At 50.3% G+C, this 57,669-nt stretch overlaps 4 protein-coding genes across 7 annotated transcripts; 2 read left to right on the forward strand and 2 right to left on the reverse strand.

Annotated features, from left to right (window-relative positions):
* The first annotated feature begins 6,133 nt into the window (after window positions 1-6,133).
* On the forward strand, window positions 6,134-12,427 carry SERPINE1 (serpin family E member 1). The gene is made up of 9 exons (XM_004386746.1): window positions 6,134-6,191; window positions 7,208-7,473; window positions 8,122-8,355; window positions 9,070-9,264; window positions 9,855-10,053; window positions 11,162-11,262; window positions 11,374-11,460; window positions 11,873-11,956; window positions 12,272-12,427. Exons 2-9 carry the CDS (start codon window positions 7,209-7,211, stop codon window positions 12,307-12,309), a joined length of 1,203 nt encoding a protein of 400 aa, XP_004386803.1. The 5' UTR covers window positions 6,134-6,191; window position 7,208; the 3' UTR covers window positions 12,310-12,427.
* An 11,919-nt stretch (window positions 12,428-24,346) lies between these two features.
* On the forward strand, window positions 24,347-30,418 carry AP1S1 (adaptor related protein complex 1 subunit sigma 1). Of its 4 annotated transcripts, none has more exons than XM_004386748.2 (5): window positions 24,347-24,416; window positions 26,494-26,672; window positions 27,256-27,364; window positions 28,303-28,440; window positions 29,730-30,418. In XM_004386748.2, the coding sequence occupies exons 1-5, from the start codon at window positions 24,414-24,416 to the stop codon at window positions 29,775-29,777; spliced, it is 477 nt and encodes a 158-aa protein (XP_004386805.1). In that variant the 5' UTR covers window positions 24,347-24,413; the 3' UTR covers window positions 29,778-30,418. The 4 variants fall into 4 exon arrangements, with proteins under 4 accessions (XP_004386805.1, XP_023596864.1, XP_023596863.1 ...); XM_023741096.1 differs by lacking the exon at window positions 24,347-24,416 and adding an exon at window positions 25,321-25,368; XM_023741095.1 differs by lacking the exon at window positions 24,347-24,416 and adding an exon at window positions 25,391-26,407.
* Window positions 30,419-31,436: 1,018 nt separating this feature from the next.
* On the reverse strand, window positions 31,437-34,523 carry VGF (VGF nerve growth factor inducible). Its single transcript, XM_004386747.1, has 3 exons — window positions 34,308-34,523; window positions 31,836-33,808; window positions 31,437-31,796 (listed from the first exon to the last, which is right to left on the reverse strand). Exon 2 carries the CDS (start codon window positions 33,786-33,788, stop codon window positions 31,935-31,937), a length of 1,854 nt encoding a protein of 617 aa, XP_004386804.1. The 5' UTR covers window positions 33,789-33,808; window positions 34,308-34,523; the 3' UTR covers window positions 31,437-31,796; window positions 31,836-31,934.
* Window positions 34,524-41,122: 6,599 nt separating this feature from the next.
* NAT16 (N-acetyltransferase 16 (putative)) lies at window positions 41,123-43,776 on the reverse strand. Its single transcript, XM_004386749.3, is given in 5 exon segments — window positions 41,123-41,695; window positions 42,324-42,548; window positions 43,302-43,401; window positions 43,403-43,506; window positions 43,672-43,776. Coding segments are annotated over 5 exon segments (1,107 nt in total).
* Between the last annotated feature and the right edge of the window lie 13,893 nt (window positions 43,777-57,669).

The raw sequence follows: 57,669 nt of genomic DNA on the forward strand, positions 1-57,669 counted from the left end.
AAAAAGAGAACCTACAGACTGGGAAAAAAATTTTGGCTACAGCATATCTGACAAGGGTCTAATCTATAAAATCTATAAAATACTTGAATATCTCAACAACAAAAAGACAAATAATCCCATTAAAAAATAGGTAAAGGATATGAACAGACACGTCACCAAAGAAGACATTCAGACGGCTAACAGACACATGAGGAAATGCTTGTGATCATCAGCCATTAGAGAAACACAAATCAAAACTACAATGAGGTACCATCTCACCCCGACATTACTGGCACTAAAAAAAAAAGAAAATAACAAATGTTGGAGAGGTTGCGGGGAGATTGGAACTCTTATGCACTGCTGATGGGAATGTAAAATGGTACAACCATTATGGCAAAAGATATGGCACCTCCTTAAAAAGCTAGAAATAGAAATACCATACAATCCAGCAATCCCACTCCTAGAAATATATCCTAGAGAAATAAGAGCTGTCACACGAATAGACATACACACATCCATGTTCATTGCAGCATTATTCATAATAGCAAAAAGATAGAAACAACTTAAGTGCCCGTCAAAAGATGAATAGATAAGTAAATTATGGTACATACACATAATGGAATACTATGCAACGATAAAGAACAATGATGAATCCTCAAAACATCTCACAATGTGGATGAATCTGAAGGGCATTATGTTGAGTGAAGTAAGTCAATCACAAAAGGACAAATATTTTATGAGATCACTATTATAAAAAAATCAAGAAAAATTTACTCAGAAAAAAACAATCTTTGATGGTCACGAGGGAGGGAATAGGTAGGGAGAGAAAATCACTAACTAGACAGTAGACAAAGTGGTAACTTTGGTGAAGGGAAAGACAACATACAATATGGGGAAAGTTAGCACAATTTGACCAAGGCAAAGCCATAAAAGCCTCCTAGACACGTCCAAATACCTTGAGGGACTGAGTTACTGGGGCTGGGGGCTGGGGACCATGGTCTCAGGGAGACATCTAGATCAACTGGCATAACATAGTTCATAAAGAAAATATTCTACGTTCTACTTTGGTGAGTAGCATCTCGGGTCTTAAAAGCTTTCGGGCAGCCATCTAAGATACATCTATTGGTCCCATCCCATCCATAGCAAAGGAGAATGAAGAAAACCAAAGACACAAGGAAAATATTAGTCCAAAGGACTAATGGATCACATAAACCACAGCCTTCACCAGCCTGAGCCCAGAACTAGATAGATGGTGCCCGGCTACCACCACTGACCTCTCTGACAGAGACTACAATAGAGGGTCCTGAACAGGGCATGAAAAAACAAATAGAACAAAATTCAAATTCACAGAAAAAGACCAGACTTACTGGTCTGACAGGGACTGGAGGAACGCCCGAGACTATGGCCCCCAGACATCCTGCTAACTCAGAGCTGAAGCCACTCCTGAAGTTCACCTTTCAGCCAAAGATTGTTGTTGTTAGGTGCTGTCCAGTCGGTTCTGACTCATAGCAATCCTGTGTACAACAGAATGAAACACTGCCCTGTCCTGTACTATCCTCACAATTATTGCTATGTCTGAGCCCATTGTTGCAGCCACTGTGTCAATCCATCTCATTGAGGGCCTTCCTCTTTTTTGCTGACCCTCTACCTTACCAAGCATGATGTCCTTCTCCAGGGACTGGTCCCTCCTGATAACATGACCAAAATACGTGGGACAAGGTCTCGCCATCCTTGCTTCCAAAGAGCACTCTGGCTGTACTTCTTCCAAGACAGACTTGTTCACTCTTCTTGCAGTCCACAGTATTTTCAATATTCTTTGCCAACATCATAATTCAAGTGAATCAATTCTTCAGTCTTCCTTATTCATTGCCCAGTTTTCGCATGCATAGCCTAAGATTAGACAGGCCTATAAAACAAACGATAACACACGTGAGGAACGTGCTTCTTAGTTCAATCAAATCTATGAAACTAAGTGGACAACAGCTGCCCCAAAAGCAAAGACAAGAAGGCAGGAAGGGACAGGAAAATGGGACAAAAGGATACAGGGAACCCCAGGTGGCAAGGGGGAGAGTGCCGACACATTGCAGGAATTGCAATCAATGTCGCAAAAAAATTTGTGTTTAAGTTTTTGAATGAGAAACTAATTTGCACTGTAACTTTCACCTAGAGCACAGCAAAATTCCTTTTAAAAAAAAGGTTAAGTTTTGCCTGAAAACACATAATCGACAAGTGTCAGATCCCAGCCTTGAAGACAGGTCTCTCTGATCCTATGGCCAATGTTTCTCCATTTATTGCGCCGTCACTATGGGGCCTTAAACACATTGCTTAACCTCTCTGGACTGAATGGCCCTCACCTGTAGAAGAAAATGCTTCTTACAGCCTTTCCCAGCTCTGAAACCCTATGATATAGTGAGAGGAAAAAAGCAACTGTGTATAAGCATGGGCTATGTTGGGGACATTATGGGGGCTTAAAGGGAGCCTGGAGCCCTGGTGGCGCAGTGGTTAAGAGCTACGGCTGCTAACCAAAAGGCTGGCAGTTCAAATTCACCAGCTGCTCCTTGGAAGCCCTATGGAGGAGTTCTACTCTGTCCTATAGGGTCGCCTATGAGTCAGAATTGACTCAGAGGGAGTGGTTTGATTTTTGTTTGTGTGTTTTGTTTTTAAGGGGAGCCTGGAGAAGGCAGAAAGGAGAGGGTTCTGGAGGCAAAGGTAGGGAAAGTGCAGCAGGGAGCTGGTGGGAGGAGGGTACCCTGGGCAGGCAAGGCCTCCCCGCTTTGGGCTGTTCCAGGGCCAAGGATTTAGAAGAAAGAGGTGGAGTACTCTCCACAGCCTCTCTTCTATGAGACAGGGAGAGGTCAGACCCAAACACAGGATATTTTTGGTGCTGTGTTGTTTGGAGAGCAACCAGGCCAGAAATAGTACTTTGAGTTAGCAGGACCCTGCTGACCCACCCCCAGCTCTCCCAGTGAAATCACCAAAATCAGGAGCCTTTTCCAACATTCCAGGGAGCCTGTGTAACTGATCCGAGGCAGCTCTCTCTTCCCAACAGGAAGGCCTAGAGCAGAATATTTGACTGTAAAAGGAATTCTGGAAGATGGGAGGAGAGGGAAAGAGGGATTGAGTCAGAGAGCACAGAAAAGGGGGGAAAGATCTCATGTGGCATTGAGTAGAGGAGAAGGGGGGAAGGAATGGGAGGTAAACCAGGAATCAGGGGAAAGTCTCAGAGAGGGAGTCTCAGAGATAGAAGGGAAAGTGAACATGAGGATGGGTTCAGGCCTTCGGGAGAGGCAAAGGAGAAGAAAGAGGAAGAGCAGAGGGCCGTCAGGAGGGCAACTCAAGGGCAAGAGGTGATGGGTGGAGGGAAGACTGTGGTGGTGCTGAAAGCCCAAATTGAACCAAGGGCCCACCGGGGGCGTAAGGATGGGGGTGGGGAATGGTCATGGAAAGAGTGAGTCTGGTCTCATCATGAACCACTTGCTGCGGGGCGGATGGAGACAGCTTTCCCAGGTGGCTGGAACTAGAACTTCCCCCCAAAATTCACAGCCCTGTAACTCACCCTCTTCTCTCTGACGCTCTGGTTATCTCTAAACCAGCATGCCAGATATTACAACAGCAGGGACTTTTCCCTTTCTGTCCCTTTGACTTCTTACAAAAGAGCCAAGGCTTTAATAAGATAACGGGTCATGGCATTAGTTTGGGGTTCAGGAAAAGGAGGGAAAGTGATGGTGCCTTGAGTCAGGCTGGATTCTGAGAAGGCTGTTGCAGCAAGGTCTGCTGGGGAGCATGTAGAAGGCCTCGTCTGCAGGGGGTGGACAAGGTGGAAGCAAGGCTATCTGCAGAGAGGAGTGGTAGGAATCGTGGTCAAGAGTGATTCTAGATCATCTAGGTGGCCCCAGCTCTACCAACTCAAAGGAAAAGTCAGACACTTCAGCCTGGGAGCCAGACACACTAGTTTTCACTTCAGTTTCTAGCACACACCCACCATTTTCCCACAAGTCTCGCTCAGTCTGGGAAAAGATCCCTTAGTAAGCCAGCCCCTTCTGTTTCTCCTTTGGGATTAACTCCAAAGTAAAGTGTGCCGCCCCGCCAAGAACATAGAGAGCTGTGCCCAGGCTTTCCTGTGCCCAGGAGCTGAGTATCTTTTCTGGAAAGGCTTCAGGCCCATCCATCAAGTCTGTGAGCAGGATGGAATTGGTCACTGCCTGGCAGGGCCCAGGCCACCTACAGAAAGCAACCAGGCTTTTATGGCTGAGGCCTGGTAAGAGGTGGGTAACAGACTCCTGGAATAACAGACCAAGGAAGGGACCAGGACTCAGCTCAGGTGGCTGGAGAAGCCAGGGGTTGAGGCACCTTCTGGAAGCCACTTCTAGCTGTGTCTAGAGACAACGCTCTTCCAACTCCTTAGGGCTTGGTGCTCCAAGTCCAGACTCCCAGATCCCTGTCCCCTCTGACCCCTAAGGACAGAAGGTAAGGTACTGGGGCATTTCTGGAGGTAGGAGCTGGACTTCTGTCTTCATCCTAGAGGCTGGGACAATTACACCTCATGGTAACCACTCGCTTGGGGAATCCAAACCGCAATTAAGAAAAGGAAAAAGCCATACAAGCTGCAACTGCACAGGAACAGTTCTATAACATGTGTGTGATCCTAACTTTCCAACAGAGGTTTCCCCTTCTCTCCCGGCCATCCCACGCCCACCTCACTCCCAGGGGCAATGGAGAAAACAAAAGCTGAGGCAGAGGAAAAATGGGAAAGCTGTTCAGCTGTGGTTACCCTTGGTATCTGTTTACCGAAAAACTCCAAAACAAATACCCTGATGCTACCACCCACTTACACTTCCTGTGAGTCTGCTTTCAGATGTCTCTATGGATACTCCTGCTGGAACCCCACAACCTACACAAAGCATGACAGAGTGTGGACCCCAGGACCACTTATACCATCTCCCCTCTCAGGATCCTCTGGCACCCCCAGCCACCTCTCCCTCCCAACATCCAGGCCACACAGCCAAGGGTCCCTGACCCAGCCAAACTTCCAATGCAAGAGTCCTGTCCTACACACTCAACTCTGGCCCGTTTCCACCCTCTACAGAACACACTGCCCACTCTGCACTCCTACCTGAAAACAAACCCGCCGTGCACTTGCCCTTCCCTTTCTCTTCCTGCTTTCCTGCTCCAGGCCTCCAAGTGTCTGTATCTGCAGGAAAAGGATAAGACACAGCCTCTCCCCGGTCACGGCAGGCAGCTCAAAGAAACAAAACTTTTAGGTTGGGTTCCCAATTTCTTGCAAAGGCTTTACCCTGATAACCCCTGGTCTCTTTCAGCCTCCACCGCCCCGCCTAGTGTACCTCAAACGCCAGCCAGACGGGGCTGTTGCCACAAAAGATAGCTGTCAGGGCACCTCGGGAGTCTGGACACGTGGGGGAGTCAGCCCTGCATCATCAGAGCCCGTGCCAGGCAGACACATGGCAGGGGAGAGGAGAGACAGGGAGTCCTCATGTCCTAGACTGTCAACATCCAGACATTCACAGGGCCCTCTGGCCACTGCGATGAGCCAAGAGGAATGGGGTGTTCTTTCCTGGAGGCTGGCTCGGGCATGAGTGGAATAGTGGAGGAAAAGTTGGCAGGATCACTAGCTTCTTTGATAACTCAGTTACCCATTTTTCCAAGGGAGAGGGAAAAAATAGAATTGCTTTTCCCCAAGCTGAGCATTGGGGAAGGTAATGCCAAACACTGGGCATTTCTGGCTGCCTGGCACTGCCAGGGTCAAGCTGGCAAAACATCAGAAAAGAGAGGGACAAAGGCAGAGGGTGGCAAAATCAAGGGAAGCCCTTTGGCCAGGACAATCAGTGTTTGCTCAATTTCCCCGGGGCCCTCTTACACACACACACACACACACACACACACACGCCTCAGCAAGTCCTGGAGAGGGCGGTGCCGAGGGGGCCCGGCCAGCTGTGCAGACAGACTTCCAGAGCCAGAAGGGGGGTGGGGCCAAAATATGAGTTAGTCTACTTCCTGCCCACATCTAATATAAAGGGAGGCACAGCCCCAGGAGCAATTGCATCTGGCTCAGGAACCAGAGGCTGTTAGAGGAGCTACGCCCCACTCCAGCAGCTGGCACCCCATCCAGAGCAGGAGCGCCACAGCTCCACAGCAGCCACAGCACAACAGCAGCAGAACAAACCTACAACCACAAGGCACTTTGAGAACTTCAGGTAAGAGAAGAGCAAACTTCCCCCATCTCCTATCTGGGACTTAAGCAGAGAGCTCCTCTCTCCACAGACTCCTTGGCCTAAAATCCCCCACCTTTCCTCTGTCTCCTCAGAGGGTCCCTGAAGACCTGTAGTCTTGAGCTAACTGCTCCTTAGCGGTGATTATAGGGGAGTGGGGAAGGTGGCCAGGCCGCACCAACAACCCTATCACCCAGAATCAGTAACCTTGACTCTCTTTGTCCCTCTCAATCATGACACTTCCTCCTTTCCCACCTCAGGAAAGGGGTTTTCATACCTGCTAACTTGAAGGGGGCCTTGGTGGTTGAGTGGTAGAATTCTTGCCTTCAATGCAGGAGTCCTGGTGGTGCAGTGGTTAAGTGTTTGGCTGCTAACCAAAAGGTTGGCAGTTTGAATCCACCAGCTGCTCCTTGGAATCCCTATGGAGTAATTCTACTCTGTCCTATAGAGTTGCCATGAGTTGGAATCAACTTGATGGCAGTGGGTTTGTTGTTGTTTTTTTTAATGCAGGAGACCCAGGTTTGATTCCCAGCCAATGCACCTCATGCATAGTCACCACTTGTCTGTCAGTGGAGGCTTGTGTGCTGCTGTGATGCTGGACAGGTTTCAGTGGAGCTATGGATCACAATGTTGTGCATGGGGTCACCATGAGTCGGACTCGACAGCAGCTAACAATAACAACTTGTTATAACTGTAAAAGCATTATAAGAGAATAGTTGTCAAAGTGTTGAGACTTAAAAAGCATCATGCAAATCAAAGATGTTTTTATAATTTATCCTCTCAGCCCCCTGGCGTGATAAAAATCAGTCGGAGACAGAATGGGCAGGCTCAGAATCTGAATTTATTATGCTTTCTTAATGAACTTTGCCCTTAAGTTCACCTGTCACCCACCAGCAGCAGACAAGGGGAGCCCTGGTGTATGGCTGAGGTGCCATCTCCCCTCCCCATCCTCTAGTCTTCTAGAACTATTCTCTCATCAGGTTCTTTCCCACTTGCTCTAGGATGCAGAGGTCTCCAGCCCTTGTCTGCCTCGCCCTGGGCCTGGCCCTCATCTTTGGTGAGGGGTCAGCCTTGTCCGAATCCCAGGCAACCCATCTGGCCACAGACTTTGGTGTGAAGGTGTTTCAGCAGGTGGTGCAGGCCTCCAAGGACCGCAACGTGGTTTTCTCACCCTATGGGGTGTCGTCAGTGCTGGCCATGCTGCAGCTGACAACGGGAGGGAACACTCAGCAACAACTCCACGCAGCGATGCAATTCAAGATTAATGGTGAGAGATGGGCACTGTGGGCACCGGGAGTGGCACAGGTTTCACAGGGCAGGGGTCCCATCAGCCAGAAGTAAAGGTTTTCACCAAGTTGAGAAAAGGCTGGCTCCGGCTTGGCCAAGCTATCTCATGTACTGCTATGATACTGGGACCACCTCTTTCTTCAACCACACCCTGCACCGCTTGGCCCTTGACCAGTCACAGGGTGTACAGGCCAGTGGATTTGGTGTAAAACACCTTTGTATCAGCATTTATTAACTGCATGGCCTTTGACAAGTTATCTAACCTCTTTAAACCTCAGTTTACTCATCTACAAAATGGGGATAATGAAAGTAACTTATATAGAGAGCTGCTGTAAGGAGTAAATAGAATGATGCATGTGAAATGCTTAGCATCACTATTACTATTAGAAGAAAAAAATTAGGGTTCATGAGAATATTCTAACCCAAAGGAAGGACTAGAACCTGAGACTTTTGAGGAAAGGAGGAAGATGTGGAAAAGGGAGTAAAGTCTGGAAGGAAATCTCCCTCTAGAGACCCCTTGGGAGGAGGAGAGACCCATGCATCTGGCAGAGTTGGGGCCTCTCACTGGGGAAGTCAGCCCTCACTCAACAGGAGCCTAAAGCGTCCTATCCTCCTTCCCTCGGCACAGAGAAGGGCGTAGCTCCTGCCCTCCGTCAGCTGTACAAGGAGCTCATGGGGCCATGGAACAAGGACGAGATCAACACCGCTGATGCCATCTTCGTCCAGCGGGACCTGAAGCTGGTCCAGGGCTTCATGCCCCACTTCTTCAGGCTGTTCCGAAGCACGGTCAAGCAGGTGAACTTCACAGAGGTGGAGAAAGCAAGGTTCATCATCAATGACTGGGTGAAGACTCACACAAGAGGTGAGCCAAGGGCCTGCAAAGAAAAGGGGATTTGGGAACAAATCCAAGTAACCTAACTTCTCCCTTTCAGCATTCTCTTCTCTGTGGACTGAAAGCCAAGTGCTTTAAGAACCAAAGCATAATAGCTAGTATTTCTCATAATTAGGCCTTCTCATTAATCAACTCCAAGGGCATCCCTAAACAATGTTGTGGGAATTAATAAGAACAGCAATAACCAGGACAAGCAAGACTGCAGCTTAGAGGGCAAAGTAAGGGGTGAAATAAGGGAAGACTTAAATTTCAGAGTCGGATCCTGGATAGGCCCCCAGAACCGAGAAAGTGTGGTGAGTGGGAGGACTTTCTGAGACTCATAGGAGGATGGGACAGGTTGAAGGATTTAAACTCCCAGTCAGCCCCTCCCATTGGATCCCTTCAGCATACGGCCATTTGAGGACTAGGGGCTGAAGGGAATCATCTAAGAGAATGAAAACTATCTAGTCTCCTGATCAAGGAGCCCTGGTGGCACAATGGTCAAGTGCTCAGCTGCTAACCCAAAGGTTGGTTGTTTGAAATCACTCAGTGCCTCTGCAGAAGAAAAGACTTGATGATCTTTTCCCATAAAGATTACAGCCTAGGAAACTCTGAGGCAGTTCTACTGTATTAGATAGGGTCACTATGAGTCGGAGTCGACTCACAACACACAACAAGTCTCCTGATCACCTGGCTTTCCCACAGGCATGATCAGCAACTTACTTGGCAAAGGGGCTGTGGACCAGCTGACGCGTCTGGTACTGGTGAATGCCCTCTACTTTAATGGCCAGTGGAAGATGCCCTTCCCAGCCTCGGGCACCCACCACCGACTCTTCCACAAGCCCGACGGCAGCACTGTCTCTGTGTCCATGATGGCTCAGACCAATAAGTTCAACTACAGTAAGTGCAAGACCCCCTCCCCCAAGTCCTACAACTGCTGTACGTCATCCTTTGGGTCTCCTGGGGGACATCCCAAATGTTGTCTTCTGAGGGAGGAAGATTGCAGAGAATGTTCCCCTCTGAGGGAGAAGAAACTCTAGAATATGCCCCAGCTTTGACGAAGATTTCCCAAGTGGGAGACCCTGGGAAGAAAGTAGCTTTATCTAATGCAAGCTGAAGCTGAAATCCAGAAATTCCCTCAGGTCCACTTTGGACCACTTGACCCCAGCCTCATCCAAATGTGTTTCTAGTGTGATTACCTGGGGCCAAGAAATCTTGCTGGGGAAGATTATGTGGGAGCTGAGGTTAAGGGAATGTGTACTGGAAGAAATAAGTGGCTGGATGTGGGGGAGGAGAATGCAGGTAAAGAAGACCAAAAAGAGACAGAGAAACAAGAAGACACTGTGAACAAGCAAAAGAGAGATGGGAAATGGAAATAAACACACTGAATAGGGGAGCAGTGGGGATAGGGATCCCCAAAAGCTGGAATGGAGAGCTTTGCTTCCAGAAAGAGTAGAGAGGACAAGAGAGCGATCTTCATGTCTTTATAGGCGAGTTTTCCACCCCTGATGGTCATTACTACGACATCCTGGAAATGCCCTACCACGGAGATACTATCAGCATGTTCATTGCTGCTCCCTATGAAAAAGAGGTGCCTCTCTCTGCCCTCACCAACATTCTGGATGCCCAGCTCATCAGCCAGTGGAAAGGAAATATGACCAGACTGCTCCGCCTCCTGGTTCTGCCCAAGTAAGCCAGCCCCTGCTGTTGCCACACTTGCCAATGCCCTAATTCCCTCTTCTCTCCTCTTTCTTGGCTCCTGAAAGCACCACCCCATTAGGATTCCCAGAACCCTGTCATTCTGCAGGGCAGGGACATGTGTGGGAGGGTGATGGGAAATCTTCTACCCTGGGTTTGATTAAGACTCCTCTCATGGGCCCCTCCTCCTGTTTCTGCTGTAGGGCAGGGGGAGCTTTTGTAGTTGGTTCCCCCACATTTACCACCCTGGAATACCCATTAAAAGCCAGCCAAAAGAAGAACCAGAAATATGATGGAGGTGGGAGGCTAAATTGATCTAAATCCGTTTTTGGTTGCCCCTCATTCCCTACCCACCCACCCCCATCTCAAGTCAACATCCAGATGCTGGGAACAAAAGGAATCATTTCCACAGATGTAACAGCCCAAATTGCAGCTTCTAGCTGGGGTTTCCAATGGCCACAAAACAGATTTTTATATCTTTCTGCAGGAGCAAAGGGGTGGAGAAGGCTCAGGTTGGGAACCCTCTTACTATGCTTACCCCAAACTTCCAGGTGCTTACAATGCCAGGCTTGGGGAAAGAGGGATAGACACTTAGATGGTTCGGTTTCTCTCCCCCACCCCTCTCTCTAATAAAAAAAGAGGTAATTAGTCATCCCCCGGTGGGAAGCAGAAAGTGCCCCAAGCCTCTCTGCTTGAATCCTCTTCAGGATTAGCTCTCAAAAACACAATCTGCAGACCAGATTTTTGTTCAAATATCCTTCCTGGGAAAATTGCCCTTGGCCCCCCAGCCAGACTGAATAAAATTATGCTGAAACTACTGTTTTATTTGAGGAAAGTAATTAGTCATAGGCTTGAGGGGGTGGGGTGGGGTGGGGTGGCAGAAGAATGTTCATTAATATTAGAAATCTCTAGCAGTAAGAGACCTTGCAAACGGATCTCACAAAGCAGGCCTCCCTCTTCTACTTTCACATCAGTGTCCATCATGCCCGTCTGCCCGTGGGGAGGACTGGTAGGGGCTAGGGTATCCCTGGTTAGGAGGGCCAGGAGCTGTCAGAAAGAGGGGGCCGAGCTTCAGCTGCTTCCTGCTCCCGCCCTACAGATTCTCCCTGGAGAGTGAAGTTGACCTCAGAAGACCCCTGGAGAACTTGGGGATGACTGACATGTTCAGGCCAGAACGGGCAGACTTCACGAGTCTTTCAGGTAAGGGATTTTCCTTTTACTTTATCCCCCCCTTGGTGGACTGTGGGTCCCCTAAGAGGACAAAGGAACTTCTCTCTGAGAACTTATCGCCGTTGTACCCACCTGTTTCAGATCAAGAGCAGCTCTATATATCGAAGGCACTGCAGAAAGTGAAGATTGAGGTGAATGAGAGTGGCACAGTGGCATCCTCGTCCACAGGTGAGTCTGGCCCGGGTGAGGCTTTGGCCTTCGAGATAACCAGTCCCTGAACCAGGAATGAGGCAGCACGAGGCCCAGGCACTGCAGCCTTCTCCGAGCAGGCCTCTCTCCCCAGGGCAGTTCTTTCTTCCCCCGCTGGAGATTCTTGGCTTAGAAAAAGGCCTTTTCCCTGGGCCCCTATTCCTTCCCTTGATGGCTTCTGAGGTCCCCTGAATGTGAAAAACCTGCTTTGTTTCCATAGTGGGCAGTAAACTTAAGGAACCTGTTTATCTAGAAGCCCAAAAACAGTTTAGAGAAACGTTTATTTGAGGTTGGATAGCTGATAGCGCTCTAATCAAGCGACTGAAGGAAACCATCCAGGGCACCATGGCCAATGTTCCTCTGTTCTAAGACATTGTGTCTTCTCTTCCAGCTGTTGTGGCCTCAGCCCGAATGGTCCCTGAAGAGATCATCATGGACAGACCCTTCCTCTTTGTGGTTCGGCATAACCCCACAGGTGAGCCAAAACCCCATGATGCTCCACAAGTTCTCCACTCATCATCCTTGTCTGGAGCACCAACCCAGACAGATGCAGACACCCCTCTCTGGCCCCAGGAGGACTGTAGGCAAAGGATGCCTAACGTCCCTCAGTTATCCATTCTGTTCCACTTTCCTGTAGACAGAGTGCTGTGCAGTGAGACTGGACTCCAGTCCTGCCTTAGTCAGTAAAGCAGCTATGACTCCTGACAACTCACTTATCTTCTTGGGATCTCAGTGGGAGCTGCACAGTTTCTTCCAATCTAAACTCCCATGATTGTTTTTCCATCCTCAGGAACAGTCTTATTCATGGGTCAAGTGATGGAACCGTGATTCTAGGAAAAAACGCTATCATCTGGGACAGAACTGGAGATCAGAAAAGAAGAAACTCTGAAAAAAAATTTTTTTTCTTTTAATTACTCTTTCTGGAGAAAAAAAAGACATTTGCCTTAAAAAAAAAAAAATTTTTTTTTTTTCGTAAATCTTTCAAATCTGCCTCTTAGACCTCAGCCTCTCCCAGTGGAGGATCCTTCCCGAAGGGTGAGAAGAGGAACGTAGGGTAAAACTCCTAGTTGGAGAGCCTGGAAGAGAACTCGGAAGCATAACTCCTTGGAAGTCTCCCAAACAGACTCTAACACTCACAGGACCATGTGTACAACTGCTCCTGTCATCTTCCTGCCCACTCAGGTCTTCCGACCTGGTTCCCACTGAGACCCTGGCAGCGGGGAACCACAGGCTTACAGAAGCTTTTGTGTGCTTGTAGAAACTATTTGTGTTCCGGTCACGTTGCCTTCACTCTTGCACTGTCTGCCACTGCTGAGGAGGCTGGCATCAGGCCAACGAAGGCCAATGGGAAAAACACCCTTTCATCTCAAGGTCCATTCTGGCACTGGCAGTGCCTCCCTAGCATCAGAGGTGCTGGGGACTGGCAGAGCAACTACCTACCTAGTGCTGGTACCCACCAGGCCTGGCCGTCTCCCTCCCCGGAAACAGTGTGCATATGTTATTTTGGAGTGTAGGTGACTTGTTTACTCGTGGAAGCAGGTTATTGCTTCCCACAAACTTTATTTTGCAAGAATAGAGGATGAAAGTTTAGATGGGTGCTGGCTCATTGCCCCCGATCTCCTGGTGGGGAGGGTGGGATGCCAGCAGTGTGCTTGAATATTTATCACATCCTTCCCCTGTGTGCCCGTTAGAAAGAGAGAGAACTATCAAGAAAAATGTAGTATTTCCACTTGCTTGTAGTGTTCCTTTGTGGCCTGGGAGCAGAAGAGGTTGCCATTGAGTCTCAGGTCACTTGACCGTCATACCCTCTGGGCGTCAGGTGTGATGATGGGGCCCACACTGCCACCATGTGGCTGCCCGAACGCCTTCTGCTCCTCTCATTTCCTTGCCTTTCCACTTGATCAAGTAGGGTCCCTGCAAAGATTATCTAACTTCAGCCCACTTTAGTGACCAAAAAACTGGGGTAGGTGAGAACAGCATGGTTTCAAAATCTTCCAATACATGTAGGAGCAGAAGTGCAAGGGGCTGCACGACCTACCAGGACAGAACTTTCCGCAATTACAGGGTGACTCACAACCGCATTGGTGACTCACTTCGATGTGTCATTTCCGGCTGCTGTGTGTGAGCAGTGGACACGTGAGAGAGAGACAGAATGGGAGAGACAATGAGCATGGGCTCAACTATCCCAGTTAGATAATCTTTTTGAAAATCTATTAGCTAGAGGGTACGGCATAAGGATCAATCTATTGAAGAATTGCATATAGATATGGAATGAATGTAATCTAATAGAATCCTAATCATCCCACCATGTTCTTCAGTGAAAATTTCTCATTTTTTTATTGTATTTTTTTTTTCATTATACACTGGACAGTGACAGCCACACACGGTCCCGTAAGGATACCAGACTGTGGAGTCAAATGTTCTTGTAATTGTATTTAATTATATGCTTGTTCACTTTTGATACAGAAACAAGTAAAAATGTAAAAAATAAATAAACAGTGCATTTCAAAACAGCCCCTGCCTTTACTTTCCATGTTTTACATAGTCCAGGAAATGAAAATCCTGTTGGTTCATAGACCTCTCCACTGAAACAGATCTTTAGGAAACATATACCCACCGGCCCAGACATGTTCATCTGCTGACCAACTCTAACTCTATCTCAAATCCTAAACCTAACCCTAAGCCTAACTCTATCCCTAACTTTAATCTTAACTTTAACTCAAAATCCAACCCTAACCCTAAAGTTAACCCTAAGCCTACCCCTCAGCAAATAATCCCAGAAGCTGAACTATATGAAGAAGAATGCAGCATCAGGATTGGAGGAAGACTAATTAACAACCTGCAATATGCAGGTGACACAACCTTGCTTGCTGAAAGTGAAGGGGACTTGAAGTACTTACTGATAAAGATCAAAGACCACAGCCTTCAGTATGGATTGCACCTAAAGAAAACAAAAATCCTCACCAGTAGACCAATAAGCAACATCACTGCGGTGCAGGCAATTACTTAATATGGTCCTTCTATTCATAGTCTTTGTAACTCCCACCAAATGACTAGGCAGAACTATGCAAATGAGATACTTGTGGCCCACCAACGGGATTAGATAGCTTGATAACAATGTAAATAAGGTGCATGGCATCCTTGTGGGGGTGGAACCATGTAAATAAGGTGTATGGAACCCTAACAAGGGGAGTGGTCAGTTTTGCCACTCCATTAGGCTTAAAATTAACCATCCCAGACATGGGAAGGAAGGATCTCACCACCACCAAGAAAGAGGAACCAGGAGTGGGGCATGTCCTTTGGACCTGGGATCCCTGCGCTGAGAAGCTCCTGGAACCAGGAGACTGAGAGAGGGATGTAACATTGAATACGGTGAGAAGTGGCAGCAGAGAAATGGTGGCAGCAGAGGCAGGAGACAGGCAGGAGATGGCACAGTGGGCTTCCTGGCCCATGGAGTGAGAAAGCTGAGCACCTTTGGGCAGGAGGCTTGCTGGCAGAGTAGGGTGCCTCTGGGCACCTGACTGAGCTAGGTTTGCTGATCCATGGAGCTAGAGCTGAGTGGCTTTGGGCCGAGGCTTACTGGTGGAGTGGGGTGCCTCTGGGTACTTGTCAGAGGGGCCAAGGGCCAGAGAGAGGTGTACCTATAGGCACGGCTGAGAAGGGGCTATACTGATCAAGGAACTGTGTCCTGAGCATTCCTAAACCTGAATGGTAACCTGTTACTTCCCTAATAAACCCCATAACTATGAGTATGGTCTATGAGTTCTGCATGGCCATTGCAACGAATTATCAAACCCAGCAGAGAAGTAGAGAGAGCCACGGGAGGGTCAGTTGGTGTCAGAATTAGTAAAAATGTTGGAGAGAGGAGGTAGGACCCCCGCCTCATAGGAATTAGCCTTGAACTGTTGATCTTGATTCTCCTTCCCCTTCGTGAAGTTAGATGAGGAGGTCAGACACCCCTGCCACACCATTTTTACAATTATGGTAAACAAGAGAAAATAAGTTGTCAAGGATTTCATTTTACTTGGATCCACAATCAATGCCCATGGAAGCAGCAGTCAAGAAATCAAATGATGCATTGGGCAAATCTGTTGCAAAAGACCTCTCTAAAGTGTTAAAAAAACAAAGATGTCACCTTAAGGAGTAAAGTGTACCTGACCCAAACCATTTTCAATCACCTCGTATGCATGCGAAAGCTGAACAATGAATGAGGAAGACCACAGAAGAATTGATGCATTTGAATTATGGGGTTGGCAAAGAATACTGAATATACCATGGACTGCCAGAAGAACAAACAAATCTATCTTGGAAGAAGTACAGCCAGAATGCTTCTTAGAAGCAAGGGCGGTAAGACTTCATCTCACGTACTTTGGACATGTTATCAGGAGGGACCAGTCCCTGGAGAAGGACATCATGCTTGGTAAAGCAGAGGGTCGGTGAAAAAGAGGAAGACCCTCAGCAAGGTGGACTGACACAGTGGCTGCAACAATGGGCTCAAAAAACTATTGTGAGGATGGCGCAGTACCAGGCAATGTTTTGTTATGTTGTACATAGGGTCACTAGAAATTGGAACAGACTTGATGGCACCCAACAACAACAATAACCCTACCCCTATCCATAACCCATACCTCAAGGCTAACCCAAACCCTAACTTTAACCCTAACCCTAAACCTTACTCTAAATCATGGGACTGGCCACTAGGTCTCTACAACCAAGCCCCATAGATCTGTTGTGGTAGGGCTTGATTCTCCCCCTGGGAATCATCTTCAAAAAGAAAACAGGGTCTTATCAAACACCTTGCACGCAATCAGATGGGCTTGCTCATGGTCACTCTCCCTGTGGGCTTCCATCTCTGTTCATGCCATTTCCTTCCACCCCCAAGTGCCACCTACCCCTACTACCCGTCTCTCAAAACCCAGATCAAGTTCCACTTCTCTCCACCTAAGATCTCCCCTTGAATCTAGTCAATATTGTCACCTTTAACTTGGCATTTATTACTTTTCTTTTTCCTGGTTTGTAACAATGCTTGTATTCCTGTGTGTCCTTTAACTTTGCATGCATCTTACCCTACCTATCCCCTACCTAGATATCAGTTTCCTTGAAAACAAGGATCTTTTATTATATGTACACTTGATATCCTCCTTAAAATGGCTTCCTAAAAAGTCTTTTATTCTCTTCTTCCACTATCTTAAAGGCTGTTTGCAGAAGACGTATCTCCCTCAATTAGTTTGTTCATACATTCAAAAATAAAATTTTAAACTGGAAAAATACCGAGACCTATCCATCAAAACTGTGCTGTCCCACTCCAGAATCCTAAAGATAAGACTGATAGATACTATCAGCAGAATTCTAGTCCAGCCCTCTAGCTACTAAGGTCATTTCTCAAATAGAAACTAATTATCTTTTGGGGGTTCTTGGTCAAAACACTGTCTGGTAGTTAAGAGGTAGTTGAGTTCTCCGTCACTTAAATTGTTCAAGGACAGCCAGGATTAACATGTGGTGAGCGTGCTTCAATGATCAGCGTATAAGACTAGATGAATTTTTTAAAATGATAAGCAACACATACTCATGGTAAGACATTCAAACCGTTCAAAAGGGTAAAAGTGGGAAGTTGATAGCCACCCTCACCTCCAGTTTCTTGGGTGTTTTTGTAGAACTTTGCTAAAAGCATTTACAAGCATATACAAAATATTCTTTTCTTTCACACAAATAAGGTCATACTATCTATACCGTTCTGTAGCTTGCTTTATTCATCTAACGATACATCCCAGATACCTTTTCCTAATTCTTCTTACCAGCTACAGGTATAGATGTAGTATATAATTCCTTAACCACTACGGATGGATATTTTGGTTGTTTCAAAGTTTTTTTGTTTGTTTATTTGTTTAAATTCACTTTATTGTAACCACTTGCAGATCCACATGGTCCACTGCGATGAGCTGTACCTCTGATACGCATGGCTTAGACACAGGAGTGCGTTTCAGGGTTTTTGGTGGTGTTGCTGTTACCAACAGTGCTGAGGCGGACATCCTTGCACATTCATCCCGCTGCCCATGCGTTCATGTATCCACAGGATAACTCCCCAGCAATAGGACTAAGCGTCTTCTAAGAACCTTCCGATCCTGAAAAGATGTGACTCTGGTAATACAACCATTTTCAAGTGGTACAATCAAAAGTGTTCACTTTACCGGGTTAGAATCCTACCTTTTCTCAAGCTTAGATGAGCCTTCACAACTTTCCCAAATAAACCACTGTTGTGAATAAAGACAAATTTTAGACCTTGAGCTAAAACAACCTTCACATTATCTTTTTCTCTAAAATGATGTTAGGAGTTCCCTGGAGCAAATTCTCATCCTAATGTTTTCAAGAATAAATCCAGAAAAGCTATTCATGACATGCATCTGTCAAAACCCACAGGATTGGACAACATAAAGAGTGACCCCCCATGTCAACTAGAAACCAAACCAAACCTGTTTGCCATGGCCCCACAGAGGTTCCAAGGAGCGCCTGGTGGATTTGAACTGCTGACCTTTTGGTTAGCAGCCATAGCTCTTAACCACTACGCCACCAGGGTTTAGCTATGGGCTTTAGTTAATAATAATGCATCAATATTCACTCAACTGTAACAAATGTACCACAGGAATACAAGTTGTTAGTAGAAGAATAATACGCATGGGAGAGGGGGCAAATGGGAACTCTGTACTTTCTGCACAATTTTTCTGTAAGCCTAAAACTGCTCTAAAAAATGAAGTCTTTTACAAAAATAAAAGAAAGAAAACCACTAACAAGATCTGCCTCCAGCCATTATTGCTGCAGATTTCTTGTAAATCTTTCACAGTGGAATTATTTATCTGCAGGCAATAGTATGAATTTTCTAAACCCCTCAATGGTAAAAATATTCTAGGGAAAGAAAAAAAAAAATTCTAGGCATCAGAATAAAACTTGTCAAGGGGACCATCTGTTTTCCAAGCCATTTTTAGGTGGGTCCTCAAGTAAGTTTCACTGTACTAACAGTAGGGACAAGGAAACAAAAGCAAAGAGAGGTTGAGTAACTTGCTGCCATCATTATTATTACTTAACAACCCCAAGAGGCAGTTGGGCTCCTCTGTTTGTACTCCAAGCCACTATACTTCATTGCCTCTCTTTGTGGCACTTGTGACCACAGGTATCCCTGAATACACAGAGAGGCTCAGATTCAGCTGGGAGCAAAGGTGCTGCACCCACGGGCCAGTCACCAACACATCCTGCGTTTACACCTTTGCCTTATGAGCTTGACCACCAGCCTCCTGAACGCAGTCTTTTATCACCTAACCACCAGATGTCGCTTTGACTCCAGGGGAAAGCTCTTCTCTGAAGCAAAGCAGCTGTGGCTTTTACCAAAATCTTGCCAAGTTTGAACTCCATTCAATTTAACAAGTATTTATTATAAGCCCAACTTTATCCTGGGTACTGTGAAGCATTAAAAAAAGAGAGAGAGAGAGTGTAAGTGATGATCCTTACCATCAAGTCACTGCAAAAATGAATGAATGAAACCAGGGGCTGGGGGCAGGGTGAAATAGGGAGTATTAAAAAAAAAAAAAAAAGTTAAAACTGAATGAAACATTGTAGAAATGATTGCTATAGTCTAGACTAGAGTGTAAGGGCTTATCAGAGGCTGCTTCACAGAAACCTTTAAGGATAAATAAGATGAATTTTAGTGTGGAGAGGGAATGGCAGGGCATTCCAGAAAACAGTATCACAAGGAAAAATAACAGCAGAGCAAGTTCATGAGACATCAAGAGGATAAAGTCCAAGTCCCCAGGTTTTCACACTGCTCCCTCCCTCCTCCAAGGATGTAGCCAGTTCTCCCTCACAGTCCTCCACACACCTCTGCTAGTCTAGTGAACCAAGTCTTACATACGCCCCTTGAATAAGCCATGCTTTTATGTTACTCTTTATGTCCCAACGTGTGAACCTAAGAAAAGGGCAGTGACATTGACCACAACAGGAAAATAGGAATTGGGATGGTTTCAGGGGAAAGTGGGAGGAAGTGATAACTCTTTTTTGACAAGTGAAGTTTAAGGGGACAATAGAATTTCCAAATGGGGAATCCAGTATGCATTTATTCAACAAGTATCATGTGCTTGCTCTGTGTCAGTCGCTGTGCTAGGCACAGGAGAAACAGCAAAAGAAGGTAGTTTGTCTTCTAGCAAGAATAATAGATATTAAATATAGAATATTAAATATAGAATTAGAATTTAGCATGTTTTACATGAGAAGTAAGATTCATATATCTAGATTTGTGTTATGGATTGAATTGTGTTCCCCAAAAATATGTGTTGTAAATCCTAACCTCTATGCCTATGGCTATAATCCCATTTGGGAATGAGTTGTCTTTGTTATGTTAATGAGACAGGACTAGTAAACTCAAATTAGCAAGCAGAGAAAAGGAAACAGATGCCAAGCCACAGGAAGATAGCCTAGGAGCAGAAGTTTAAAGAGACAAGGACCTTCCTCCAGAGTTGACAGAGAAAGCCTTCCCCTAAAGCCAGCACCCTGGACTTGAACTTCTAGCCTCCTAAACTGTGAGAAAATGAATTTCTATTTGTTAAAGCCACCCATTTGTGGTATTTTCTGTTACAGCAGCACTAGATAACTAAGACAATTTAATAACATCTATATTGATCATGGAAGCCCTGGTGGCATAGTGATTAAATGCTAGGGCTGCTAACCAAAAGGTCAGCAGTTCGAATCCACCAGGTGCTCCTTGGAAATTCTATGGGGCAGTTCTGCTCTGTCCTATAGGGTCGCTATGAGTCAGAATCAACTCGATGGAAACAGGTTTTTCATCTAGATCATAATGGAAGCCAATCAACAAGCACTATGCTGGGTGCTGTAAAAGAAACTAAAGATGTATATGACTCCACCCACAAGGAGCTTACAATCTAGTCAAAGAGACAAGGCATACTCACATACGCAATCAACGGACATCATGGCATGATAATGAAGTTAACCAGTCAGAGATCTCAGTAAAAGCAACAGAAACCAACTCTGGAAAACTAGCAAAAAAGCAAGTCAGGTAGTTCATGGAATTGCAAGGAGGGCCAGAGAACCAGGATGGAGGTCTCACACTAGGAACAACGCCCCAAATCACACCTCCGCCTTCATCCCTACACCTCACCGGACACAGGACACTGCCATTGGCACCTCTCCACTGCTGCCCTAGGAACTTGATCCTCCGACCCTTGTCACTCTCCCATCACCCCATCCCCACCTCATTCTCTCCTGGGCCAAAGTCTGGGAGATGGACAGATGAGCAGAGCCCAGCAGACAGCCCATGCTGTGGCTGCAAAGAAGGCTGTGAAAGTGAGTATCTCAAATTTTCAGATGCTACACTGGGATGTTGTTCTATCTCTGTCTAGACTCATAAAGTGGGGATTCCCAAACTCTAGGAAGGGGGTTTAGAACCTGGGAGATGAAAAAGAATGACAAACATCTACCACAGAAAGTATTCAAATGCTCAGGACTGAAAGGAACAGTATATAGTAAGGTACCGATTGTTCAGTTAAAAAAAAAAAAGTTAAAAAAAACAAAGATCACTGCAAATGATTTCATCAGGGAAGTATAAATTAGTTAAAGAATGGGCAAAAAATGAGTGCAAAGAGCATCACAGGAGAGAGAAACACAGATAACAGACTTATAAAGATGGAAGGGCTTCGGAGGCCATCTGAGCCACCTTCCAACCACCACAGGAACCACCTTATGACCAGACACCAGATGGGGGAAGGCATGAGGAGGTGTCAGCATGGTCACAGGAGGACAATACAAATTCCATCCCCATCTATAAAGGAGAATCTCACCTCTTCCATATTTTCCCATTTATAAAAATGGCACTACTAATCCTCCAGGCTCATCTTTCATTCTTCTCCTTTCTTCTCTACTTTGCTCAGTTATCAACTTCTGTTGATACTTCTGAGATACTGCAAGTGATCTCTCCAATTTATCCTTCTCCGTTTTATCTTGTGCCTGGATTACCCAGAACTGCCTCCTAGATGATCTTCCAGCCTTCCATTTGCCCTTTCAAATTGTCCCACATATTACTATAAAACTGATTTTCCTAAAACTATCTTTACCAAGTTATTCCTCAGCTCAGGTGACTGTAATGACTTCCAACCGCTTACTGCATCAAGTCTGAACACATCCGCAGACAAAAGCTACTGTATCAACAAAAAGTATTGAACCCACTAACTTACAGATCCTCTATATTCATCACTTCTAACAATGAAGAAACCCAGTCATCCTCTTCTAACTAGTTTAAACCACTTGGATTCTACGATTCTATGTAAGCAAAACCCTTATTTCTAACAATTCCCCCTTGAATCTTTTCTGCAGCTAGGCATACCACACTGAAATGAGGATTTCTAGAAAGCGTCAGCTTTCCAAGGAATGTAGGAGTATACATCTCTAGAGCTTCCAAATTTGCACAAGCTGTTGCCTAGCTCTCCACTTTACATCTTTACCTCATTTCTCGTTACTTCCTTATTCGCAGCCTGTCCCCCGTCCCATGAGCACATTTCTTTTTGTTTTGCCTTCTGTCCTTACACACTTCCATTCCTTTCTTATTTACCGCATAATGAGTTACCTTTTCTAACAACTTGTTTTATTGATGTTACTTGTGACCTCATAAATAACACCAAGATAGTTCAGCCAACATCTACGCCATTAGCAAGCCTAAGGTATTGGCAGAGGAGAAAAGGAAATGAAAAAGAAAGGAAGAAGAAAAAACAAAAGAAAGAGGTGTGTCTCATCTAGTGTTGCTATAACAGAAATACCACAAGTGGGTGGCTTTAACAAACAGAAATTTATTTTCTCACAGTTTAGGAGGCTTGAAGTCCAAATTCAGGGCAACAGCTCTACAGGAAGGCCTTCTCTCTCTGTTGGCTCTGGGGGAAGGTCTTTGTTCTTTGGCCCCTTGGTGATCTTCATGTGGGGTGGCATCTATCTTCCCCCAGCTCTGTTTACTTGCTTGCTTGTTTAATCTCTTTTATATCTCAAAAGAGATGGATTTAAGACACACCCTACACTAATATTGTCTCATTAACATAACAAAGAAAACCCATTCCCAAATGGGATTATAATCACAGGTATAGGAGTTAGAATCACAACACATATTTTAGGGGGATACAATTCAATCCATAACAAGCTGGTAATGGGAAATAACAATAATAGCTACAATTATCAAGCTTACAATATGCCAGATACTTGCTACACATTACCTCTAATTCTAAAAACAACCTTGCAAGGTAAGTACTGCTACCCTCATTTTTAAAAGGAGAGATGGAGGGTTACACGTTAAATGACTCACCTGAGGCTATATGTCTAATGAGGGTCAGAGACGAGATTCCATCCCAGGTGAATTAGGCCCACCCCCTTGTCACTGAAGCACAACCTCCATAACAAAGAACAAGAAACAAAAAGAACGAAGTGGAGACATGTAAGGTTTTACCAACAATCTTCAAGTGCTACAAAAAATTAACAGTATCATTTGTTGCCAACAATGATCTAGAAATACCCATTAATTTTTCAGCAAGACAAAGTTTAAAATTTTCTCCTACCCTTTAGATAGCTGCTGTTGAGTTGACTCAGACTCATGGCAACCTCATGCACAACAGAACAAAATGCTGCCCAGTCCCTCATCATCCTCATAACCACCATCATGTTCAAGTCCATCATTGTGGCCATTGGGCCAATCCATCTCACCAAGGGTCTCCGTCTCCTTGCTGGCCCTCCACCTCACACAACATGATGTCCTCCCGCAGCAATTACCCCTCTCGATAATGTGTCCAAAGCAAGTGAGTCAGACAATGCTCTGTTGCGATCCATAAGGTTTTCACTGGCTAATTTTCAGAAGCAGATTGCCAGGTCTTTCTTCCTAGTCTGTCTCAGTCTGGGGCCCCTGTTGAAACCTCCACCATGGGTGACCCTGCTGGTACTTGAAACACTAGTGGCATAGCTTCCCGCATCACAGTAACACACAAACCACTACAGTTCAATAAACCGGCAGAAAGCAGTGGTGCTATCCTTACATGTCAGATACTTTCTATGTATTACCTCTATGCTACATAAACACACACAGAGAGCGACATGCACAGACGTGCACACTCACACATACACACACACCCTCCGTTGAAAAGCTCATCTTACAATTTACATCCTCCTCATCTTTACACATATGTCTGGGTTACATTTGTCCCTTTTTAGTTTTGATACATGTTAATCTTTGAAGGTTCTCTTTATTCTCCCCTTGAGCCTTAACTTTTCTTCATGTTTCTCGCTTCCTGATAGCTCTTTTAACATCAGCCTCACCCTTTCTTTTTTATCACCTCCCTCATTTCCTACACATTTCTCTTTAAGAGAATGTTGCACCTAGCAGGTTCTCAACACACTTATTTCGAGCTTTGTCTTTGTCTTCCTGTCTCCCTGATCATTACTCTTCCCCTACATCTAGTTCTCACCCGGCTCCCTCTTAATTGCCCATGTCCCTTTCATTAGTCCTCCTTGCTTCCTCACAAAATCCAACGGTCGTCCCATACACCTCTCACGCCTTTTCCCGCCTTTTTCTCCCAAGGTTCCACAGCTCGAGGACTCATTGTCTTCCTCCTGCATCCTCCAACCAACCCACAAGATAGCCTTGTTACCATGACGACAGAGCTACTCAAAGCTTAAGTCAAGGACCTGGTTGCCATGGCTCCCGCTTGTCCGCCTCCAACCCCGCCCGCGCGCCGTCCAGCGTTAGCGCCTGCGCAGTACGCAGCGCGCTGGGTCTCGGAACTCGGGCGGTACGAGGCGGGGCTTCAACCGAGAGGGAGGGAAAAAGGAGAAAGGATAAGAAGGGGAGGAGAGCTGGCGCCTACGGTGGCCGAAGAGGGACGCGCCGAGCCGGGGGCTGCAGGATGGTAGGCTGTGAGAAAAGGGAGGGGAGGGGGGAACTGAGGGGCGTGGGCTGCACCTGCGGGGGTCCTTGGGGGCCGCCCTCTGTATAAGCCGCTCTTTCTTCCCTGTCGTCCTCAGAGGCCCTCACTTATCTGGGCGGGTGGGCAAGGCGGCCTCGGAAGGAATTTCTGGGAATGGCATTCGAGAGGAGCGGGGAGGAGGCGCATTTGCTGGGCGAGAGGGGGCTGACTAGGGGACAGCGGCACCGGCGGGACCGGACTGAGCCAGGAGGAGCGGTCAGGTCTCGGTTCAAGGGGTTCCGACCCCTGCTGCAGGGAAGTCGCCCGATGCAAAGGGGCGCGGGGGTCTGTTCGTGGAGGGAGGGAGGGAGTAGGGGCCGCCGGTCATCCAGACCCTCCGTTCTCGAGCAGCCGGGAGAGGATCGGCGGCCGGTGGGGGAGACCGGGTGTGGGAGGGGAGAGTTTCCGGGTCCGAGGAGGGAACGTCCTGCCTCGGTGTATCGCCGTGCTCGCCTAGAGGCAGCAGTGAGGCGGGGAAGCGAAGTGGGCTTGAGGTTTTGCTTTCAGGGACCCAGGCTTTGGGCTGCGCGGCTCCGGTGCTCCTCGTTCTCCGCCCCCCTTCCCATTCTCTTTCCGGAACCCAGGCCTTCCGTCTTCCTGCTCGCCCCACCGCCCCCATCAAAGACGAGCACGGCGCCCTTGCGCACCTCCGTTTTTCTCCTGCCACACCAACACTACTTCCCCTTTCTTGCCACAGAAAAGCCTAGTTCTCTCCTGGCCTTGAATTCAGATTTATAGCCCACTGTGCCATACACCAAGGAGCCCTGGTGGCGCAGTGGTTAAGCGCTCGGCTGCTAACCGAAAGGTCGGCAATTCGAACCCACCAGCCGCTTCCGTGGGAGAAAGATGTGGCAGTCTGCTTCCGTAAAGATTTACAGTCTTGGAAACCTTGTGGGTCAGTTCTGCTCTTTGTCCTATAAGGGTCGCTATGAGTCGGAATCAACTCGACAGCAGCAGCGGGTTTGGTATGGTTTGGTGCCATACACCCAGGCATTCCAGACACCCGGTATTGTACACGGAAAGGAGAGCTGCTGGGAGGAGGAGATGACTCTGGGATGTGGCAAGGCTCCCCTGGAACTAGGAAGCTGGACGTGCACTGGTAGTGAGGGCTCTGCACTCCTCCCCACTCCACCCACCTTGCTCTGAGTGCCACAAACATTCCCAGGTGGCTGTGCCCTAACTCAGGGACCCAAAGAGCGATTGATCACCTGGGATCTGAGAATAGGCGTTAAGCAGGAGGCAGCCCTAAAAGGAAGAAACACTAAGAAATCAAGAGGCCAAATACCTGGATGTCTGTGCAGAGAAGAAGGAGGACTTTAGGGATCCCAATACTATGTGCCAACATGGAGAAGGATACCAGAGCAAAGGACTGGTCCTCGAGGGCAGGGTGTTTGGGACATCAGAAGGGACTCATGGCTAGAATGGGGTGGAGAGTTGAGGTAGCTTCTTGAGGGACAAAATACCCAGTTTCACGGTGGTGATGGACAGAAGGAACATGGAAAATACCAACCATCTCTTTAACTTCAGCTAGGGGCTTCTTGTGACGATGCTGGGCATTTTACTTATCTTTGGAAAACAGGGTTATGAAACAGGAGGTCAGGGGATAATAATTATAGTACTTAACATTTTGCAGTGCTTACCATGTGCCATGCACTGTTGCATAAACCAACTCATTTCATCCTTCCTAACAACTTTGTAAGGTAGGCACTTTATGATCTCCACTTTACAGGTAAGGAAATGGAGGTAGAGACATAAAGTAATTTACTCAAGTCCATACCAAATAGTAGGGTCAGGACTTCAGGACAAATGATAGACTGAGAAGCTCGGACTTCCCCTAGAGGGACAGGCACCTACTGGTGGGAATACCAGCATTGACAGCAAGGGGCTGGAATTTTTAAGAAAGTAGGAGCTGGAGTGGAGAAGAGTTAGACGGGGTGAGTTTGGGACTGTGTGTTTGTGGAGGAAAGACGCTCAGAGGACCAAATCTCTAACCCTCATCTCTGTCCCCCCTCCCCACCAGATGCGATTTATGCTGCTGTTCAGCCGGCAGGGGAAGCTGCGGCTGCAAAAATGGTACCTGGCCACATCTGACAAGGAGCGGAAGAAGATGGTTCGGGAGCTTATGCAGGTTGTTCTGGCTCGAAAGCCCAAGATGTGCAGCTTCCTGGAATGGAGGGACCTCAAAGTTGTCTATAAGAGGTGACGCCTCACCTACTGTCGAACCTGCCTGGATCCTGTTTGATTGGAGTTTGACAATGGGTTGAAGAGAGGGGATACTGAGAAATAAGGGGCTCCTTAGGTCAAGGAGAGCTGGGAACTAAGGACATATCTGGAGGTCAGTGATTAACTCCAGCTTCCCTTACTGCCAAAGTCCCCTTGAAGAAACTTGTTCCCTACTTGGTTTTGTTCAAGCACATACCTCTGTCCCTAGAGGCCCCATCTGGTCCACTGTGAATATCCCTTGCAGTCTCATTCAACAGCCATCGATCCTACCCCACTTTTCCCAACACACGACACACATACCTTTTCCCGTTCCTTCTTTAAGCAGGTGAATTAGCGGCTCATTTTTTGCTGAGTCAAACTGAACAGGTCAGAGTGCAAGAAAGAAAAAAAAGCATGTGTCTTTGCCTGCGTGTGTGAGAGAGCACTAGAAGCAGAGTGAGCTACCCTGCCTGTGTCTAGTGGAGGCGCAGACTCGGGGCTGGGAATGAGGGGAAATGGGAGGTTTAGGTTCAGAATGCCCTCAACTCAGCAACTATGCCTCATGTGCCCCTCTCCCCAGATATGCCAGCCTCTACTTCTGCTGCGCCATCGAAGGCCAGGACAATGAGCTCATCACACTGGAGCTGATCCATCGATATGTGGAGCTCCTGGACAAATACTTTGGCAGTGTAAGTCTCCCCACTCACCCATTACCTTACCCAGCAATCTCCCCTTGCTGCCAAATGCTGGGGCCCTTCTAGCCTCTGCCCTGGAAGACTTGGGAAGGGTGAAGTTGGAGCAGCAAGCACAATAATTAATCTCCCTTTTTAAGCCTTAAGCCTATTAGCCATGCACCTTAATCAGCCCCGGGGAGGGGGAGGAGGGGGGAGGCTTGGACCAGAATCTGTCACTTAATCTCCACATAAAGCTCAGCTCAGACTTCTCACACAAGGCCAGAGGCTGTGTTCAAATCTTTATCAGAGGTTCCCGACCTTGGCTACATATCGGAATCTTCTAGAGAACTTTTTGAAAATATTGATGCCCACCAAGATTCTGAATTACCACATCTAGGGTATAACCTGGGCATCAGCAGACAGCTCAGATCGTAGCTGGGAATAGTAATAACTCCATAATTTGTACTCCATTTAACGATTTCCAGAGTGCTTGCACGTCGTTCTCTTGTTTGCTCTTCCCTCCATCTTAGGAGTGGGTGTTGTTATCTCCATTTTCAGATGAGAAAACTAGGCTCAGAGACATTAAATGACGTATACAGCTAGCTGGATAGTGGCACAGCCCTGCTTGAAACTCAAGTCTTCCACCCAGTTGTCCAGAATCTCCTCTTCCTCTGGTGGGAACAGTGTTGCAGATTTTAGGGGGAAGGCAACAGGAGCCACAGACAAGGGTAAACTAGGACGACTGGTACTTCATGATCATGAAGAAAGAGGCAAGCGAAGGAAAAGAAAAAGCAGAACCGACTACTGAGGACGGGGGGTTGGGAGGACTAGGACCTGGGGCAAGAACCCAAAGTGGGAAGAATGGTCGTGAGAAAAGAAGTGGGGGGCTGGGGTAGAGGTAGGGGTGGAACACACCTTGTCACTCAACTTTGCCTTTTCCCCTTCCTCCCCAGGTGTGCGAGCTGGACATCATCTTCAACTTTGAAAAGGCCTACTTCATCTTGGATGAGTTTTTGATGGGAGGTGATGTCCAGGATACCTCCAAGAAGAGTGTGCTGAAGGCTATCGAGCAGGCAGACCTGCTGCAGGAGGTAGGGACCAGCGATAGTGAGCAAGAGGAAGAGCACGGTGGTGGAGGGTGCCCCCCCTCCCCTGGATACCCTGCCTACCGGTGACAGCTGCCCCCTTCCCACTACCACTACTAGGGTGGCCTCCCTGCCTGTGGCGCCTCCCCCGCTCCACCTCCTACTCAAGCCCTGACCATATGGGGTGGGAGGTAGGGGTGGCAGACAACCTGCCCGTGCCAGTTCTCCTCTCAATCCAGGCTCTGTCCTTCTCCCAAGACCCAGGTGCCTTGTCCCCATCCAAGTCTTTTTTGTTCCACACTTCTTGTGGTATCAAGGGTTGCTCAGAAAATTGGAGAAGGGAACGCATACGTGGTAGATAGCTCTTTTCCCTGGTTTCTTCTCCATTTCTTTTTTTTTTTTTTTTCACACACACATACTCAAAAGCCTCTGCTTCTTAGGAGCAAAAGGCTGTGGGGATTTGGGGGCTGGAGTAGAGGATGCCCGCTCTGCTGGTTCTCCCTGCTATCTGCCCCCTACTCGCCCTCACTGCCTGCCCCCTCTCTGCAGTGCCACTGCTGAGACTTGGTGCAGGGAGGTGAGTCACCGGAATCTGCAGTGACGAGCAAGCCAGCCTGAGCTGGCTGTGAGGAGGGGGAGAGCCGGGGGGGGGGGGCTTCTCTCTGCAGGAGGAAAGGCAGAGATGAACTTGCCACCTCACTGGTCCAGCTTCCCTGTCTCTGCCTCTGTCTCTCTCTCTCTCACACACACACCCACACACACATGCCCTGGCACACATGCCCACCCCTGTTACTAGTGCTTTTCTCAGACCCAAATGACTCATCCCTCTATGGCCTGGTTCACCTTCCCTTGGGGACCTGAAGCCAACCTCTTACTCCCCACCCCACACTCTGAGAGGGAAGACCCAACCATCTGCCACCTCCCATTCCCCAGAAAGCAGTCCCAGCTTCACCCCTGCTCCCTTCCCTCAGGTACTGAGGCTGAGCCCCTGCTCACCCAGCTCTGGGCTTTGGGTTCTCTGGGTGATGATGGTCTGACCCCAGGCCCCTGCCCTGCCACTGTTGGCTCTGGGGGGTTGTCCTGGGAGGCCGACAGGCTCCCCTCAGGGGCTCGCAGCTGATCCAGCCTCGGCTCACGGGGCTCACGTTGACTTCTCTCTCCCCTTCCCCGTGTCTCCTCTGCTTCCCCACTCTGACTCCTTCCTCATGATTGCTGTTGTCTTGGCTACCCCCGCTCTCCTCCTCCCTGTCTGCCTCTCCTGGTGTCTCTGCGTCACCCCCTCTGTCCTGCCTTAGGAGGATGAGTCCCCGCGCAGTGTGCTGGAGGAGATGGGTCTGGCGTAACCCCGGCATGTGGTGACGTGGGGCTGGTGGAGAGGCAGGGCGTAAGCGGCTGCTTCTCATCTCTCCAGGCCCTTTTCTTGGTGGGACCCAGCTGTCCCTCCTCTGCTGCCTCGCCTCCTTTTGGAGTGAGCTACAGGCTCAGGACCCTCAAACATTCCCTCCTTCCGCCCCCTACCTCCTGTTTTCCCTTTTCCCACCCAAGGCTGAAGGAGCTAGGAGGTAGGAAATTGTGATTGAGATGAGGGTGCTCTTTGGATTTTATTTCCTGCCTTTGAAGAACTTCCGCAGACTTCCTCCCCTCCCTTACAACTGTAAATATATAAATACGTCAGGTTAAAGGGAAACGGTTTTCAGGGCTCTTCTCTTTCCCCTGCCCCCGTAACCTACCTCCACCCCCTTCCACCAGCCAGCCAGCGAAGTTTCTCTGCCTGGGGCTGGGGCTGCTCTGTAGGGAGAGGGAAGGCCTTGCCCTCATCTGCCCCCTCTCTCTGTGGCTGCAGTGGGACCTGTGTCCAGTGCCGGCAGAGGAGCAACAGAGTTAATTTTTTTCTAACCTTGCCACCTTAGGGAAGGAAGAGTTGGGGGAAGGGAGAGCTTTGTGGGAGACTGGGCCCTGTCCCCCCTCCCTCCATGTTCTGGATGAGGCAGGAGCTAAGGGGGGTGGGCTGGGGGAAGTGTCTGACCTTATTTCTTCTGAAATAAAAGGAAAAACATTTCTGGACTTTGCCTTTCTTGGACTCTGTGGAGGAAGGCAGGACTACTGGGATCAGTCAGGAGGCAAAGCGAACATTGCCCATTCACCTCTTCCCCCAAAAGTATTGCCAAATTTAGTTTAAAAAAAAAAAAGATACCCAGTTAAATTTGAATTTCAAGTGAACGGTAAATAATTTTCTTAGTATAGGTGTGTCCCTTGCAATATTTGGGACACATTTATACTAAAACCTTATTCATGTATTTTATCTGGCAACCCTTCCCCAGACAGATTTGTGTGCTCAGTGCTTCTCCAACCACGCTGCCTCCAGCTCCCTGAGCTGCCTTCACCAGGAAGGAGCAATTCCTCAAGAGGTGGTTTCATGCCTTTTGTGTTTCTTTGTAGAAGATTTCATTCACCCAGTATTTGATCTGGGGAGGGGAATCAGTAGTTCAAGGATATATCCCACCCCCTATGCTTAGAAAAGCGTTGAGAAGGGGCTAAAACCAGGATGTTTGGCTGTCAACCCCTCCTCTCCATATTTCTTGTCAAGTACATAGGACCAAGGAATTTAGGGATTAGTGAAGGGAGGGGGGAAGAGGAGGTGGACCAGGGGCAGTGGAGAGGTTACCCTGATATGCCCAAGTGGACCTGCCCAAGTGGTCCAGGGCTCACAGAATGAAGAGCCTCCCTGGTGGCTCTGCATCTCTTTGCCAAGTCCTGGGGAAAGGTATCTTTTTAACTCCTACTCTGCCCCCTCAGCTGAAAGTGGAATTTAGGATTCTGAACGGGCGTGAGCTGTATGCTACCCCTAAATACCGAATAAAGTGATTCTACCCCTCAACTCTGATTTGACTGGGGGTAGGAGGCAAGAGACTGGTGGTGTGGCTGGCGCTTCTCTCACCGCCCCTTGTGAAGGACCACGCAGGCCCAAGGGGATGGGTGAATAACCGAGAACAAAGTCCTAATAAAATAGTCACTTTTATTTTTTAGCAAAACTATTTCCTCCGTGAGGGGTATTTACAACAGAGAAGGAAAAGAAGGTAAATTCACAGCGATCTGGAGAGGGTGGGGAGGTTTGTGGGAGGCCCACAGGGAGGAGACAGACACACTTCTTCACACAACTAACTGGAACTGCTTTTTCCGGTTTCGGACAGGACGTCCCAACAGGGATAAGGTGGGGACCGGGCCCCTTCTGGGGGAAGGGATTCGCATAAACCACCCGCCAGCCCGCTTGGGCTGGCCTCAGGTCACCTGCGAGTGAGTTTGGGAGCTGGGGTCTTGAATCCCAGAGGTATGACAGGTCTTGGCACAGCCCTGGGGCGGGGCTCGGCCGGCGGGCAAAGGAGGAAGGGTGGGAGCGGGGCCAGGAGGCGGCCGAGGGGCGGGACCAGGGCGCATGCAAACATCCAGAGGGGAGAGGAGCGACACGGAGGGGGAACTGCGGTACACGGGGCCGGGGTGGGTCACGGGCGCCGGAGCAGTACATGCTCAATATAATTCTCCAGCTCCTCCTGCTCCTGCAGCCGGCGCTCCTCTGCCTCCGCCTCCTCTTGCGCGCGCCGAGCCTGAGCCTCCCGGCCGAGATAGTGGCGCGGAGGCGGCAGGGCGTGGTGATAGTGGCGGCGGCGCGAGGAGGCGGGTGGCTGCAGTGTCCGCGGCCGGATGTAGTTGGGAAAAGGGTGATAGGGGCCCGGAGAAAACACCTCGTCCTCCTCCCGATCCCAGGGCGGGAGCACCTCGTTCCAGTCGGGCAGCTCGTCTTGAGCGGGCGCGGGGACAGGGGGCGGGGGCTGCGGGGAGCGGACATGGGTAGGGGCGGGCGCGGTACGGGGGGGCGGTACAGGCTCTGGAGGGGCGTTCTTCTTCCGCTTCCGCTTCTCTTCCACCTCCTCGATGATGCTGACCACGTCGTCAGCTGGCAGGTGTAGTTTGGTGGACAGCTCAATGAGGCTATCGATAGTCTGTGGATCCATCTCTTCGTCGTCGTCCTCCTCCTCTCCGCCCTCCTCTGCCCCCTCAGCCTCCTTCCGCCGGTGGCCCGGCGTCTCTTCCTGTGAGCGCTTGTCCTCGGCCCCAGCTTCCCCGTCCTCCTCCTCGGCGAAAAGTAGCGCGTTCTGCCGCGCCCTCTCCGCCTCCTCCGCCTCCGCCTCGGCCTCTGCCGCCTCCTCATCCTCTTCCTCCTCCCTCTCCTCCCCGCCGTGCCTCTCCTGCTCCGCTTCCTCCTCCTCCCTCTGGCTCTCCTGCTCCTCCTCCTCCTGCAGCCCCCGACCCCCAAGGCCGCGCTGCCTGGCCCCGCCCTGCAGCAAATACTGGAGCAGCAAGTCGGAGGCGAGGTCGGCCAGCCGCTCCTCCTGCGCCGCGGCCTGCCGCGTGGCCTCCGCCTGCCGCCGACCGGCCACTACCTGCGCCAGCCCTTGCTGTAAAAGGCGCTCCCCCGCCTCGGAGCTGCCCAGGAGTGAGCTCTCCGGCCGGCGCGCCTTGGGGAAAGGGGCTCCCGGGCCTTGGTACGCCTTGGACAGGGGTGCCAATGCCTCGGCCAGATGTGTTTTGGGGGAAGGCACTCCTTCCCCAAACTGGTGGGTTTCGGACAGGGACCCACTCTCGGGCATATGCGCCTGAAATTGCGGGGGGGCCGGGGGCGGCAGGGGCGCGCGCTCGGGGACGCGCGCCTGGAACTCTCCCCAGGAAGCACGCCACACGCGCTCCGGCCCGGGGCTCTCCAGATTGACTCTGGTCAGCGTGTGCGTGCGGGTTTCCGTCTCTGCTGCCGCCGTTTCTTGCTGGCGCTTGGCGTTGCTCGGACTGAAATCTCGCAGCTCCTGGAGCAGGGACGCTAGCGCCTCGAGCTCCTCGGAAGGGTAGCCCACCTCGGGACCACTCTCCTCCTGAGTCTGGGGGTGAGGCGGGACTGGGGGCGCTGGGGTCTCTGGAACTGGAAGGCTGTGGGTCTGGCTGCGCACGGTTTCGGTCAGCAGAGCTTCTGCTGCTTCTTCCTCTGGCCCCTGCTGGGACCCTCCGGGCGCCGGGGGCGAGGCCGGACGGTCGAGTGCCTGCAGCAGCACCGCGGCCAGCGCCCGGGGATCCACGCCCTGGAAAAGCTCTCCCTCGTCCTGAGTCTCGGAATTCCGAGCAGCTCGGACCTCTGAGGTGCTGCCATCCTTTAACCCAGACACCGCGTCCCCAGCTGCCGACTCTTTATGGTCAGAGCTGAAAGGAGGTGACTGCACCTCAGGGCGCCCCGGGGGCGCTGCTCCTAGTCCCTTGATCAATAGAAGGAAGCAGACGAGGGCGGAAGCCAGCAACTGGGGAGATTTCATGACCAAGGGGCTGCCGGAGACTGTAAAAAGAGAAAGGGTCAAAGAAAGGGGATTTCTGTAAGAATTCCCTACTCCTTAATTCTGCATTCCCTTCCCCCACCTTTAATCGGGAAATCCGGGGCTTCCCTGATGCCCCCAACCTTACCCAGAAGAGGAACGTTTAGGAGCAAAGGAGGAATAGTTTGTGCCGATCTCCAGAGTCGTGTAAATGGAAAAGGAACGCTCGCAACCCTCCCTTTTCCAGTTCTTCCTCGCCCCCTTCCCTGAGCCATCTCACTGCCAGCGCCCACGACTTAGCAGCAAGAATAAGGGGGGAAAATCTCTGCTCTCGCCCTACAGGACTCCCCAGATGGTGCGTGGGCGACTTCAGCAAGAGAAAAGCGGCAACTCCCCGTTTACCAGGAGCCCTTACCAGGGGCTCCCCGCTGTGTTTTCAATACCTCCATCCGGGAAGAGCGAGAACCCTCCCTCACGCCCACGGTTGCCGAGGGTTTGAGAGACGGACAGCGGAGTATTTACCAGCTGGTGTCTCAACGCTGGAGATGGAGAGGAGGCTCGGGGCGGGGTAGGGACAGGGGAAGATCGGGACGCGTCCGCCTTGGCTCCGGACGGTGGGTGGATGGGTTACGAGCGACGGTCGAAGTCTGACGTCCAGCAGGCTGGGCTCAGCTGCGTCCGTGCGGCTCCAGGCGACTCGCTAGCTCCGATTTCAGCACGCTGGACAGCGCCCGCGCCGCTGCTGCCTTATAAAGGGGAGCGCGCAGAGTCACGTGGGCGCGCCCCGCCCCACTGACGTCAATGTTCATTCATGGGGTAGCAGGCGGGCACCGTGAGGCGGGCGGGCGCCCAGCGATTGGAGAATCCGAACCTCCCTCGGCCCGCGCCTGCGCGCTCGGGCCTCGGGCTGGAGGGGCGTGCGCTAGCCGAGAGCCAGGGAAATGAATGAATGAATGAATGAATGAAATGCTGAGGCGGGCGGGGCAGGGGGCTATGAATGAATGAAGGAGGGACGAGGAGAAAAGGATGAATGAATGAATGGGAGAATGAATGGAAGGGTGGATGCAGAGGCCCTGGAAGGCGGGAAGGGTGGGTTACAGAACAACTTGGAGCTGCCAGAGCCAGCACCGCTGAGCAGAATAGGAAGGGGGCACTCCCAGCGTCTGACTGGGCACCAGTCGGAGATCCTCACTGGGGAGGGGGAAGATAAAGGCTCGAAAGTCGGGAAGGGGACCCAGCTGCCTAAATCCCAACCGCGCGGTCCTTGGGGAACACGCCCAAGGACGGCGTGAACCCGAGAAGGGACGGATCGGCGCGCCTGCGGGCGCTGTCCTCGGATCTGCGGTGCGGGGTGCCGGGGCAGATGGGTGGATCTCGCGGTTTTGGTAATCCCCATCGGAAAGGGTCAGAGTCGAGAGAGGGAGGGAAAAGACTGAGGATGTATGTGCTTTTGAGTCGTGTCTGTTCACGGCAGGTGCATGTCTGAAGAAAAAGGTGTATCTAGCCTTCTGTCCGGCTGACTGCCACGTACGTTGGCCCCCCGCTGTGCCCCTTTTTCAGCCCACCTCTCCCCACCCTCCTCCTGCTTCTTTCCCTCCCGCCGCTTCCCCCCGCCCCGAAGGACGTTTGGAGGGCGAGAACAGATCCGTGGGGAGGGGGTTGCGCAGGTGGTGATGGGGGGTGACTCAACTCCAGCTCTCCCCGCTGCTTAAAGAAGCTTTGAACACAGGGTGGGGGGCTGCAACGTCAGAGACCGACCTTCTCTTCCACCAGACCCTTCGTCCGTATCTCCTGCCAGAAGGGTTGGGGCTGGGGGCTTAGACAGCTAGAGGTTCCGGGGGTAAGGGGTGGGGGGCGATGACGCACAGATTGCGCAAAGAGAATCCATCAGCGAACCGGGTCCGGTGAAGGGAGACCAGCCGTGGGCGGGGGTAGGGGGGACGGAAATGGGGAGGGGGGCAGAAGAGTGGAGAGGTAAGCAAGGGGAGCAGCCACTGCAGGAATGAAGGGGAGGGAAGGAGGCTGGAGGGGGCTGCAGTGCAGGCAGAGAGCGGTGCGGGGGCGTGGGCAGGGAAAGGGGGGAGTGACAATGACACACACCAGACACACAAGAATTGCGGACACAGGGGCGCTTGTGGGCACACACAGGGCACCCGCGCCCTGAGAGTCAGGAAATCAAGACCAAGGCTGTCTGTCAGGGGCTCAGGGACACTTTGGAGTCAGTCTCTCTCCCCCTTCCTCATCTCTTCCTATCTATCTCATCCACTTCTCTCTCTCTGTCTCGCGCGCACACACACACACACACACACACACACACGCACACTCTCACGTGCTTTCCCTCTATAGCCAGCAGTGGCTTCTCGCTTCCATCAGTGGCTGGACTTTCCCAGAAGAAAGCCCATCAGCTCTGCGGGGAAAGAGGTGGGGAGGAGAGGAGAGAGAGGAAAGAGAAGGATGAGGCCAGGGGAGGGGGGCGGGGATCTGAAACAGGTAGAGGGAACTGGCTAAAGGAGGAAAAAAAAAACAAAACTGAGAACCAAGGTGACTGTGGAGAAGCCAAAGAAAGGAGGGAGAGGAGGGGGCAGGAGACCCTGCCGCAGTGCCTCGCACCCCCACACTGACTCTGCAGCCTCCCCCCCTTCTCCCTCCTGGCTCTCCTTTTTCTCCCCCTCCCCATCTCCATCTCCCCTTCACCTTCCCAGCCTGGTGACTGAGAGCCTGGTGGAATGGGGAGGGGGTCACGTTACCTTCCAGAGGAGGATGAATCAGAGGGAGAAGGCTCAGACATCTGGAGAGGGGGAGGGGAAGCCATCCAAGAGAGAAGGAAGCGGGGAGGGAGGGAGTCAGGAGGGCAGACTGAGAGGCTGATGGAGCTAAGACACAGAGACCAAATGAGAGATGAGGAGAGACAGGTACCTAGAGAAACTGTACGCCTGTGTGTTTGCGTGGGTGCACACGTACCTGAGCGTGCATATCCATGCATGTGTGTTTGTGTGTTTGTGTGTATACAGAGATTAAAAGATACCGGGGAAAGAGAAAGGGAATGGGAGGGGGCAACTGTGTGTTTAATCAGATAAAGAGTGGATGGGGATGGCAGGGTTTCCAAAGGAAACAGGACAATTTCCTCCCATTTGTGTGGCTGTCTTTTAGCCTGTTTCTAGGTGTCTGGGTGTAAGTGTGTTTGTGTTCTTGTCCCTTCTAAGTGCCTGTATACCTGTCTGGCTAGGAGTTTTTGAGTGCACCCAGTCCTTAGCATCTGCTGGTGGGTCTGAAAAGTGTCTGAAAAGCCTGGCTTGGTGCGTAGTTAATGTGTGTGAGTATGGATGTGTGTAGATGATTGTGTTCCTCCCTTGATGTGTGTCTTTGCGCATTTATCTGGATCCTTCCATGCCTGCCAGTATAAATTGGTGGTTATTTGTACTTCCATGTGCCTTTGCCCCCATTCACCTCTATTTCTAGATCCTTGTGCAATACAACCTCAGTATTCAAGCCTCTCAGAGCCCCCAAGTTCTGGATCCCCCCCTTGTCTCCAGAGATCTCCCCCAGTCTTCCATTCTTCCCCAACCCCCACCCACCCTTCCCTCCTTCCACCCAGCTCCGGAGGCCCAGGGGAACTTCCCAGAAATAGACATCTCAAGAGCCTCAGCTATCATGGGGTGGGGGGAAGAAGAGGGGAGCCAAGTGGAAGCCTGGGGCACCAAAGGCAATAGGCTTGGTGATTCCACAATCTAGATCTTGTTGCCTCATGCCTGCAAGATCTATGGATCTCTGGGTCTGCTTCTGTCTCTCTCCATCCATTTCCTACCTGAATCAGCTTATTCACCCACGCCCATCTCGCTAGGATATACTGTGCCCTTCATACCCTGCTGCCTCTAGGGGCTTCTGGGAAAAAGCTGGACTGGGGGCATGTTCCTAGGATTGGGAGAGAGGAGGGAGATGGCAGGAAAGAAAGAGAAATAGAGAGAGAGATCTGGAAAACGGAGAGCTGAGATGGGGCCTGGAGGGGATGCCTGGTGTTCGCTCTGAGTTGTTTGCATGAATCCATCTTTCTTTGTCTTTGTTTCTGAATCTCCCATACTCTCCAGGAGGGTAGCAGAAGAAGATGGGGTCCAGAAGAGTAATGATCTAAGCTGAAGCTTTGGAAAACCCCAGGGAGGGAGGCAGAGCACTGGGTCTTTTCTCTGAGAAGGGCTGGGAGAGAAAGAGAGGGCAGGGGCTTGGGGCCCCCCCGCATCTCATCATCCCCCCTTTTCCCTCCCCCCCACCGGTGACTCACCTCTGCAGCCTTTCATTGCGTCAGCGCTGGGGGGGACAAGCAGGGAGGGGACACTTTATGAGAGGAGTAGGGGTCTCCACTTTGAACTATAAGAAGGTGCTGAAGCCCCCCCCTGAAAATGGCCCCATTAGAATGCATTCTTGCCCTAGTCCCCGTCCACCCCAGTTCTGTAGGATGAGGAGTCGTGGGGAGAGGGCTGGGGGCAGTTGGTGGGTCCCGGAAACAAGATGAGTGGCAGGAAGGGGGTGCTCACCCTGGTTGTCAGTCCTGGGGTTCCATTCCCTCAGACCCCCCACCCACTCATGAGTGGGGGAGGGGAGACCCAGCAAGCCGGGGGAGGGCAACGCCGCAGAGATGAGTCACCAAGAAAGGGAGGGAGAGAAATAGACAGAGATGGGGAGAGACACAAAGAGAGACAGCTACTGGAGAGACTGAGAAAGGAAAATGTGCCCACACACCATGAAGGTGGTGTCCACAAACTAACCACAGCAGGGAAATGGTGTGCTGAACCGGCCTCTCCAACAGCAACCTGCCAAACACACTCAGTACACTATCGTACAGTTACACTGCTTCTGAGACACACCCACTTGCACAAACACAATGTCATAGCTAGCCTGCCAGAGTCTCCCAGACCCATGCTGAGGATGTGACCAGGGGAATGGAGATTCTCAGTGACAGCCCTCATTCCTTTTACGAGGTGGCGGGAGGGGATCAAAACCCTCAAGGAATGCGACTTGAAAAATCCAAGACGCGGTTTCTGGGACTCACAGGCTGCGCTATGCACACTCGACGATACACACAAGCCACCTGCCTCCCCATCCACACGTACATAGTAACATATCAAGCATCGTCCTCATAAAAAACAAAAAAACACTTTGAGTTCCTGCTTCTGGGATACACCAGGCACGTTGTTCCGAATACCTCCCACCCTAACACCCTCTGCCTCGTACACACATGGACAGAAACGCAGACACACAAAGACGCCCATGGACACACTCACACGGACGGAAACCACCTTGCGCTGCCTCGCCCGCGTCAGCACATGTCCTGGCGCCCCCGCGTGTTACTTTTCGGGAGCGCAGTCTCCGCCGCTCCGGAGCTGGCTCCCGGGGGTGGAGCCCAGGCTCCCTCCTTCCCTACTCCCCTCCCCAACGCTTGGTGCCCATCCCGGAATGGGGAAAGCGAGCGCGGCTGGCCATGGGCGAGTCAAGAGCTGCGAGTTAGACGTCTGGATCCTGGGGCTGAGGGAGGTTAGTCCTGGATGTCAAGTGAAACTTGGGAGAGTGGCGAAGAACTTACAGGATTTGGATAGCAGCAGACTCCCAGGTCTAGGAGAAAGCGAGGCCCGGGGCTAGCCAGGGAGCCTCTGCTCTGAGCTGCTGCTTCTTTCTGCGCTTGGCTAGGGTGGGGGTGGGGGCGCACAACGGCCAGCAACCCTCCTTCGTCCCCCCACCCCCAGGAAGTCATTAGCCCCATTGCCACGGGGCTTAGAGATCTTCTCTAATACAGGCTGCTCTTGAAGGGGGAAGGATGATGCGTCTCAACCCTCCCCATTGAGAAGAAGTGAAACAGACACAGAGGGTGATCAAAGGGTCCATTTTATTGCAATACAGCCATGGTCGAAGTAACAGGGAGAGTGGCAGCAGGGACGGTCACAGGAGGCAGTAAAGGCAGAGCAGCACAGCTGCCAACGGGAACTGGGGAAAGTGGTGAAACAGTGGCTGTTCTTTTTGCCTACCTTTTTCTACCTCCTGGCGCCCTCCTCTGACCACTTTCTGAATTCCATTCCCAGCTAGCCCTGTGCTAGCTGTCAAGGAATCCCTAACAACCGTCCATTGTCTAACAAGAAGTTCATTGTCACACAGAGTGAGGCCCTGGGGCATGTTCTGGGCGTAGGAAACGTGGGTTCTAGTCCCTGTGAAGTCCCCAGCTTCTAGAGTGACTTAGAAGTCACTTTGATCTTTCTGAGCCCCTGTTTGAAAATCCAGTATAGGAAACAGTGCTATGCAAACGCAGCTGTTACTAGCATTTAAATAGAAGCTCTCAAAGTCAAAGAGCATCGATGATCCAAAGGAAGGGAGAAGAGTCCAGAAATATCTGGAGTTGGGGATTCCAGTCGCACTAGCAGGCAGCCTAGTTTGAACCAAGAGACAGTCCCCACCCTGAGCTGAGAGACCTGCCCTACACTGCACCAAACTCTCCAGCCAGAACCCCCTGGTGGTTTTAGGAGTGTGGGAGAGTGGGCCTGTGAGATAGCAACATCACGCAAAGTTGGAGGAACCTCCCAGCCAGACGGGCAGGCTCAGAAAGGCTCATGACCAGAGTGTAAACAGGGGACCGAGTGGCGGGGTATTATGTATTTCATTTACAAGATCTTTCAGTATTGCATACAGGGCGGAGGATGACATCACGGGAAGGAAAAAGAAAACGCAGAGAAACGGGCAGTGAGGAGCTAAGTGTGCGAGAGGCCCAGGAAGGAGTGAGGACAGACAGGAGCGGGGAGAGGAGGCACAGGAGGCTGTGGGGAGGAGAGGAGCGCTGGGAAAACTCTCAGGGCTTGAGAAAGGGCAGGAGGAAGAAAAGTAACTTTTATTGAGAGGCGGAGCTCCAGGCGGGTGCTGGGCGTTGCACACACTTCTCCCCGCTCCCACCAAGAGGAGGCAGAAGGGAAAAGCAGGGAGAAGCCAGGAAGGGCAGAGTTCACTCCCAGGCCAGAGCGACAGGCTGGGATAGGCTCTCAATCCTGTGAAGGACCCGCTCTTTGGCGGGAAAAGGGAGAGGGTGGACAATAGCAGCACAAGGAATTCCCCTAAATCTGGCAGTCCAGGTCAGGGTGTGGGCCACGGCGGCTCGGGGCGCCCAAGGCAAGATGGCGAACAGAGAGGACCCGAGAAGGGAAGGGTGGGAAGAGGAGAAGGGTCTTGGGGAGGCGCGGGTGTCAGAGCTCGCGCCTGAGGGCAGAGGGGGAGGGCGGAGCTTGGAAATGGCAGGGGGCGGGGTTGGCTGGGGATCTGACGAAGCCCGCCAGTCTGAAGTGCATCTTCCCGGGAGTCGGAAGGCCTCAGATGTCGGCCTCCAGCAAGTACTGTTCCGTGTAACCCTTGACTAGCTCGAGCCCCAGGCCGGCCTGGCAGAAGTCGGCCAGTTGTGGCCACAGCTGGGGCGCCAGAAACAGCTGACACATGACGTTGAGGCCGGCGAGGCGCGGGGCCTGGCGCTGCAAGTGCCACAGGAGCTGGCTCTGCACCTGCGCGCCATCGCTACCGAAGGCGTTTATGTTGAGGTAGCGCCACGTGCCGTCGCCGCCGTGCGGGATGGGGAAGGGGCGCAGGCACAGCGTGAGCACTCTCGGGCGCGCGCGGCTGTCCACGCGCCACTCCAGGCCCTTGGCCGCCAGCAGGCTCAGGTTGCTCTCGCTCGGCCGGTAGGGCTGCCAGTCCTGGATGATGGTCCCTCCCGGAAGCACGTCGCGCTGCACCAAAGGCGACAGCAGGAGGCGCGCCATGTCGCCGCCTGCCTCGGACACGGCCTCGATAGGCAAGGGCGAGAAAGTGCCAGAGGCCCGCAGCGCCGCCAGCCGCGTGCCCAGCCGCGCCAGCGGCGCCGACGAGTTGAATCGGACCAAAAGGATGCCCTGCGGGGGGCACGAGTGAGCGCGGGAGCGGGCGGTGGGAGGGTGGCGTGCCCGCGCCTCTCGGCTTCTTCACTACCACACTCACACGCCAACAGGCTCCCACCTGGCCCCTCGGGAGAACTGACCCGTGCTAGGCAGAGTGGGGTATGTAAAAGTCTGGGTCTCCGAGGGTAGCACAGCATGGAGGGACGAGGAGCAAGGGGTCCGAATGCCTGGATCCCCAAGGAGAGGCGAGATCAGTGTGGAGTAGCTAGGGGACTGAGGGTGTGGGCAGCAAGAGAAGGCAGATTAATCCGTAGGGTGGGTGGGATGAAATGCGGTTGCTTAAGTTCCTGAAGAGAGGCCAGATCGATGTGGGGAGGCAGGGTCACGGAAGTCCGGACCCCTGGGTTCTCCAGTCCCCTAGAGTAGCAAAGACTGAGGGTTTGAGGGCTGGGGGTCAGGAGCTGTTTGGTTGCCGCCGGGCAGAAGGGCCTGGGTGAAGACTGCGAGTCCCCAAGGCATAGCTCATGGGCCCCTCAACTCCGTAGGGCCGGGAGATGAAGCCCGTGATTCGCTGGGCGCGGGGAGGGCGCCTGAATGCCCAAGGGGAGAGGACCGGCCATCGGAGCTCCCTTGTCCTTCTCACCTGCTTGGTGATTAGGCGGTATTTCTTCAGCTCCCGGGGGCCCAGCTGGTCGTCCCGGGTAAGCCGTGCCACCTTGACCCCCAGGTGCTGTCGCTTGACCACTTGCGAGCAGAAGCGCTGCAGCAACCCCGCCACGCCCTTGCCGCGCTCCCAGGGCGCCACGCGCAGCCCCTCCACCAGCGCCGTCTCCCCGGCGTCGATCACGTGCACCGACTCCAGTGCGATCTGCGGACCGAGGCCGTTAGGGGGCCCCCTCCCCGCCTCCACACAGCCAGGGCTCTCTGGCTCACAGGGCTTGCCTCTTCCCACACGCTGAGCACTCCGTCGTCACCACCTCGGGCGCCAGACCAGGACTGTAGGCCTGCCCAGGGAGCGCTCCTCAGCGCTTGCGTCTCGGGTTCCAGAGCGGGCAGAACGTCATTCGCTAGGGTCTCTTACACCTCTTGAGATGCTCCAGCTCAGCGAGTGCACCAAGTCCCTGACCGCTAGCCACGCACCCTTGCCTTGGCTCCGCCCTCAGGAGTTTACTACGCTCCCTCGTACTGGCCACCGTACCTGCCACACCGCCAGCAGTTCCTAAAGCTCGTCCAGCTCTCCCATCCACCTCCTCTTTACGCTAAAGATCCGTTGGCTCCGGGGGTCCTTATTCCACTCTAGCTGCTCCCACCTCAGCCTACCCCCAGCACATTGCCTGCCCCCATTTTTGTGCTCCAACCCCCAGAAACTCCTCACACGGGTCCTCAAGCGCCAAAGCTCTCACCTAGCCGGGTTCCTCCGCTTTTTGGAGTTCTCCACGTCCCCTCACTCCACCCTTAGTGGCCTAGCCCCTGGATCCACACGCCCATCTGCTTTGGTGCCAAAGCAGATTCTATATCCTCAGCAACCAGAAGAGAAGAGGCTCCCCTCTCCAACCTAAGATCCACGCACCCCCATTTGCTTTATGCCCTTTTCATCATGGCCCTGCCCACCAGCTCTCACCACTCCTCCATTGCGCTTGGCCAGCACGACCGTGCTGTCGGGATCCTGGAACCAGCTGTGGTAGCGGCTGGGAAGGTAGTCGAGGCCGCGGTAGATGCCCAGAGATGGCCAGAACCTCCTCAAACTCCCGTTCAGCGGCCACCACGAAGTCCAACGGCTGGGCCCCAGCCTCAGGCCCCAGTCTGGACCTGGGCTTGGCCTTGGCCTCAGGTCCTGACTTGGCCTCCAGGGGCTCGGCCTCAGCCTCAAGTCCTGGTCCGGACTTGGGTTTGGCCCCCAGGGACTTGGCCTTGGCTTCAGGCCCTGACTCGCCTTCTAGGGCCTCGGCCTGAGCCTCAAGCCGGGATCTGGACCTAGACTCGGCCCCTGCCTCCTGTGACCAGGTCTTCGAGCTCAGCTCCACATCTGGCACAGCCTCCTTTTCGGGCTTAGGGACTTCTGGAGTGACTATCCCACAAACAGCTTTCAGCTTCATTACCCTGCAGAAAAGAGAGCGCCCAGCAGGAAGATCATAGTCCCCCTCCCCTCCTTTCCACATCTGGCCCCCTACACACGAACACCTGGCCTCCTCACAACCCCTTCCTACACAAACATTCCTGCTCTCCTGCTCTCCACACAGACCCTAGGAGTGAAGGGTCTCCAGCCCTCTTCCCACAAAATCCATCTCCCAAGTTACCTACTCATATGGGAGAGATCCCCTTCTTTCTCCTGCCAGCTCCCAGAGATTCAACCCCACCTGCTCCTTCCTCACCAGTCATAAATATAAACTCAAGAACCCCTCAGTGAGCTTCTCAGAGACTAGCTCAGAACTCCTCCATGCCGAGTCATCAACCAGGGGGACTCAAAGGAGAGAAGCCCTCTGGAGTGGAGTTAAAAATGGAAGGACACTCCCTCGAGGGCCCCACTACTTCCCCAAGACCTCTGCCAAGGACAACATGAGAAAGAAAGCCCATCGTCACCACTCTCCCTACAAAAGGATTCCCCAGAGAAGAGGGTTCAACCCACCCTTCCTGTCACTGCCACTTATTCCAGGGCAAAGGAGGGTGGAGGTAAAGCCCATATCTCCTCCACATTGCTGCCCCAGTAGCCCGTCCAACCCCCTGACACACATACACAAACATAAGCCAAAGGAGTGGACAGATGGGCAGCTCCATTAGAAAATTGCAGGTCCTTCTTCCCAGGCCAATAAAAACCACCCCTTCCTTCCTTCTTGAGTCTTCCCACCACTTCCCCATTGAGAGACTTGGACTCCACTCCAGGGCTAGGTGGTCATTTTGAAAAGGGGGAGAGAAGAGAGCTCTGTTGGAACCCCAGAAAATAAAATGTCCACCAAGATCACCCCAACTCCTTTCTCCATTTACCTCCCCTTCAAAGATGGATTCCCTTCTCTATTCCCTTGGTTCCTTTTTAAAATCTATTCCTGTAATCCTTGCCCCATCTCCCACTCAGGATTGTCCTGTTGACTCCTTATTTCCAGAACTCTCTCCCCCAGACCAACCAAATCAAGCAATCAAATCCCTCCTCCTCCTTGTCTTTCAAACAATCATACTGCTCCCCTCTCATAACCTACTTTAAGTCTCATTAATCAATATCCCAGGGGACACATACACCGCTACTCTGTGGTGGTGGTATTGACTGGACTTGTGTTTTACAAGAGCACTACCTAGTTTTGGGGGAGGGGATCAGTGGTGACACCAAGGGGTGGTTTAGGTTGGTTTTATGTTCCATGCCATAAACATAGCTTAAGTAAACACACGGTGCTTGCTATACAGACACAACGTCAAAATGGGAGCTCCATCTCCTCTTTATTTCAACCCGATTCGTATGCCTAAGACTGGGTGTGGTAAGACAGCATCACGGGGGCATTGGGAAGCAAAAGCTCAAAGGATTTTAGAGCCCCTGCTAGGGTCATTAGAGACCATGTGGTTCAACCCATTTCTTTCACAGTGAGGAAATTGAAGCCCAGGAAGGTTAAGAACCTAGCCCAAGGTAACACAGCTTGGGCAGAGCCTGGCTAAAAGTTAAGTTTCCCTGGCTTCCAGGCCAGTGGGGGATATCTTTTCTTGGTATATCTGGATTTCCAAACCCAGGCTGAGGAACCAGGACAGGAATTACTGGGTCCTTGATGGGACTCAAAGATCCCAGATCGGCTAATTGGAGGAACTCCCACTCTCCTCCCCATACTGTCAGTAAGCCTTATGCCATCATGCAGTCTCACAAATCTTGCCCAGCCCCAAGGCCACAGACTCCTTGCACCAGGCTCTGAGGATGATGGGTCCCAGAGATAAGCAGGTTAGCTTTCAGCTCTCATCTGCATCTACTGGCAACCTCACTAGCTGTCCATAGGTCCCAAAAATACAAGCTAGTAGTTCAGCGGTGACTCCAGCAATTTCCCACTCCCCTAAATAGGCAAGATGTGAGCAGCCTGAAGACTGGAAAGAATTCAACTAATTCAATAACTTATGCCCTAGTTGCCTCCCTTGCTTTCAGGATGGGGAAACTATTTCCAAAGGGTGTTTCTACATCTCAGATAAGATCGGAAGGGGGCAGGGGTTTCTCAGGGTCACAGGGAAGATGGAAGTGCTTGTCAATTCATCCCCATCTTTTCTTCTCCTACCCCATTCCCCCCTTTTTTTGGAGGGGGGGGGGGACAAGAAAAGATTACATGTCCTTAAAACCTGGGGGAGGTAGGTGCTGTGAATAAGGCAGGTCAGGGCTCCAGGCGAAGCTGAAGCTATGGACTGGCCCCACAACATTTCTCCCCAGTCTAACCACTTCTTCCCACACCCTAGCACAGTGCCCCCAACCTGGCTTCTTGGAACTATAAGTCCCATAAGGTGTCTAAGAGTCAGAGGCAGCCCCATCCTCCAGGGCACTGTGGGAGTTGTAGTTCAGGCATCTCCTGGACCAGGCTCCAGGAAGAGGGGCTGTACTCTCTTTCCACATCCCCACATCCTTGCGTCCACTCTTTCACGATCATAAATATGAGCCGGATCGCTCCAGCAGGGGTGATTGGAATCATCGCTGGGCATGCTGGGAGGCCGCCTGCCCTCACCCCCTTCCCACCTTACCTCACACACCTGAAATTGATGCCCTTGAGGCCGACAGCTTCTCGGAGCTGCGGGAGGGAATCAAGGGAGGGAAGGAAGCAAAGAGGCGGAGACAAAGAGAAGGCAGCTACACAAAGCGCTCAAAGATTAGAGCGAACACGACCGGAATGGAGGCGGCAAAGGAGACAAAGGCCGACTGGGAGATGCCGGCCAGAGGGGATGGGGGATCGGGAGGAGGCACCAACACCGACTCACAGACATCGACCCCTCGTGACTCCGGGCCCAGCAGATGCCAGAGAAATCATAGCATGCACCCCCTCCCCAGGGAGACCATAAATAGAAGACAGCGTGACACACCCCCCTTGTCCCCGGGGCGCGGGGTAGGGGGAGGGGCTAAGGGGAGGTGAAACCTAGAAAAGAGACTGGAAGAGGATACCTCGAGAACAGAGTTAGGGAGACAAGATGAAGTGGAGTGGGCTAGGAGGCCTCGGGGCAGTGATGGGACAAGAGAGATAGACCAACGAGCGGGGGGAAGGGGTATCCCAGAGGGCCACAACCGGGAAGGAGCGTGTCTGTGTCCCGGTTTAGGGTCTTCCCTCTGCCCCTTCTCCGGAGGGGTAGGGGAGGCAGGTGGGAGGGAGACTCCGGAGGAAGCTGTCCACTTGGTGAGGGTCCCCCTGGCTCCAGACTCTGGGGACAGGTGGGAGTGACATGGCGGCGGAAGTGGGGGCAGGGATGACAGGAAAGCTCATCTGGACACCTGAGGCGAAATCTCCATCTCAGTTATCTAGGTCACCGGACTGAGAAGGAGCCGGCCATAAGGGGTGCAGCCGCTTTCTTTCCCTGGGCGGAGGGGGCGGTGGCTGCCCCCAATCCGCAGTGGAAGGGCACCCCTGTCCCCCAGCTCCCAGGCCGGCGACCCCTACCTCGCCGGAGCCGGCGCCAGGGCCGAGATGCTGCGGCGCGGCGCGGGGCGGGCGGGCGCAGACAGCGAATGGTGCCGAGAGAGGGTTCACTTCCGAGCCCCCAGGGTCAAGTCAGGGAGTCGGCCGCACCGTCCGCGCCGGACTCTGAGTCGGAAAGGCAGGCTGGGCTGCGCTGTCGCTCGGCTCGGGGCGCCGGCTGTGCGTGTGGCTCCCGCATCGACGCTCAGGCTGGGCCGGGCGGCAGCTCCGAGGGGCGGAGACCCCAGCGCCGCGGAGGAAATCCGGGACGGATCTGGAGCGGGGTCCGGCTTGGGGGGGTGGCGGGGGGCAGGCAGCCGGTGCAGCCGGGTGGCCTGCAAGCTGTCCCGACAAGACTCCGCCCCCTTGTCCTGGCTGGAGAGCTGCAGTGAGGGGGTTGTCCTGGGTCTTGGTGGAGGGGGTGGCTGCCGGCCTGCTTATCGCCCCATCTCCCCAGCATCACTGTTCTCAGTCCTAGAGTCCCCACTGTCCCGAGGGCCCCCTCCTCCAGGGTCCGCTCTTTTCAACACGATCCCTTCTCTCCGGTCGTCACACAAGTAAACGTGGCTGGAAAGGGGCATCGGAGTCGATGCCCCTAGGTGATCCTGTCAGAGAAACTGACAGAGGAAATCGGAAACCGCAGACCGGGAAGCGAAGACATCAAGAGAGGAGCATCGAGACCAAAACCTGCGGTGCGAGAAGGAACAGGACAGCTTGGTCTTCTCCAACCACTCCCTGGAGTGCAGCGCAGCCTCGCCCTCCCCTCCCCCTGGCGCACAGCGCCTCTCAGCTCACCTGCACCCCGCTCACTTCTCGCCGGCTGTCAGGCAGCAAAGCCCCTGCGGGGCAGCACCCGTATACACTCGAGCGCGCGCACACAGAGACCTCTGCACACTCCACGCTCCTGGGGAGCTGCGCACACGAGGCTCAGCATCGCCTGCCAACCCCGATGGGTGGGAGAAAGGGTGGGAGCGAGAGCGGAAGCGTGGACCTGGGGCTTGAATCAGTGGAGCACTGCCCCGACTTTGATAAGCGGGCGGCCTAGGCTCTTAACTCCTGAGGGCTCCCGCCCCCACCTAGAAGGCGAGATAATAACACCTGTTGGTTCTACCCTGTGAGGAGCCACGGAAGGATGCCCGTGAAAGCGCTTTCATATCTATGAAGTGCTCCATAGATGCAGGGAATAATAATGTAGGCTGAGGATGGGACGCTCCCTTCCTCCTCCCTCCCTCTCCTCCCCCAAGGACCGCCTAGTTCTTGTGCTCTCCCCTCCCACCATACTTTATCAATATCTCATTGCATTTTTGTACTTTCAAGGGTGATACTTCCATAACCTAGTAAACTGATCTAATTGGATGTGTTAATATAATAAGATGGGAGATCATATTCCCGAAGTCCCACACACATAGCAACACCAGCATTAAGGGGATAAAAGTGCAGAGATGGAATTCTAGGTCCAGGTAGGCCAAAACAGTAACTGAAAAGTCATTCAACCTTTTTTTCTTTTTAAATACGGTTTTCCTCCATTTGTGAGTTTTGAAACTGCTAACACACCGCATCCCACCAAGCTGCATTTAAGACAGAATATGCTCATTTATAGGAAAGCACTTTGAAAAGTTCAACCAAAAAACCCACTGCCTCCCGTGGATTCCGACTCATTGAGACCCTGTAGGACAAAGTAGAACTGCCCCATAGGGTTTCCAAGGCTGTAAATCTTTACGGAAGCAGACTGCCACATCTTTCTCCCACAGTGCAGTTGGTGGGTTCCAACTGCTGACCTTTCGGTTAGCAGCCGAGCGCTCAACCACGCGCCACCAGAGCTCCTTTCAAAAAGTTGAAGGTGTTAGAGAAAAAAGTCACTAGTGGTCCAAGAGCAATCACAGCCTAATCCCGTCCCTTTCACCAGAAGCCTAGCCTTCTGCCACTGGAAACTCTTTGATTGGTCCAGGGACACCCCCCCGCCGCCAGCCAGTCAGAATTTAAAGTGACTAAAAGTTCCAATCCCCTCATGTCCAAGCCACTCAGAAGCAAAGCCTCACTGTAACTCCCGCCTCCAGACCTCTCCTCGGGCCAATCAAAAGCCATCTCATCGCAATTTCGCCATTCTCAGACTTTCAGGATAGCCAGCATTCCTGCTCCCGGCTCTCCTCTCCCCTCCAGGATAGAGGATAGAGGATGGTGGTGGTAAGGGGTAAAGGATGACTTGGATCTCCTGGCGGCCCCTCCCAGAGAGAGAGAGAGAGAGAGAACAGTGTCTTTCATCATCCTTAAGTGCTCAGAGAATGCAGGGAGGCGGGAAACCACCTTGTGCTATTGTGCTTTGAAATTGGCAAAGGCCTGGTGGAGGATGGGAGAGTGATCTCGCTGGTCCAAAGGAGAGTCCTAGCTTTGCAAGCCTGGGTTCCAGGGCCACCTTGTACTCGCTGCTGACAGTGACTCGGTGTGAGTCTCGGAACCAGCCAGCATGTTTGCAAAGCACTTTGATTTAGTCTCACAACACTAGGGTGGGGGGGATCGATTAGTCACTTTACAAATTAAGAAAGTGGATTCTGAAAGCTTCCTTTGTTGACATACCTGCATAGGTTCTCTAACTGCAAACTCAGAGACCCTACACCCCACTTACCCCCCAGAAGACTGTGAGGATTAAAAGATATGAGACAGGGAAAGTGCTTTGAAAACGATTAAGTACCAAGTGAATATAACACTGGAGATTTCCTTTCGTCACTCTGAATTTGGTAAATGCTATTTTGTACATTTAACCTTGGATCCTTGATGTTTGGCCTCTTTATCCTGTGGGGCTGGCTTGTTTATTCGGCCTTCAACTGGGGGAGCCCACTCTTTGGGCCAGGTATGCTTTACTGGCAGCAGGGTGGTGGGGTTGCTCCCTGTCATTCGTGCTTGGCCTGCCCTTTGCTGCAGTGTCCTCCCTGCCCCCTTCCTGTCCACCTCTCTCTCACAATGGGCCATCTTGAATCTTCATCCTTGACCTTCTGAACACCTCTGCATCATGGGATCTGGCGACTAGAACTTCTTCCTCCAGAGTTTTGGTTTGGAATGTTCTGTACCACCCCACTTCTCCTTTGGGTCTCCAGCTGTGAGACCCAGGGCTAGTTCTTTGCCCTCCCTGCAACCCCTTATCTGCACCTCCCCACCCAGTGACCCTTCCATCTGGGCAATTACTCAATCTACAAGTCAAATCTTGACTGTCCAGGCTGTCTCCGGTATCTATGGAACATTTGCACTTGGATGACAGCAATGAAATAAAAGATGTGAAAGTGCTTTACAGAAACCGAGCTCGACACTTCATTGGCTTTATGTCATACCATCTTCACAACCATCCCATTTTACAAGAAAGAAATGAGACCGAAGTTCAAGGGGTTAAGCAATTGGCCCAAAAGTCACAGAGCCAGTGACTGCCTAAAAGCCTGACTCAGAATTACAGCACTTAAACGAATCATACAGATCATCCCAGAAGGAAGGGTATTACAATTGTCACTCACTCACTGGTGACTCACTGAACCACGGTTTCCTCATCTGTGGAGAGGCCATAACCCCGAACTTCCAGGAAGGATTAACTAAGATAATGTATGTAAAGTGCAAACTGGAGCAGCCATTCTCAAATGGGGCAAATTACAGCTTATAAATTGGAATTCAGGCATAATTAGAAGCCTCTCTTGTTATTCTACAGCCAGGACTGTCTATGTCTAGGGGCACCCACAGCAACTTCCTGAACCTCAATGTGTAGCATGGAGTAGAAAGGTGGAAACCATTGAGCTTGACCATGCACTTTGAAACAGGTATGATTTCATAGCTATCTTTATACCTCTGGTACTTAGTTCAGCTCTTGGCACATAGTAGTTGCTTAATAAGTGTGTTCTGAATGAATGACTTTAATATATATTTTTGCAATTGGGAAAAGCAAGACCAGACTGATCTTTTATCTAAGGTCACTGGGTTGGTTAGAGGTAAAACCCAGGCCTGACTCCTGGTATCCTAACCTCAAACCAACGTGCAGCCCAGCCTCCCACTATACTTCTAAAGGCAGGGTGTGACTATTGTGCTTAAAAGTACCTGGAATTTCACATTTCCTCTCCTCCAGCCAACAGGCTTCTTTCTCCAGTCTACATAAAACCATCACTGGCTGCAATGTCCATTCATTAATTCAGCAAGCATTAGTGTCATTTTCTAGGGGTGTAGTTTATTCCACTTCTGCTCTCAAGAAATTCAAACTAGCTGGCCATTAAAAACAAAAACCACGCTTTTATTCTGGAAAATATTTTATATACACAAAAGTAGAGGGAACAGGGTAATGAAGCTCCACACATCATCAGCCTCAACAATTATCAGCTCATGACTAATATTGTTTCATCTGTATCCAGGGCTACTTCCCACCTCCCCTAATACTGTGAAACAAATTCCAGACATCATATCATTTCCCTGGTAAATATTTCTGTATGTATCTCTAAAAGCTAAGGATTCTTTTTTAAAAAACTAACTACAATATCATTATCACTCCTAAAAGAATTAGCAATGATTCCTTAATATTATCAAACAGCAAGTGTTTAAATATCGAATTGTCTCATGAACGGCTTTTTTTGTTTGTTTATCCTTTGAAGTGGCGCTGGTGGCGCAGTGGTTAAGAGCTCGCCTGCTAACCAAAAGTTCAGCAGTTCAAATTCACCACCCGCTCCTTGGAAACCCTATAGGGCAGTTCTAGTCAGTCCTATAGGGTCGCTATGATTCAGAATCGACTCGAAGGCAGCAGGTTTTGGGTTCTGGTCTCTTTGAATCAGGCTCCGAATGACTTTAAACATTAAGATTGGTTGATTTGGTAGCCAGCCTCCAAGATGGCTCCCAATGATCCCACCTCCTGTATTTGCAGCCTAGTCTAGTCTAGTTCTCTGCCACATCTGTCTGCCACAATCTGTCTGACCAATAACATAAGGCAGAAGTGATGATAAGCCACCTTCAAGATGAGGCTATAAAAGACTGAGCTTTTCTCTTGGGTTGGCTCTCTCTCTCTCTGTTGTGTCAACACATCAGTCACTCTGGGGAAAGCCAGCTGTCTAGTCTTGAGGACACTCAGACAGCGCCATGGAGAGACACACCTGACGAAGGACTGAGGCTTGACTGCAAGCTCACAAGTTACCCTAGGTTAGAAGCCCCCAGCTAAGCCCTTCTGATTCCCGACCCTCAGAAACTGTGATATTGTTTGAAGCTGCTAGGTTCTGGGGTAATTTGTTACACAGCTATAAGTAACTAATACAGTTGATATGTATTTTAATTATGTAATTCTTTTAATCTATAGGTTTCCCCTTCTTCTCTCTCTCTTTTTGCAATTTATTTGTTGAATAAATGAAGTTGTTTGTCCAGTAAATTTTTCCACTGTCTGGATTTGGCTAATTACATCCCCATGATGTTGTTTAACATATTCCTCTCTCCTTTGAATTTCCTGTAGATGGTGGTTGGAGCTAGCTGCACTGTCAGAGATGGTAGCCATTAGCCACACGTGGCTATTGAGCACTTAAAATGTGTCTGGTGCAAATAAGAAACAGAATTTTTAATTTAATTTAATCTTAATTTAAGTTTTAAATTGGATACTTCATTCAGTTATTGGAAAACTTTTAAATATATTCAGAACAATTTGGGTATGGGAATCTACTTTTTCAACTGTAAATTTTATAAAATCTAAACTGAGATCAAATATTTCTTTTTTTATATATTTTATTTATTTTGCTGTTGTTGTTGAGAATATACACAACAAAACTGTTTGTACACCAATTCAACAGTTTCTACATGTACAATTCAGGGACATTGAGTACATTCTTCGAGTTGTGCAGCCATTCTCACCCTCCTTCTCTGAGTTGTTCCTCTCTCATTAACATAAACTCACAGCCCCCTAAGGTTCCTATCCGATCTTTTGAGTTGCTGTTGTCAATTCGATCCTATATAAAACTTAAAAGAGGATAATGCTCAAGGCAGACATTTTTTTACTTGTTAAGCTGAACTACTGTTTGGTTTTAAGACTTCAGGGGTTATTTTTGGTTTAAGGTTTATAGATTATCTCATGGCAACAGTCTCAGGTGTTCATTCAGCCTGGATTCCATGAGAACTTGAAATTCTTTTCTGCATTTTCCCCCTTTTAATCAGAATTCCTCTATAGAATCCTTGATCAAAATCTTCAGTACTGGTAGCTAAGTACCATCCAGTTTTTCTGGTCTTATGGCAAAATGTGGCAGTTGTCCATGGAAGCAATCAGTCACACATTTCACATCCTCCTCCTATTTCTGACTCTCCTTCTTCCTCTGTCGCTACAGGCAAAAAGAAACCAATTGTTTGTTTGAGCACTTGCAAGCTTTTAAGACCCAGAGGCTCTATGCAATGAACTAGAAGGTAGAACAGAAGCACTTAACACGTTATTAGGCCAGTGACCTGGGATGTCCCATGAAACCATGACCCTAAACCTCCAAACAAAGGAACCGAATCCCATGAGGCTTTTTGTACATAAGCAGCTTCAGCAGCTACTCTTTTTTTGGTCATTGTTGTAAATATATCTATCACACAACTTTTGCCAGTTCAGCTTTTTACAAGTGTACAACTTATTGATAGCACTTAACAATAATCAGTTGTGCAACCCTACCCTTAATCAATGCGATTTTTTTCATCACTGTTAACCCGCCTTTTCACCCTCGCTCTTGCCCCTAGTAACCACTATACATTTGCCTTTTCTCTTATATAAGTGAGGTCATACAATACTTGTCCTTTTGTGGTTGACTTATTTCACTCAGCATAATGTCTTAAGTCTCCATCCGTATTGTAGCACGTATCAAGACTTCATTTCTCCTACTGGCTGAGTAGTATTCTATTGTATGTATGTACCACATTTTGTTCATTCATTCATCTGCTGATGGGCAGATCAAGTATTTCTAGTGAAAATTTAACATCTAAATTGAAATATGTTGTAAGTATAAAATACAAACCAGACTTCAAAGACTTAGTACAAAAAAAGAATGAAAAAGATCTCATTACTATCTTTACAATTGATTACATATTAGAATGATATTTTGGATATAGTGCGTTAAATAAAACATATTATTAAAATTAATCCCACCTGTTACTTTTTAAAAGTTGCTGCTAGAAAAGTTTGCATTACATACGTGGCTCACATTAAATTCCTATTGGACGGTTATGACCTGCAGTCTTGATGAGAATCAGGTTCCCCTTTTTTGGAAAGACGATTTCATAGGTGACGTTTTGTTTTTCCATCAGAGGCTCATGTCTGGTTGTCTTCAGATTCAGGCCTAGGTGGAAGGCTCTCTTGTTTATTCTGCAGTCGAGACTGATAAACTGCTGGAACGTTATCGAACATTGAATGTTACCGGAAGTCTAAATCCAATCATTTATTAGGGGCTACCAAGTGGTGATATTCTTATTCTATCATTCTCTTTATTTATTAGCTGGAGCACTCCTATAAAAGGAAACTTGCCTTTATCTGTCATGATTACCCAAAGACATAAGTTTGAAAGGAAAGGCAAAATAAATGCTTATTTTTCTTTTTATGTATCAATTTTCAAAATAATGCGTTGGTTCCTCATCATCCTTCAATGGTGATCATTATTTTTAGTACCGTTATGAACTCATGGATTTAAAGGTAGCTAATGTGTTTCAGTCCAATGCAGTTACTATCCTTACTGATGTTCAAGTTATCCCTCCTTTGGATAATTTGGCACTTTAAAGCAACACAGGAGGGTCCTGACAGTGCTTTAGGAAGAACTGTCGCAACGCAGACTTTGGCCCAGCTGGGCAGGTTGGCAGGTCTGAGAAGGGGTCTTGTAAGTGAAATCTGAACTGAGTCTTAAAGGTTTCCCTCCTGATGCTGCAGAGGGGGAGGGTCTTTCAGGCAGAAGGAACAGCCTGAGCAAAGCTCAGAGGTGAGAAACACCTGCTTTGCAAGAACAAGCAGTTCTGTGTTGCTGCACAGTGAGGGTGGAGCTCTGTCTTTTACCCACCCTGTAGGCAGGGGAGGGTTTTAAACAAAAGAGTGACAGATTTGCTTTGTGAGTAGAGAGAGGTCTCTGGTGGCCACACAGAAGATAGTAGGGAGGGAACAAGCCTTGAGGCGACAAGCTGAGCTGGTAAAGTTTCTTTAGTTCATGTATTTATAAGTTAGATTCTTCCAGATACAAGGAGAGTACTGACACAGAAGCTGGGTTTCAGGAATAAAAATGGCTCAGGGACCATCTCTGTATCACATGGGAGTATAGGGAGTGTGGCTGACAAATGATGGGTGGAGGAAAGGAGACCTGCTCTGGAGATCTTGGCACATGGATTCGGGTCTTATTACCCAGCTACATGGGAAGAGAGGTGGTACAGTACATGAAGCCCCTGGCTAGCTCTGCACTCTGGGGCCTAGGCCTCTTGAAAGCAGAATAGAAGTTCAGTGCCCTTTAGGACACAGTCTGAGCTCTAGTGACCCACCGCCTCTCTGTGCACTTGACATTTGCACTTCATGGGGAATGTTTGCCACCACCCAACACCAAACAACTGAGCATTCTTTTTCTAATTTGCACAAAGGCCCGCTCTGGGTAGATGCAGCCCTCAGGCTCATAGCTTGGCAACCAAATAACACCTTTGTGTGAATTAGAAAATGGCACCCTTTCTCCCCAGAACTGATAGGAGAATCTCTCTCTATATATATTTTTAAGGAATTAGCTCATGTGATTGTGGGGGCTGGCAAGTCCAAAATTCACAGGGCAGGCCAGCAGGTTGGAAATTCAGGAAAGAATTGATATTTCAGTCTTGAATCTTGTGAAATGAGTTCTTTTATGTGGCCTTTTGCCTGGGTTCTTCGGAAAAACCACTTGAGAGATTTTCCCTCTAAATTCTGAGGAGTTACCTTTGCCCTAGTTTCTAGCCCCAGAGGGTTTGTTAACTTTTGTCCAGGTCGATTGACATTTCCTGGGTAAGCTGTAAACCAGGATGGTTTGATACTTTTTGCCTGGCCCTGGGCTGTAATTTGCCCTGTGGTTGGTATGTACCTTGCAGAAATTGGTCAATAGACTGTGCAAATGAAGTGGTTATGGACTATACAAATAAAGTATCTATGGATTACTATGTAAATGACGTGTGCCAATCATTGAGAGGTGATTGGTAAGTTCATGGTCCCAGTGGGAGGGCTATGTCTTAAAATTAACAAGGAGTTGTAGATATAATCAGCCAATCCCACAAAGGTTTTCCAGACAGAAAGAAGGAAGACAGGAAACAGAAAGAAGCAAAAAGCAGAAAAGGCAAGACAGAAGAGAGAAGAAGCAGAGAGAAAGTAGGTAAGGAGCCTTCCAAAAGAGCTGTAACATGAGTCAAGGGCTGTAACACTGAAGACAGCGAGAGGCCTGTAAGGGACCCAATGGCAGAGTCAGTGGTGTCAGATGACAGGGCCAAGAGGTGCCTGTCCTGAGGGGGCTGAGAGGAGCCTGCCCTCAGGGTGCTGCAAGGAGGCCTATCCTGACAAGAGGAGCTGAGAGAGCTGTCCTATACTGAAGAAGGGAGACTTTGCCTACATGCTTCCTGATCCTGATCCTGAGTTGTAGCCTGTTGATCCTAATCCCAAGTTGTACCCTGTTCCTTAATAAGCCACTTAACTGTAAGTATGGTCTGTTGAGTTCTGTGTGGCTATTGCAATGAATTATCAAATCCAGCAAAGAAGTAGAGCGTGCCATGAGAGGGACAGCTGGTGTCAGAAATGGTGAAGGAGGTTAGAGAGCGGAAGTATGTCTGACCTCTACTTCATGGGGATCAGCTTTGGGCTGATCCTTGTCATTACCCACCTTGAGTTAGACAGGTTCCGATGCTAATACTACTACCAGCATTTTACAAGTCCGAAATTTGTAGGACAGGCAAGCAGTCTGGAAACTCAGGCAGGATTTCCATGTACAGTGGAGGCAGAATTCCTTCCCTGAGAAACCTCAGTTTTTGCCCTTAAGGCCTTCAACTGACTGGATGAGACCCTCATCCCCTTTATCGAGTATAATCTCTTTTACTTAAAGTTAACTGATTGTAGATGTTAATCAGATCACACCCACAAAATACCTTCACAGCAACACTTTGACTACTGTTTGACCAAACAACTGGCCACCTTAGCCTAGCTAAGTTGACACATAAAATTAGCTATCACTCTCCCCATGGTGGGTGCAGCTCAGGTTGGGGTGTATGGCTCTGTGAAGGGAGCCCCTACTAACCCCCACCCCCAGCTGGGCATCCTCCTGCAGAGCTTTGCTGTTGCTAGTTGCCATTGAGTCAATTCTGATTCACAGTGACCCTGTGTATGCAGAAAACCAAACCAAACCTGTTGCCATCGAGTCAATTCTGACTCATAGC

Source organism: Trichechus manatus, unplaced genomic scaffold (genome assembly GCF_000243295.1).
Source record: "Trichechus manatus latirostris isolate Lorelei unplaced genomic scaffold, TriManLat1.0 scaffold00170, whole genome shotgun sequence".
NCBI classification, from domain to species: Eukaryota; Metazoa; Chordata; class Mammalia; order Sirenia; family Trichechidae; genus Trichechus; species Trichechus manatus.

What these genes read in the sequence shown, in the direction of transcription:
- SERPINE1 (XM_004386746.1), top strand. Translation starts at nt 7,209, where the DNA reads ATGCAGAGGTCTCCAGCCCTTGTCTGCCTCGCCCTGGGCCTGGCCCTC. An exon ending in GGTGAAGACTCACACAAGAG is followed by an intron (nt 8,356 to 9,069) that starts GTGAGCCAAGGG and finishes GCTTTCCCACAG; the next exon opens with GCATGATCAGCAACTTACTT. An exon ending in GGTTCGGCATAACCCCACAG is followed by an intron (nt 11,957 to 12,271) that starts GTGAGCCAAAAC and finishes TTCCATCCTCAG; the next exon opens with GAACAGTCTTATTCATGGGT.
- AP1S1 (XM_004386748.2), top strand. An exon ending in CTCAAAGTTGTCTATAAGAG is followed by an intron (nt 26,673 to 27,255) that starts GTGACGCCTCAC and finishes CCCTCTCCCCAG; the next exon opens with ATATGCCAGCCTCTACTTCT. An exon ending in TGGACAAATACTTTGGCAGT is followed by an intron (nt 27,365 to 28,302) that starts GTAAGTCTCCCC and finishes CTTCCTCCCCAG; the next exon opens with GTGTGCGAGCTGGACATCAT.
- VGF (XM_004386747.1), bottom strand. Translation starts at nt 33,788, where the DNA reads ATGAAATCTCCCCAGTTGCTGGCTTCCGCCCTCGTCTGCTTCCTTCTA.